The sequence below is a fragment of the Pinus tabuliformis genome, chromosome X (genome assembly GCF_031772625.1).
Source record: "Pinus tabuliformis cultivar Carrire ecotype Pingquan chromosome X, CPIR1, whole genome shotgun sequence".
NCBI lineage: Eukaryota > Viridiplantae > Streptophyta > Pinopsida > Pinales > Pinaceae > Pinus > Pinus tabuliformis.
In genome coordinates this window covers 1,200,851-1,272,939 of record NC_142308.1, presented here as the reverse complement: position 1 = coordinate 1,272,939, position 72,089 = coordinate 1,200,851, and the positions used below count along the sequence as shown (strand labels likewise).

Sequence of the window (72,089 nt, the reverse complement as noted above, 5' to 3'; positions counted from 1 at the left end):
ATCGCATGGGAAAGTTGCACAGTCGGGTGATGGGACAGAGTTTAGCGGGACCCATTGATTTTAATCATTGTTTAGATTAATTAACCCATGTTTAGTTGTGGATTAATTAAACTGCAGGGTTTTAGGGGTAGCGGGGTCAGTTTACCTCACCGTGATGGCGGGTTAAACTAGAGTTTAGTCAGGAAAATGGTTAAGTGGCTGAGGTAGTGAGGCAAGGGGTTTTTTGAGTTAGGATAAAGGGTTTAGAGGGGTTTTGGGTAAGTATTAAAGGGAGACATGATTTTTAAAAAGGGGGAAAATGGGTTTCACACTTAGGCGAATGGAGTTTAGGAGTATTTGACTAGGGAAATGTGTGAAACTAAGGGGTAGGAGTAAAAATGAGGGGGAAGGGGTTTTCATAAGCCATGAAGGGGTAAAAGGGAAATTAATGAGTATATAGTGGGGGTGAAATGTAATGAAGGGGGAGTTAGGAAAATCAGCTTATGAGCATGCTTTTTTCATTGATAACTACCCCTGCACACTTGAAACACATAGTTGAGCATGATAGTAGTGCTTATTCTCCAAATGAATTGCATTTCTGCAACCTTTCTTTACTTACCCTTTTACCTACCCTAACATTTTTTCTTCACTTTGGTGGATGCACTTAGGCTAGCAAACCCTTTTCTTTCATTTTCTTTTATAAAACAAATTATCTACTTCTAACCTTATATCTTTCGAGGGCTCAGATTAAACTGATGAGCTCCTTTATTTCTCTACCTATCTAATGATCTACCAAGATTAAACTGTTTGGTCATATTTTATTCTCTAACTATAAACATGAAATTCAAAGCATGAAGTAGTCAAGATTGAACAGTTTGACTATCATGGGTTGTGGCATATATGACAAGCTGCACAAAACCATTATTTAAGATGGTAAAGTAAAAAGTAGTGGTACTTGGACTTGCACGCTTTCATGATCTGTTTTTTTTGGGGTTCATATTTTTTCATTTTTTGTATTTTTTTATCTTTTCTTATTTTTCTTGTCCTTTGATATTTATTTTAGGACATACCCTCTTTACATTTTTAATTTTAATATGGAAAACATTTGCAGAAAGCAAAGGTATGTACAATATTACAAGAGTTAACCTCAGCCAATTCAAAATTATGAATCCTATCACTATACGACTTTAACGCATATCATTCACACAATGATCATATTTTAAAATATTAATTAGTTATCTTACTACTATGATGATTCTTAACTAATGACCTTTCAGACCAATTAGTATCCTCATACATTTATTTCACCTTCTCATATTTTTCATATTCATGAAAGATAGAATACACACACACACACATATCATCCACGCACAGTTTTAGTTAATGGAACTTCCTTCTTATGTTATTTTCATAGCTTATCAAGTCACAATCCATTAATTCATGTGAAGCCAGCCAATCCACCTAGTTTTCCATTATCTTCTTCAGCCCTCTGCTGCCATATACCTTATGCACAAGGTTTAATTAGGGTCTTGACTTTTGAGTATGTTTTATTCAGCTCTTCTCCAAAGCTCCTTTTCTTTCCTTTCTCGCACCCAACGAACCACCGAGATAAAACCAACAAAGGAATGAAGAAGGAATGAAAACAGAGAAAAACCACAATAGAAACACATGACAGAATATAAAGCATCATGGCCAACAATAACAAGAAAACATGTAAAACATCCCCTTTACACATCATTCATTATCCCACAACAAACTCAATCCCTTGAGTTATATTATTCAGTGTGTTCATCACTAACATGTGTGCATAACGTGCTAATCAAAGTCCTTTACAAAGTTTATAGCAACCTCAAAATTCCAGTACCCCTCTAAATAACCAATAAGGGACCTTTCATTATCTCAAAGAGATTGAGGGGATGATCCCGCATCTCTTTCTATATTACATATTTGAATTCACATTAATTATTCTTCCTTTTTCATTTTCTGTTAGGGAAGTCTCTCTTCAGATGTGCCTCTTTGTAGTGCTAACATGAAACTAGATTTATTTTCTCTCCAACCCTATGATATTCCTTTCTGGCCTTTTCTGTGAAAATCTAAAAATTCCAAATCCTACTGCAGCAACTGATAATATTTCTTCTATTTTTTAATATACTGAAATAAATTATTTGCAGTTGCTACAAAAAATATCGAAATACTTACATTGTTGTCTTCACAAATTAATTACTGCGGAAAATAAATGTAAGAAAAATACTAGCACAACAATAACACATTAACCCAGTTATTTTCGGACAATTTTCCCCGGAAAAACCGAATGTGGGAAAATAGGTGCATCAGATGAGGGTTTCTTTTTATTATTCTTCAGCAAAAATCTCATGTACAATATAGGGATAGCAGAATAGAAGAAGAATCATTGAGAGAAATTTTACAAACAAATTTGTCCACTCCACAATGAATTTTTGACACCTGAGAGGACCTGTTTCCCTCACGCTAGCCACATTGTGTCACCCTCTGTGTAGTGATTGCGATGTCCCTATGTCACTGCCTCTGCATGGGAGATATGTGTCCCTCTTCTGCACTACCTCTTCTCTTTATTTCCTGCACTCTCGACTATTGTTGATACCCTCTCTCTCTCTCACCTTCCACTCACCCTCTGATTTGATTTCCTCTTTCCAAACTTCAACCAGTGAGAAAATTGATCTACTTGGGAAGCTGAGTATCTACCTGGTGTATCTTCCAAATGCCCAACGGATTCCTTCTTATAATCCTCTCATTGATCAATCAATGGCCCAGATTAGATTCTAATCAATGGCTCAGATCATTTTGACTTGATCCTCGTCTTCTTCTAGAAGTTTCACCCCCATTTTAATTATTACCCTTTAATTATTTTAATTTCATAAGTTTAGACTTAGGCATCCATTAAAAATAATAAAAAAATTTAATAAAATTGTCTCTGGGTGGAATTTCTCAAAATTATTTATGGGTATTGTGGAATACGTGTGTCCTAGCCTCCCTCAAAAGTTTGAGGCTCAGAGCACATCTGATGCTACTAGAAATCAACACTCCCTCTCAGCAAGGAATGTGCTCTACTAATGCAACCTACTAAAGCATCATCATGACTCTATAACGTCTCCTTCTATGTTGTTGATGTCTGACATCACTGCCCACCAACTACTGCACAAATGTTGCATCTTCGCTATTATTTTCCCTCCATATTTCTTCCAACTATTGTATCCGCATCACTTCGAGCTCCAATTTGTCTCTTAATGAAGACTTAGGAATCCATTAAAAATAATTAATTATTTTAATAAAATTGCCTCCGAGTGGAATTTCTCAAAACGATTTCTGGGTATTTTGGAATACATGTGCTCTAGCCTCCCTGAAAAATTTGAGGCTTCGAGCACATTCGATGCTACCAGAAATCAACATTTTTAGCATGGAATTCCCATATATCTTCATAGGTTTATGCATGTTGCAATAGCTCTTGCATGTATGACACGTGTTTTAGCATCATTGTGTTCAACCTCACTTGTTATTTTTTCTTTCTAAGGATCATTTTATTATGTGTCTTGCCACTCTTCAGCTCAACTTTCAAGCTTTTGAAGGTTTCTAATATATCAAGGGAGTTTTCCCCTTCTTGTTTGTAATGGACTTGGCCCGTGCTATGTTGTATCATATTATTGTCCATCCTTTTATTTATTGTTGCAATTGGGTCATCTTATTTGTTGCCACAAACACAAAATAGTTAGTTATATTAGCATGAAATTTTTGAATTCTTACCTCTCCATGCCAACACCATACATATTGGCTTGATGTATAAAGATATGTTGTTGTTCACACATCTAGAATTTATGTCAACCACATATTCTAAGAATCAAAAGTGCTTCGCAACATGTTTATATCCATATCATCACCAAGTTTGAAATCAGCCTCTACCAAGACTAGAATCCATTACATCTACAATTTAGAATTCCAATTAGAGAACCACTAACATATCATAATTTTCCATTCCTATCCTTTCACAATTTTGATATCAACACATTCATACAACACACAATCACCAATCAAATTCTACAATCAGAACACATTTTCACATAACAAACAATCATCCTTTGAATAACACAAAGTGTGGTATTTCATGTTGTAACATAGGTCCTAAACTTATCCTCCTTATCCCATTCAGTCCGAGTTTTGAACTTAGGTGTTATGATACTTTGTATCTGAACTCTAGAAATTATCTCCAAAGGTTCAATGTAGAACCTTCATTGTTCATTTCATCTATTGTTGAGCCCATCTAATCCAAGTGTTGAACCTGGATGCTTTCACACCACTCTGTAACGCTCCTTCCCACCCCCTTGCATTTCCCAAGCGATGGGAGTGAAGATGGGTTAGAAAAAATATTCTTCCCCAAAGTGTGTGGAACTCACTTTAGATATTACCATCACTTCTAGCTTGGAAATATAAATTTTACCTCAATCCAACTCCTGGATTGAAATTTAGGTCTATTTAAATTTTTTGCCCTTAACCATTTCCACATCAACAATGACTTCCATGTGGAAAACCGAGTGCATACATGGATCTGGCACATCACTCTTGGTCCAGCGTGGCATTCATTATGGCACCATGGCATTACTCCAAACCTCTTAGAGCATTCTATGGAAAAACATTTGCAGCATGACAGACTTATTCCCATTAACCAATGGAGGAATCCCCATCTTGTGCTCATGTCAATCTACTCCCAAATCCTAGTTATACCACACAAGAACTCAACACTAACAGGAATCTTCCTGCCTCCAGATGCCAATTTTGGTGTCGTGATTTCTGTCCTAAGACGATGTGGCAGACCTATGGCACCACCTAGCATCCATGTCATCCATATCCACGTCATCTACCCTTATGTGATTGGCTAACACCATACTGATGTTAGAGTGGCATCATCCTACCACATGGAATCCTTCCACAGTTCCATGTGTCACTCAAAATCCTGCCACTTAGCCATCCAAAGGGCCATTTCCTTTTGCCAAGTGTCACGCATTTAGCATGCCATGTCCTTTGGATTCTTACATGGAGTCCATGTAGCCCTAGTCATACATCCATGGAAATTACCATCTCATCCCCAATTCTTCGGTCCCTCCAGGCCCGGCATCTTTATGAAAATATCAAATTTCCTTTACATTCAGTTTTGACTGATAACCGGGTGCATACAACATTTACACTTGGAAAATATTCTAAACCTCAGGATCTCCTGACTATCTTGTCTTCATAAGTGAAATATGTTGTTTCTCTCACCACCAGATTGCCCTATACTCTGGGATGCATCCACTACCTACGAGGATGTCCAACCTCGTGCTAAATTATCTCCAAGGGCCCCACCCCGAATTTCGATCGAAATCTGGTTTGCGAATACATAGAAAAAGGGTTGTCACAATAACACATACCCAATAATTTCCTACGTGTTTTCTTTGCATATAAGGGGTCATAAGATTACATGATCAAGAATACAAGGCAAAAATTATATTTGTTTCTCTTACACCAAGAGAACTTCTTAGTTCTCACATACTTTGTTAATGAATATGTAGTAAAATTTCAAAGATATAAGAGAGAATCCACAAGGAATTTTCCAAGATAAATCACTAAACACCATATATATTAAAGACATTCACCATAAATAACACACAAATCAATAGAGAAGAACGCTTAAGGTAAAGTAACACCATCAAATACTCCTTATGGAAGGAATCACTCCACTAGACATGCTTGCTACAATATAGTACAATCCAACACACATCCAATACAATGATACTAATGTGTATTTATATTTTATGTTGAATATTCTTATGGTTCTTATGCCCACTACTCCTTATTTTTATATACTTTCATTTAAATTACATAGTGGGGCTATTCCATTATTATGGTCGGCTAATATATTGGCACTTTACGGGTGTGCTATGAGGCTAGGGTTTGTGGGAGATCTGAAAATGGATAAACCAATGAAGGAACATGATACCAGTGAATTTTTTACGAGATTATACCACAAGGAAAACAAAGCGGGCCTCTATTGGGACTATGATGCCAAAGTTCACAATGCAAATTTTCTCATGGTGCAGCATTTTCCAAGCATGGTGTGCTAGATATGCCAATTTGTGAATGCATGGGGGCCTCTGGTACGAAGCCGGATCTGATTATCTCCATTTACGAGAGATGCACTGGAGGAAGCCACACAAAGAGTGATGGTGATAATGATGAGGAAAATTATGCCAAAACCAGGTGGTACCACATGACGTTGGCTACTCATTCTTGCCTCTTAGTTATTCTTCTAACGATTAAGAAGAGGAATCGTATGATGACAACTAGCACTGCAAGCCCCCTTTTGAAAGCCCTTAAGGATGCAAGTTTATATCCATGCACACATATCCTCGGCTACTCTCTGAATGGCATAGATCTACCAAAAAAAAAAACTTATTATCGGTCTGGGTTGAGTGGAGATTTGGAAGAGTTGGAACGGGGGGGAGGGATTTCAGATTTTTATTAAAACCCTCAATGGGAAGTCCCTCCTTTTTCAGGTCTCTGGCTTGGACTGTGTGGTGAATCTCAAGTAGATTATAGAGAATCATTTGGGTTATCCTACAGATATACAACGTCTTATTCACAAAAGGAAGTAGCTTCAAGATCTATCCCATCTATAGGATTACAATATATTAATAAATTCTACCATTGCCTTGACTTTGCGTCTGTGACGGGTTGCTTCAGGATCCAGGAACCCAAGAGGCTCAGTTTCCTATAAATATGCAGTGTAGGGTAATGGATCTACCCCACTGGATATGCCACAATACAATCTCAAACCTTACATTGTTGAACAATAGAAATAAGCACCTTCCATGGAGGTAAACCTAATAGAGGTAAATTAGATTTTTCATATTCTTCAATCCATGGCAATGACTTGCAGATTCAATGGTTTTTCGCCCAGGTCTGATGTTTTGCATTAGTGGGGTTTTACAACCTATAAAAACAATTGTGACATATATCTATGCTCAAAAAGATTCTTCATTTTTTAGTTTGATACCCATGAAAATTTGGAGAGAGTGTTGAAAGAAGGGCCCTGATTTTGGGGAAATGTAGGGCTCTTCATTACCCCTTGGTTCGAATATTTTGATGCCACAATAATGGTGGTATCAACAATGTCAGTATGGGTGAGGTTACCAAATTTCCCCTTCCCTTATGGCATCATAAGGTCCTCGAGGAAATTAGAAATACTCTGGGGTCATTCAAAAATATGGACACCAAGAGAACAGAGAAAGGTTTATTTACCTTTTCCAAAATTTGTGTAGAAATAGACCTAAGTAACTTGTCTACCTGATTGCATTCATACGAAACATAAAAATTCCAATGGGACCAAATATGGATAATGAAAATATGGCATTCATATGTCGATCACGTTACCAAGAAGGACACTTATAGGAGACATGCCCTTAGGAAAAGAAGTATCCAAAAATTAAAAAGGAGTGTGCATGTAAAACAAAAGGATGGCAACCTTTTGATCCTCTCAGGTCTAGAATGGAAACACAACCCACAAGCAGAATGGTACAGAATCAGAAGCAATCAAAGAACCAGAACAACAGAAAAATGACACACGCAAAGAGGATGGAACGGTGGGCACAAAGAGAGATCATGTTTCAAAAAGTTTCAAATTAGAAAAATAACACCCAATAGAGACAATTATGAATGATTTGGAAATGGTTCTCATGGACCATTCTCCAGGGGGATGGAAAAAGGCCCAAAAAAGGAAAGGAAAAAAAGCCAAGATAAGTGGCTTTTATATCACCTAATATTCTCCTTTGCATTTTCTATATTTAGTTTTTCTCTTTGTTTCTAAGTCGTAAGGTTTCTCATATTGAATGCTTTTAGCATCTACAAAATGTAATTTTGCTCCTTTTCTTCAAAAGTTGAAACGAAATTATAGGTTTTTTCCCTTAGGAACAAATTCAATTATTATGGATATATTACATTCATTATCCCCTTGGTTGTCTCCCTAGGTACATTACATTTCATCCCCCTTTACATGTTTCATCCTTGAAACATGATAATAAACCATATAAATATAACCCACTAAGTGATGTAGTCAGTATCGTGCACGAGCATCCATCCAATCTACTAAAATATGGACATGGATTCCAACTATAGCTTTTCCTCAATCTATATTATGGTTTCTTTGTGGGATCCATGTCTTCATTTATCTACTCTAACATCTCTATGTATTACCTTTAATCCTCCATTTACCTCCATATTGGGTACCTCTTTATTTCCATGTTAATCGCTAGTAAGATTGTTGACGCTCATGCTCTGAGAGGTGGAAGTGGTGATGTACAACAACCATAACTATCAACTATTATTTTATTCCTCGTCAACATGTAGTTCCTTTGATACAGTTACCTTTTTAGATTTTTCAGTATGTTTATGTCCTTCCTAGGTATTTTCTTCAAGTACTTGCTATGAACCTTACACCTTTAAAATGATAAGAAACCAATAGTTACAATCCTCTCCGAGGGGGACACCTATTTTTACAATGAACATATTGCACAAGAAAATATTTTATAATCCTAAGACTAGGTCTCCTTAGTGTGTGTGTGTGTGTAGGAGACAAAGGGAACAATTATAATAAAATGGGACTGTGAAAGGGTTCAAGCCTAAGTACAAATATAACTATAGAAATGCAATCACTCAATATTTAGGGCTTAATAAGGGGTTTTACGGTTAACATGGGGCTTATATAGGGCTTAACATACTCCTCCCTATCAAAGAAGTGTTGTCCTCAACACTTGACTATATGTCGGTGTTTTTACATGAACATGAACAATGCATCTTCCCATGTTGTTGCTTCCACTGGTAGGTTCTTCCATTTGATGAGGTACTCAATAATTGTTTGATTTTTCATTTGCTTAGTCCTTGTTTCCAAGACGGATTTTGGTTCTAGTATTATTTCCCCATCTTCATCAATCTATGGTAGAATAGTTTGGATTGGGATCTTTTCATTGATTGCCAAGTTTAAGCGTGAATTCCACGTGAAGATAGATGTAACTCCAATTTGTAAACCATATTTCTAGTCCTTTGCAACACTTTATATGGGCCATAATACCTTGGCTCTAATTTATTGCTCTCTTTTTTTTCTTAAGTGGCATTTTTTTATATGGTTATCTCACAAATACCCAATCCCCCACTTTAAATTCCCTTTCACTGTGATGTCGATATACTTGTTTATTCATCCTATTTTGTGACATAACCAAGTTGTGCTTCAATATTTTGATAACCTTTTTTTGGTGCCATATATAATCCTCTACTTCTTGAACCTTGATAGTCCCTTTCAAGGGTGACATGATGGATGGAGGATGATATCTATAAACTGTCATAAATGGTGACATTTTTTATGAGGTATGGAAGCACAAGTTGTACCACCATTCTGCCAAGGGAACCCATTTGACCCACGGTGTATTTGATCCAAGAAGTACTTCAAACTATCATGATCTATTTTAAATTTGAAGTGTCTTCTTATTAGGTATGGAGGCCATTTATTAATTGCTTGTAGTATGGCCAACATTTCTTATTCATAAATGTGTTTGAGTAAGTCATTTCCTTTAATTTTGCTACTTTAAAAATCAATAGGTCTTCCTTCTTGTATCAAAACTACACCAATTCCATGGCCTGAAGCATCACACTCCACAATGAAGGTTTTTGTTAAGTCAGGCATCACCAAGATGAGATTTGTACACATAGCCTATTTAAGTTGTTCAAAAGATTTTGTTACTTATTTAGTCCAATAGAATGCTTCCATATTCAATAATTATGTTAGAGGTGTTGCAATCTGACCATAATTCTTGACAAATTTGTGGTAATATCCTAACAATCCTAAGAATCCTCTGAGTTTCTTCAAGGTATTGGGGATTGTCCATTCCCTCATAGCTTTGATTTTGTTAGGATCCACCTTGACACCCTCATGTGATACAATATGACCCAAATATTCCACTTCTTGAACCCTAAAGGCACACTTGAAAGCATTTTCATATAGTTTTTTCTCTTCCAAAGTGGTAAGACCATGTCGACATGTTGTACATGTTCTTCCCAAGACATCTTGTAGATTAGTATGTCATAAAAATATACTAACACGGATTTTCTAAGTATTTTAAAATAGAATTCATAAAACTTTGAAATGTTGAAGGTGCATTTGTAAGTCCAAATGGCATAACCAAAAACTCATAATGACTTTCATGTGTTCTAAAGGTTATTTTGAGAATGTCTTCTTGCCTTATTCTAGTTTGATGATATCCAAAACAAAGACCGAACATAGTAAATAAAATTTCTCCATGCAATGCATCTAATAATTCATCGAAGACAAGAATAAGAAACTTATCTTTGATTTCCATTTTTTTTTTTTTTGTAATCTGGACACATATGCCATTAACCATCATTTTTTATAACCATAACCATTGTTGAAGAGAAATCATTATGGCTAGATTGAATGACGTCTGCCTCTAACATTTTTTTAACCATACACTCAATCTCACTCTTTTGTGCATGTGGATACCTGTAAGGCTTAATGTTAGGTGGTACACTTCTAGGTTGTAAATGAAGAGCAAGGTCATGAAATTGAGTAAGTGGAGACCCTTAGGAATTTCTCCAAATACCTTATAATTATTGATAAAATTTTGGAGATCCTATGGAATAGACGATATAGATGTTTGAACATATAATGAACACAATTGTGAAATTACACCTTGGTGTTATTTTTTTAGAAATTTTGTCATGTTATTAGTGTTTATCACTTTATTGGGTTTCCCTTGGATACCTCTAAGCTCAATTTCCTTTCCTTCTGAGAAAAATATTATGAAAATATTTTGTAAATTAAGGGCCATTATTCCTAGTGATTATAACCATTGGACACCTGATATGAAAACAACACCACCCACTTGGATTGCAATCATGGGACTAACCAAAAAATACTATCCAATATTCAGCTTAATAATATGGCACTTCCCTGAACAATTTATGGTACCTCTATCTGCAATCATTATTTGAAATTATGGTGTTGAACACAAAACAATTAATATGTGTTGCTAATTTATAATTGATGAAGTTATGGGTACTAATTGAATCAATCAACATTGTTACCTTTTGTTTTTTGATATATCCTTTTATCTTGAGGGTTTGTGGAGTATTGATGCCAACCAATGCATGAAAATAGATTGTTGGAGTAGTCGCATCTAGCTCTAGCTATTCTAAAGTTTCCACTTTTTCATCTTCATAGACTATGTAGAAGAATTTCTTCTCACTGCATTTATGCCCCCTATTATCCTTGTTGTCACAGTTGAAACATAGTCCCTCTTCCCTTCTTTCTAGTGGCCATATTTATGCTTTCAACTTTCCTTGCAAGAATGAAAGCATGCTCTATGGATTTAGGTTCAAATATATGGACATCATGTTGGATGCTTTCCTCTAAAATTCTCATAAAAAAGTTTAACAAAGTATCCTATAAAATATTCTTTATTCTGAGAATCAACTTTTAGAATTGTCGAATGTGATTTGTAATTGGACCTTTTTTTGAATATTTATCAAATGATTGAAGAATGTATTGCTCTTAATATCCACATAATGTGTTACCAATTCCTCTATAAAAATTGATTGTGCTATCTTTGAAATTTGAGTCCTAGATCTAAAAAAAAATGTGATCCTATGATATTCCTTTCCTAAAATTCCATGGGTGTGACTATAATTAGATGTGCCAGGTGAAAATCATGGTAACATTCCTTAACCTTGCTAATTTTTGGCCTCTTACCACGAGCAAGCTTGTATAATGTGCCACGCGTCCAATTCTTCAAATATAGTTCTGAAATTTGTATATGAGGTACTTTTGTATGTCTCCTAAGATCCCTAAAAAATTTCCATAAAAGAAGATATAGAAACAATACTAAATTGACGTATTTAAAATTTATTTCGAGATTGTTCACAAACCCTTAACTTCCACGGGCTAAAAATACAAAATTATAGTGAACCAAATTTTAAAATTTGAAGCAGATGTTCCCTAAGATTTATCCTCAATATGGTCCAAGTTTCACCATCTTAAACCTCCATGGAAAAAAATTTTATATATATATATATATATATATCTATATATATATATATGATTAAAAAATTAAAAGAAAAAATTAAATATAAAATAAAATATATATATATATATATATATATAAATGTCAAACTGGCCTGATTTTAAGAGCATTCGGGAACCCTGGCTTACTTATAGCATATTATCCAAAATTATAGTGAACCAAAATTTGAAATTTAAACTAGATATTCACCAAGGTTTCTCAATGTGGTTCAATTTTCACGGTCTGAGACCTCCCAAGGAAAAAAAAAGTTGTAGTGAAAATTATGAACTGATTTGTTTGAAATTTATCTCAGTAGCATTTAAGGACCCTAACTTCCTTAAAGCATATCTCTGAAAATATAGCGAACCAAGATGCGAAATTTGAACTAGATGTTACCCGATATTTCTCCTCAATATTATCCAAGTTTCACCATATGATACTTCCTAAAAGAAAGTTTTAGCGGAAATGCCACGATGACATGTTTGAAGCAGCGAAACCCTAGGATCATGAGCTCTGATACCAAAAGTTATGAACCTTGCACCTAAAAAATGATAAGACACCAATAATTACAGTCTTCGTCAAGGGGGAAACCTCATGAATACAATGTACAAGACAATTTTTTATGACCCTAAGACTCGATCTCCTTAGTATATATATAGGAGACAAAAGGTACAATTATAATAAAATGGGACCACAAAAGGATTCTAGCCTACATAACAATATAACAATAGAAATGTAATCACTCAATATCTAGGGCTTAATAAGGGATTTTAGGGTTAACATGAGGCTTATATAGGGCTTAACAAATTATAGGAATGTTGATCTTAGAAATCAAACTTATGTAGGTCAAATGTTGAGTGTGGCTCAAAGGAATAAAAAGTGTTGTTATGGAAATCGTACTCTAGGGATGGGCTCTTTCCCAATGAGAACAACCTAGCCTAGTGTTTTAGGACCTTGTGAGGTAGGAACATGGAAAATAAAGGCTTATACTATGATATTTCTCCTTTTAAATTCTAATTATGGTTAAGGCCCAAAGGGGTTGATTTAGCTTAACAATGGCTTATCATATGACCTCAATAATTCTAGCCCTAACCCTAATTTTTCCCTAAGCCTTTTTATGGCTCGTAATTACTCTTTGGTGGAGATTGGAGGATGATTAGGGGAATAAGATTATTTAGGAAATAATTGTTCTTCTAGCTATGTTAGCGTGAATAGAGAGACTACCGTTAGGATATTTTTTGTGTTTTTTTTGTGTAACATCGAGAGGTTTTCTCGCATGCCAAGAAGTCACCTAAATAGGCCTAGAAGAATTGTGAAAATTAAAATTGTATTATTTGGGCATCATGTAGGCTCAAAAAGGACAAGTCAGCCCCACCATGAAAGGGTGTGTCCCTTGGTCAAAATTCAACCCATTCGACTTGTATATATACATGATGTGACACTTCACTTTGACCATTCATTCATCACATCATCTATCTTCTAAAGCAGTAGCACGTGTACCAAAATGAGGTTGAATTGACTTGACTTTGACCAAGGTAAAGGAGGAAATAATGGCCACATTTGACTGAGTTATCGGAGTTGAGTTTGACCGCAGTTAACCGAATTGCAAGAGCTGAGTTTGACCATATAGTTGACCAAACTACAGGAGCCATAGGGTTGAATTTAACCATATGTTTGAGTTTGACCAGGTTGGTTTAGCCACAAATTTTGGACAGTGTGACCAACCTTTACTTGATAGAGTTTGACCAAATTTATGATTTGTCTAGTATTTTGACTTGGGTATGGCACAGATTTCTAGACAAATTATTGATTTGTGAACTTTGTTGAAGAATAATCTCTCCTAAAGAAAAGTTGTTGGGTTTTCTCCCAAGCTTGGTTTCCCAGGGTAAAATGTTGTCTCTATTATGCATGGTTGTCCCTTTATGATCTTTACTATTTTCATTGCATTTATTGTTGATTTTTTTGTGTATAATTGTTCAATGCTATCAGTGACATCAGATAAATTTATTGAAGATCATTAGGTAGTAATTATCAGATCAAAAGATTGATTTTTGTTGTGCGTATTGTAAAAAATTCAACATGGTATCAGAGCCATCTTGTTGAAAGAGAAAACATTGAAGTAAGCCTAAGAGACAAGTGTTCAGCAACTTGAAAATATTTTTTTTCCAAATGATGCTAAGTATGTTGTGAAAGGAGTTTGGATAGCTTCAATCCAGCTAGAGTCTGGATATTTTGTACACATCAATGATGTATTATTTGTACCAAGTTTGAAGAAGAACATACTCTCCATTTCAGAATTGGAGAATAAAGACTACAAAGTTGCATTTGTAGATGGTCTGGTTCTTGCATGGCCTAAGGGCTCAAACATAGACTTACTGGGATTGATTGGTGTTTGAGAGGGCGAACTATACATATTGAGAGGATAACCAAACCATGCAATGGTTCCCAAGGAGAAGAATAAGAAGGATATGTAAAAGGTCAAGTTCTTCATTTGTCATGATTTTGGAAACTATGCCTCCCAGTGTCCTTAGAAGAAAAGGAAGAGAAAGCAGTGTGCATCAATAGTCAATGTTGATGATGATGATGATGAGCATCCACTATGGAGGAAGACAAAGGAATATAAGCATGATGAGACTGTGGATCGACTTTAGTGATTTCTGCAAGGAGGCAAAAATCAAGAGGGAGTTGACAGTTTTGTACAAGCCTCAACAAATCTCTTCCTTGATCAATAGATAAGTACTTTATATTTTGTTCTCCCTTGACTATCATTATTATTTTTATTCTTTGGCCAGCCTCTTGTCCTTCGTATTTGGCATGGTTGTGATTTTTCCTTCCATGGCCTTGTGAATGGAGTTTGTAGAAAGTAAATATAGATCCATTGTGGAGAATGCCAAGGTGATTATTCATGTAGAAAATGGCAGCATAGAAGCAAGTCTTGAGATAAGAGGATTCTCCCAGTAAGAGGGAGTTGACTACGAGAAGATTTTTCTCCAGCTGTGAGATGGTCAAATTCTTGGCCATGAACAAATTTTAAGAACATCCAGGACTGTGCTAAATGATCAGAATATCTTCCAGCGGACAATTAGGAAAAGTGGAAGGAGAAGCCTTTCAAGGGATGTCACGAGTTGAGATTATCAGACTAGATGCTCAGAGACAAGAGGTCTCTGGGAGCAGTATGCCTTCTATGAAGGGAACATGTTAGACAATGGGGTATTCTTCAATGACAGAGGAAGCAGAAATAGTAGATGGACTAGCATACGTGAAAAAGGGAGCAGCAGTGGCAGGAGGATTTTCTTTTGTGATAGATGGAGCATCATGAATTACCACAAGAAGGCCTACTTCAATGTTAAAGAGAGTTAGCCTCGGAGTTTGAGATTAAGGATCTTGGCATGATACACTATTTTTATTGGGATTAGATGTGTGGCAAAGACCAGGTGATATCTTCCTCAGACAAGGGAAGTACACTGTCCAAATTTTGAGGAAATTCGATAAAATGGACTACAAGTCCATAGCTACACCTATGGTAACCAATCTGAAGAAACGGGGTGATTCCGTTTGTTATTCATATTTGGTGGATCCCATGATGTATAGACAGTTGGTTGGATCCTTGATGTACATGTTTAACACCAAGTTGGATATTTTCTTTATATTGAACACCCCGAGCCAGTATATGGTCAAGCCAAGGCATATACATTGGATTGAAGCAAAGCATGTGTTGAGGTGCTTGCATGGTACAGTTGGATAGGGTTTGAGATATGTATCAGGTGGTGAAGTGAGGTTGCAGGGATACACTAATTCAGATTAAGCTGAGAGTGCATATGACAAAAGGAGCACCTCATGGTGTTTCTTCATCTTGGAATCAACTATGATATCCTAGTTTAGTAGGAAGCATACTTTTGTCAATATAGCAGAGGTAGATTATATTCCATCTAGTGTCACAAGTCATGAAGCATTGTCACTTCAAAATATTCTTGCAGGAATATTTGTTCATATCACTTCATCCAAGACATGGTGCACAAGGGAGCAGTGAAGCTCCAGTACATATCCACAGACACGCAGATTTCCGACATTCTCACCAAGCCTTTGTTTAGAGAAAAGTTTGTATACTTAATAAACAAGCTTGGCATGACGCAAAATGTCACCCTCGTTGAGAGGGAGAGTTGATGTCTTTGCAAGATTGGCAAACCATCTCTTGAGAAGCCATGCGAACTTGGCTAGGTCATGTTGATTTGACTAGGGGAGATGGATACATTCACCTGAGTATCCATGAGGGACTTTGGCTGGGTCATGATGATTTGATCAGGGGTGAATGGCCCAGGGAAATTGCACGATTTGACAAATATTCTCTTGAGAAGCCAAAAGGACTCGGTTGGGTCATGTTGATTTGACCAAAGAGATAGATGTAATTCACCTGAGAATCCATAAAGGACTTTGGCTAGGCTAGTTGGCTAGGGGTGAATGGTCCAAGGGAAGATCTTCTCCTGAGAAGCCATAAAGGACCTTGGATTGTGTTGATTTGACTAGAGGAGATTGATACATTTACTTGAGGATCCATAAAGGACTTTGGCTAGGGGTAAATGGCCCAAGATACTCACGTTACCTACTCCAGGATGGAGTGATCTATAGAAGTGCATGTGAGGAGTCACATTGCCTACTCCAGGATGGAGTGATCTATAAAGATGCATGTGAAGAGTCATATTGCCTACTCCAAGATGAGTGATTGATGTACATGCATCAACATAGCAAGCTCATGAAATTTTCTTATGAACGAGAAATTTGAGTTAAGGAGATATTTATTGCAGATGAGGAGAATACCTCCCTCGCTAAGAGGGAGTGTTGATTTTTTGTGCAACACTGGGAGGTATAACTGCATGCCAAGAGGTCACCTAAGTTGGCCTAGAAATTTGTAAAAATTAAAATTAAAATTTTACTTTTTGGGCATCATCTAGGCTCAAAAAGGACAAGTAAATGCCACCATGAAAAGGTGTGTCCCTTGGTCAAAATTCAACCCATTCAACTTGTATATATTCATGATGTGGCATTTCTCTTTGATCATTCATTCATTACATTGTTTCTCTTCTAAAGCAGCAGCACATGTGACAAAAGGAGGTTGTATTGCCTTGACTTTGACCAATTTAAAGGAGGGTAGGTTGAACACATTTGACCAACTTGCAGGAGCAAAGTTTGACTGCAATTGACCGAACTGCAAGAGCCTAGTTTGACCACAATTGACTGAACTACAAGAACCAAGTTTGACCGTAGTGCACCAAACTATAGGAGTCGTAGTCAACTGTAGTTGGCTACAAGAGTAGCAAGGAAGAATTTGACCGTAGAGGTTACCACAGGTCTAAGTTTGACCAGCCTAGTTTGATCGTAGATTTTGGGTAGTTTGACCAACGTTGGCTTCTGATTATTTTGGGCAATTCGACCAACCTTGACTTGCTGGAGTTTGACTAGATTTGTTTGGTATTTTGACTTGAGGGTTGGCACGTATCTCTCAAAAAATTATTGATTTGTAAACCTTGTTGAAGAATAATTTCTCCTAAAGAAAAGTTGTTGAGTTTTCTCTCAAGGTTAGGCTTCCCAAGGTAAAACTTCTTGTCTCTATTGTGCATGGATATCTCTTTATGGTCTTTATTGTTTTCATTGCATTTATTGTTGAGACTTTATGTGTATAATTGCTCAATGATATTAGTGACATGAGATAAATTGGTTGAAGATCATTAGGTAGTAATTATTAGATTACAAGATTGGTTTCTATTGTGCATCTTGTAGAAAATTCAATAGTGTTTGGTCTACTTGCCTTGAGAAGGGTGAAGTCACCAAAGGTATGAAATTGATTCCAACAATTGAGGACTACTCACAGCATATCTAAGATTGTTTTCGGGTGTATCAATCATGTGGGAAGTACTAAATCTCATTTGTGGCTAGCATTACTTATAAAATCTTCATTTCTTGAAGTGTTGTGGAATTGAGCCAAAGTGAGTAGAGTTCTTGCACATTGAAGCCCTAAGAACAAATGTTTAATCTAACCAAATGCCTCTCCACTACATGGTTGCTTGTGTCAATTTGAGATTGTCGATAGTTGTTGTGGTTGCTTGGGTAGAAGATTTTCTTATTGAATGTACCCTTATGTGAGTGAACCATTCATTTGTGGAGCATCACCTAGTATGGTTGTTTGCATTTGGTTTGGTGGGGATCGTGCGGGGGGCGAAATCAAATTTAGAGTTTGATTCGCCCTATAGTTGCCATTAGAGTTGAGGTAAAGATAAGTAAAATGTTATTATTATTGTTTTTCCACTGCCAAATTGTATTTCTTGGCTCTAAAATATTGAAAAATAGTAATGTTGTTATTTATAAATGAATATGTTGAGTTAAGGAAGATATTTTCTCCAAGTAATAACCAACCCACCATGTTCATAGAGTCGCCCAATCAAATCACACATTCTTCTAACAAATTTGTCATGTCCATTATCACAAGGTACACACTTGTGATAGTTGTGATCGGCTCTCAAACTCTCATCCAGTGATCCACCATTTAATTCACCACTTAAGAGGTGATAATGTATGGGTCATTGAATAAAAAATAGTTGATTTTGTTGCAGTACAAAGGCTAAAGTGGAGGGGGTGTGGCACACTAGAAAACAAATCGAGAAGATTATAAAAGAGACCCAAGCCATCTCTTATAACACAATGCCACATGATAAAACATGGCCTTACTGAAATATGCATAATACTTACCACTAGATTATGGGGCACCTCATTTATGGCCATTCTTGCCTACCAAACGTTCTAATGTAACTCTTTCTCCCTAAAAGCTCAATTTTCCATTTGATCTCATTTATTGCATAAAATTGAAACTATTAAGCTATATTCATCCTACTAACTATATGCCTTATTTGAAGTTATTATTGGTCATAGTGACATCCTAGTTAAGTTATGTCATCATCCAACCCCTCACTATGTTCAACTACTCTCTACTCATCACTCCTTTATTAACATAGATTTATCCCAAGTGATAGTATGTGTCACTCGCACATGTTCATGGTTTCGTGTCAAACAATTACACACTGTAAGAAGTGACCTTTGTAGCCCATCAATTCAATGATCATTCATTATATGGAGAATAAATGCACAACCTTTTGTTATCTCGACAGCCTCTCTAGCATTGCCAAGATAGTGTTGAACACTCAACACATCTGAAACTTATACCTTCTCCTACATATTGATTCCTTCCTCATGCATGGCGTCCAAACCCTCCATGTAATAGTTCTTGGCACGCATTCTCCTCCGACATGTTTCTAAATCTCAACATAACTTTAGATTTCTTGTTGTTTGATCTAATTCCCCGCAACTATCATAGGTGCTTCGGGGATTAGTTTCCTACATGCTCATTCAATTCTTATCCTCTTCCTTACCTATCACAATTTATGGATCTTTGCTTGGGATGCTTTCTACTTAGGAATTTTCCTTAGTACGTACTCTCTTAATCATAATGCTATTAATTATCATGGATGTGTTAATTTTTATCATTTTTCAATATGTTATGAGTACTCCAGGTGTATGTTTTCAATCATTTAGATGTTTTGTGTTGGTTTATGTTTTCAATGTCTTTTTCCTTCAATGTCTGCTTTTATATCTCTTGTTTTAAATTTTTGAATTTGATCAAAATTGATCCTTACAACAACAACAAAAATCAGGGTGTGTTTAATGTTGACACTATTTTGTTGTGCGTGAAGGGAATTATACCCCATGAACCATAGTTAATGGTTTGCATCCATTTTCAAATTCCTCGGTTACTTGTACTAGTTTGATATGATTTCAACAAATTCAAACTTTTGTAAATCTTTACATGGTCATCATAGTTATTTTTATAGACAGTTTCATTATGGATCTACAACATGCTTATAACAGGTTTGTTTAAAATAAATTCATTATACATGATGTTGTTTCTAAATTTTACTTTTATTTTTCAAGGAATTTGGATTATGTTTGAGGCAGCGATTTAAATAAAGACTATTTCAGAACTAAACAGTTGTTGGGTAGAATGTGCTTTTGTAAACTCTATCCATAACACAAGTATAATATTGTTGTAATATATATTAGATGGTAATCAATTAGGGTTAGTTCAGGTTGTTGGTAAGAACAATCCAACCCCGCCTCATTTCAATTCCCGCTATTGACATGTTGAACTCTTGATGAGTAAATTGATGTAATGGCTTCGAGCCCTTTGCCATAAAGATTCTAGCGTTTACCCTGGGTACAAATTTTGAAATGAGGGGAAGCACTTTGGGGTTTTCCCTTACATATAATTTAAAAGAAGAAAAAAAATATATATATATATATATATTAGAGAGAAATGTTTGGCTCCAAAGAGTGTCAATTGGTTTTATGGTGTTTATGATTTGAATTATGACAATTAGATGTTAGTGTGATATTTTACATATAATTTAAAAGAAGGAAAAAAAAAATATATATATATATATATATACACACTAGAGAGCATTGTTTGGCTCCAAAGAGTGTCAATTGGTTTTATGGTGTTTATGGTTTGAATTATGACAATTAGATGTTAGTGTGATATTTTCTCTTTTTTTAAGGATTTCATTTTTTGAAATGGATTACCGAGTGAGTTGGTTACAATTGATTTTTCAAACACCATGTCTTTCTATAATTTATTATGTAGAGATGCCTAAGAGTGTCAATTGGTTTTATGGTGTTTATGGTTTGAATTTTGATGTAATGGCTTCAAGCCCTTCACCCTGAAGATTCTAGCGTTTACCCTGGGTACAAATTTTGAAATGAGGGGCAGCGCTTTGGGGTTTTCCCTTACATATAATTTAAAAGAAGAAAATATATATATATATATATTAGAGAGCAATGTTTGGCTCCAAAGAGTGTCAATTGGTTTTGTGGTGTTTACAGTTTGAATTAAGACAATTGGATGTTAGTGTGATATTTTACTTATAATTTAAAAGAAGGAAAAAATAATAATAATATACATATATATATATTAGAGAGTAGTGTTTGGCTCCAAAGAGTGTCAATTGGTTTTATGGTGTTTATGGTTTGAATTATGACAATTAGATGTTAGTGTGATATTTTCTTTTTTTGAAAGGGATTACCCAATGAGTTGGTTACAATTGATTTTTCAAACACCATGTCTTTCTATAATTTATTATGTAGAAATGCCTACTTTCTTTTGATGACCATGTCTTTCTATAATTTATTATGTAGAAATGCCTACTTTCTTTCGATGACCATGTCTTTCTATAATTTATTATGTAGAAATGCCTACTTTCTTTCGATGAAAATTAAATATCTTTCACAAAATTTAAATGGTCAAGTTTTACCATGCTTTTGCTTTTTCAAGTGATGGTTTTTCCATCTTCACCCTTAAGATGATACAAGAATATTCCCCCATCCTTTTCCACTCCACTTTACATACATAACTTTTGCCTCTCTCTGTTACAAAATATATTTTTATGATAATTGTTAGATATTTTAATTTTTTCTCCATTAATGTAGAAATCAAGAATTAGTGAGAGTAAGTTTGGCAGTAATTTGCATTTAAGCAAATCCTTGCTAACCTTTATGGACTCTTAAGTTATTTTTCCACTATTGTGAATGTATTATTTTAATTAAGTTCTTTTATTGAACTTATTTATTTGCTTATTTGATTTTTAAAATGATCATTTTTTGTGGATTTGAATCTAATATTTACTTTCTTCAAATCTGGGCTAGTTAAAAGATATTGTCATTTGCAAAAATCTAATTTCAATTTTCAGTTTAATTTTATCAATAAAAGACAATTTCTAAATGTCATTTATTAGTTGCATCAAATTGCAAAATAAATTAAAAATTACTTCTTATTCTTACCTTTTTGGATCCAGCACAGAACTCAAGAACACATGTTTGATTTGGCTTTTACTGTTTTATTTAATTGAAGTTATTTTATTTTACTCATTTATTGGCTTGATTTTTAAAATGATCATTTTTATGGATTTGAATCTAATATTTACTTTCTTAAATTCTGGGCTAGTTAAAAGATATTGTCATTTGCAAAAATCTAATTTCAATTTCAGTTTAATTTTATTAATAAAAGACAAAATTTCTAAATGTCATTGGTTGCATTAGCAAATTGCAAAATAAATTAAAAAATACTTCTTATTCTTACCTTTTTGGATCCCTAACTCGAGAACACGTTGCATTAACAAATTGCAAAATAAATTAAAAAGTACTTCTTATTCTTACCTTTTTGGATCCCTAACTCGAGAACACGTTGCATTAACAAATTGCAAAATAAATTAAAAAGTTTTTGGATCCCTAACTCGAGAACACGTTGCATTAACAAATTGCAAAATAAATTAAAAAGTACTTCTTATTCTTACCTTTTTGGATCCCTAACTCGAGAACACATGTTTGATTTGGCTTTTACTGTTTTGGTTTTGATTGTACTTCTGGTTTTTTTTATGTCCCCTCGCTGCCATGGCTTGGCTTGATTTGGCTTTTACTTGGCTTGATTTGGCTTTTACTGTTTTGGTTTTGATTGTACTTCTGGTTTTTTTTATCACTGCCTTGGCTTCCATTCTCCAGTGCTTTAGACCCCTACATTAGCACAGAACTCAAGAACACGTTTGATTTGGCTTTTAACTGTTTTGCTTTTGATTGTACTGCCTTGGATTGAATTTTTTTTACTGTTTTGGTTTTGATTGTACTTCTGATTTTTTTTTACTGTTTTGGTTTTGATTGTACTTCTGTTTTTTTTTATGTCCCCTCACTGCCTTGGCTTCTCTTTTTTTTTATGTCCCTTCACTGCCTTGGCTTCCATTCTCCAGTTTAGACCCTACATTAGCACAGAACTCAAGAACACACGTTTGATTTGGCTTTTACTGTTTTGGTTTTGTTCGTACTTCTGGTTTTTCTTTTTATGTCCCCTAACTGCCTTGGCTTCCATTCTCCAGTGGTTTAGAATTTGAATCTTGACCTTCAACCCTAATAAAATTGAACCCTCGAAATAAAATTTACTTTACTTAAAAAAAAATAAAGAATGGACAAAAACTTAATAAAATATACTTTTAATTCTTTTCCTAATTAAGTGTATTGTTTCATATTGTTTCTTTGATTCAAATTAGCATAAACAGTTATAGATGATTTGTATCAAAAAAAAATACAGAGAATTTTGTTTAATTAAAAATACAATTTATTTTATTTCAAACTAGCCATCATATTTTGCTCATTTAGAAATCTAAGTTAAACGTCAGGTCTCCTTTAATTTAGTGTTATTTCAACATGAATAAATCTTTTTCTTTTTTATTAGGGACACCCTGGTCAACGGGTGGCGCTACGTCCACGGAAATATCTGGGCTGATCGACCCCGAAGTGAATCTAGCCCCGGGGCTCACTAGCAACGCCTGACCCCAAGGGCTTCGGGGAGATTGGACCCTTTGACCTCTCGATGGCGAGGCACTGATTTTTGACCCACTGAACTAACCCTTGAGGTTAACATGAATAAATCTTATTTAATACTTTTAAATTTAAAAAATAATTTATTTTGTACGTTAGAATTTTTTTATTTACATTTAAATTTTCAAACATTTTCAATTCTACTATTACATATTTTCCGTTCAACAATTAGATAATTATGTCAGGTACATAGACCCCAGATGGGAAGCACCCCTATCGATAAACTTCTCTGGCTTATCAGTTCAACAGGTACATAGACCCCAGATGGGAAGCTCCCCCTGTCGATAAACCTCTCTAGATATTGCATGTGGAGCACTGAAGAATTGCAGAAATAAAAAATTAGCAGCCAACCGCGCATCAAAGAATTAAGCCTTGTGACTTTCAGTTTTTAAGTTAGACAAATTAGATAATTATGTCAGGCACGGAGACCGAATGGAAAGCTCCCTCTATTGATAAACTTCTCTGCCCTCGAATAAATTAAATAATTATGTCAGGTACGTCGACCCCAAATGGGAAGCTCCCTCTATTGATAAACTTCTCTGCCCTGAAGAGCTTATATTGCATGTGTGGCGTTGAAAAAATGCAGAAATAAAAATTAGCAACCTAATCGCATCAAAGCATTAAGCCTTGTGATTTTCAGTTTTGCAGTTAGATTATTGGATATGGGGAGACCCAGAAAGGAGAGCTAGAGTATATAGTATGCAAGTCACTGAAGAGTTGTAGAGATTAAAGGTAGCACCCTGACTTGAATAAAATCATTAAGTCTTGTGATTACCCTGTGTACCCTTGTGATTGCCTTGTGTACCCAACAAGTCAAAATAAAGAACATGGACTAAATGAAACATTCTTAATCGATTAAAGCTCTGAGATTAATCAATTCATTAAAAAGTTCCTCTCCACCATTGGGATTGAATTTTCATGATTTGGTTTTAGTTTTGGTGTGTCCCCTTCCAATTACCAGCTTCAAGGTTTCTTTAGACCAAGAGTATGTACACTAACCTTCATGCCAAAGTGTTTGTATAAGCAACCACGGCTGTGCAGACGATTGTTGAGAAAAAAAATACATCTATCAACTCTCAAAACAGAGGAGAACAATGTAGAAGAGAGAGTTCCACATGGTTTAAGAGACAAAGGCCTCTTGAGCAAATTTTTGTAAATCCCAGATCATATAATTTGATATCTATTATAGAGGAAAAAATTATTTCTTCTGCAAGTTTTTAATTCTAATCTAAGCATAGCACATAGCAAAGTACACCAGTAAAATCAATCATGTAGGAAACAATAAAAACCAAGGATAAGCATATGTAGGAAGAAAGCTACAAGGATCAATGAACCCAAGACAGATTTCTGAATTGGATGTGCTGGTATTAGCGAGAATAATAAAATCTTCAATTAAAGGAAAACCAGCAGATGCCAATGTTGTGAATTTATTCTTTACCTAGAGATATATGTAACTGCCATCAAACCCAATGACAGTTTTGACAGCGACCAGTATACATGACAATAAGAATATAAAGAAAAATTACGTATTACCAGAAAACATCACATCACAGTGTATTGCATTCTCAATAATCAGAACTGTACTGGCTAATATCGCTGTGCTTGTCGTTTCATTTTCCTGTCGTCCGCATAGGGCCCCTCATTTTCCCTATCTTGCAGAAAGCCAAGAAATGCAAGAAAACCAAAAAGGAAGAAACCCCCAGACCATCCACCCCATCCTCCACCCCCACCACCTCCACCATCATCACGACCTGGCCCACCTCCAGTGCCTCCGTCATCAAGTTCAGGTGTCTTCTCTTTTCCTGACAAATCAAAGGTCAAGTATGCATCAATTCAATCATAAACTTCATACGACATCTCAGGGATGATTTATCATATATAGTCCCAACACCTCAGACATCAGCCATGCATGAGAGATAATGAAAACTGGGTTGCCAACGAAGTTATTTCAAAACTAAAAATTTATTTACCCTCTCCTCATCATATCAATAGATAAGTTTCATGTAATACCTTTCCATGAGATTCCAAAATTTTCAAGTTATAGAAAAAATCATAACAGAATGAAGTCATCAGAATTTAGAAAACAATGTACTGCATTACGGCAACGGGAAACAATATTTCTTTAAAAAACAAGGTCTTTGGTTAATGTTTTATCAATTCATGTTTTGCATCATTCATGGTACCAATTATTAAATCTCCTAATACCAGCGCAGATTTACCTTCTCACAGCAATTATTTATTCCCGAATTACCAAAAAAAATAAAAATCACTGGTATTTTAACATTTAGAAATATATGATCTGCAGAATGCTTCGACAACGAGGCCGCCCAAATGGGGAGGAGGTAATCACAGGAGAAACCACTGTGAAGGAGTGCTAGTCGCACCACGAGGAGATTCACCTGGGAATGTAGACCTGGCAGCTCCATTTGACTCAATTGAGGCTCATATCCACCTCCTCCAGCATTCTATTGACCAGCTCTCTCAAGCACATCATCTGGACCATGTGGACCATGTCAGCTTCTTTGCAGACATCCTTCACAACCAGAGGCATATCCTGGACTGTCAAGCTTCTCTCCAGCGAAACCATCAGCATCTCCAAGCTCGCATGGACGGATTCGAGACTCATATGGCGCATATGGAATATCACATACATGATGCATTCCACAGGCCAGTGGTTCGAGAAAATGAGGTAGCTCATCCCATTGCAGAAAATGTACCACAATGAAAGTAGGCTTTGTTCAGTTTTTTAATAAATTTTGTGCCTGGTGGGTGATGAACCACTAGTGATCTAGTTTTCTGAAGCTACTGTTGATCTTATTTTGCATGTATTTAGAGGCCAACAAATCCGGTCGGAGTGAGGCCACTTTTGCATATCTGAAGAACTCATCACGATGTAATCTTATTTTGAAATTTGAATTAATAGAAATCTGTTCACTTACCCAAAAAAACATTTAGAAATATATGCAACGGAAATAAATCAGAGAGATCAATCACAGTGTGCAATAGAAATAACAATTCTCCGTCATTTATTAATATGGAAAATCAGGGTTTCAACCCACAAAGAATTTACAAAGAAAAAAACAATGAATAGAACTTGCAACTCAGCCCCACTAGAATAATTCGGCCCAAGAAAAATCAGCCAACTGGAAATTGACTTCTGAAGAAATTCAGCCTGAAGAAAATAGGCCCACCTCTCACCAGAAAATCAACTTACCTCACCAAACAATCGACCTCTGTGCACTCACAAATGGCCCTGACAAATCAGCCTCCCCAACAATTGCACCTCCTCACTTCAGCAATTCAGCCTCTCCAATTCCCAGAAAATCAACCTCCTGGAAACACACTGAAATTATTCCTACTTATACCTGTATGCTTCTTTCTTTTCCTCAATTGAACTGAGCCTCTCACTCCAGTGAATTCACTCTCTATTTCTTGAGAAAATCATTTTCCCAAAAATGTTGTAGCTACCTCTCTCTCTCTTGCATTCTTGTGTCTTCACCTCTTAGCTAGGCTTCTTTTATAATCTTCATTAAGCCCAAATCCCTAACCCTAATCTCCCTTCTAGAAGATCATGAAGACCAATGGTTGAGATTACTTCTAAGCCACTTCAATAATTAAATTATTTATCCTTAGAAAATGACATAATAGTCCACATTAATTAATTGACTTTAATTATTGTAATCTTCCTAAGTTAGACTTAGGAAAGAAGACATAATCACTTACTCCACCAAGCACTCCCTCCTAGCAAGGAAGGGATTCTCCATCACTCCTAACTTATCTCAATAATTCAAAAACTTCCCTTTCAATAGAGGCTTAGTGAGAATATTTTCCACCTGCTCCTCTGAGGAAATGTACTGTAATCTCACAGCAACTCTTTGGACCCCATCTCTAATGAAGCAAAATCTGATCTCGATGTGTCTAGACCAATCATGAAACACGGGATTCTCAAATATCTTAATTTAATTTTGATTATCACAGTGAATCATCATTGGCCCATCTCAAGATGAAACAGTCCTGCAAGCATCTTGCGAAGCCACATTGCCTCACAATGTGCCATACTCGTTACCATGTACTCTGCTTTGTTGAACTAAGTGCCACTAACTATTGCTTCCTGTTGTACCATGAGATCATGGCTGATCCCAAGTTGAAGCTATTAGAATATTCCCATTTAGCATTTAATGCTCATTCCTTTTAGCTGTTGCTATTTATATTCTTTTAGCAGTTTCTTTGATGAAATTGAGTGTTTCTATATTCTACATAGAAACCTGATGTTTCTATTATTGTAAATATCTCTGTATTATGATTGAGTTGTTTGCTCATTCGAAATCAATTCATTCAACATTCTTTTATGGTATCAGAGCAAGGTTAAGAGATTTCTTGAACAGTAATTCTCTCTGCATCGTAATCTCTTGAGTCCTTTCTAAGGTCGAGCCCTCTGTAAGCCAGGCAGCCTTCACTGAGTCTTAGCCTCGGCTTTGCTCGCTGTGATAAAAGCTTACAGTCGTCCATCTCGATACAGAAATGGATTCTTCCCTTGCATGATCATTTTATTAAGGAAATAACTTTGTGGCGGTGACTGTTTTCGTGGGAGCGGATTTTTTTTTTGGCTGGCCAGTTTGCTTGGAATCGTGAATCCGGCTATCTTCTTCTTCGCCTGGCGGCTACTCGACCACAACGTGGAATTCCTCAGCATTCGTGATCCAGGTGTTTTCTTTCAAATCTCATTTGTTTTTTTTTTTTTTTTAAGTCGGACTCGTGGTTTGAAAATTCGATCTGCGGGCAAATTCGTGGTTTTATTTTCAAAAGCTGTCAACCTGTGGATACGCGTGTAATTTTGAAACCCGTGGATATACTTTTTGAAGCCCGAGGATATACATTTACCCGTGGATACACTTTTGAAACCTGTGGATATATATTCAAGCCCGAGGATACATATTCGAAACCCGTGGTTCATATATACAGTTGAAACCCGTGGCAGTTGAAACCGTGGATATATACAGTTGAAACCTGTGGCTTTTGTAACCCGTGGCAGTTGAAACCCGTGGATATATATTTCAGACCCGCGGATACATATGTTGAAACCCGTGGATATATACAGTTGAAACCCGTGGCAGTTGAAACCCGTGGATATATATTTCAATATATTTCAGACCCGTGGATACCTATTTGAAACCCGTGGTTAATTATATTTCAAACGCTGATATATTTTAGTCATACGCGTGTGTTATCAAGCCCGTGTATATATATAAAGCGTATACACCTGTGGATCTATACCTCTGAGTCGTATATAGCTGAGACGTATACAGCTGAGACGTGACGTGAAGATTGTCGGCCAATTCCAATTTGTTTAGATCTGCGTAGTTGATTTATCAGCGTTCCCAATCCGTGGTGCTTGCCGGCAGTGTGTTACTAATCAGCAGAAACGTGAAGCTGAGACAGCACACGTGGGTTCCTTTTTTCAATCTTTGTATTTGCTGTATTTGTGGTTCTGGTTGCCGGCAATGTGTTACCCATCAGTGGAATTTTTTCTCTTGTGACCCTGACAGCCTCATTTACAAACTCAGACCTGTGACATCTGTTTATTGCATCAGTATACACTTGTGGTAGACTTGCATTATCCTGTGGGAAACTATATTCTCAGAAATATATTTTGTGCTAGCAGAATTACCATTGTTTTAGACTGGAGAGATATTTTTGCTGGGTAAAATTTCTTTTTAGCAGGACAAAGTCTGTTCTTTAAATTTACACCAGGATAAGCAGTCAGCTACATTGTTCTTGTGTGACATACTTCTGTATTTTCTTTGTGAAAATGGCCACACTTACCAATCTGATGTTAGAAGGAAATCAACGCTTTAATGGCAGCAACTATAACATTTGGAAACAAAGAATGTTGACCATTTTTGAGTACAGGCGTCTTTATCAACTCATTTTGGGCAAAGAGCTTCGTTCAGGTACAGCTGGGACCGATCAAGATAAATTTGATGATCGAAATCGAGAGGCTGTTATGCTTCTCAAGCTCTCTGTCGCTGATGATCAGTTACCACAGATCCCCTCTGGCAAGACAGCTGCTGAACTCTGGCAACAGTTGAAAGAATTACATGAGACATCTGATAAAAGCAGAGCTTTTTTTCTCAAAAATCAGTTGTTCTCCATCATGATGGACGAACATATGTCTTTACAGGAACATCTCAACAAAATTAAAGACATTCGAGATCAGCTCGAAGCCATTGGTCGGACCATGGAGGAGGAAGATATGGTAGTCATTACTTTGAAAAGTCTACCGAAATCTTATGAACACTTCATTGAAACGCTCAACATTACCACCACAAATGTTGATCTGAAGTTTCCAGATTTATGTACCAAACTTCTGCAGCAGGATCGGTGGAAACAACAGTTTGGTAGTAGTGCTTCATCAGTGTCCTCAAAAAATGCATTTTCTGCAAAATATCAGTCCTCTCAGTCCTTTCAGCAGAAAGGCTCCTCTCAGCCTTTTGATCCTGCTCGGAAGAAAAGTGTGCAGTGTAATTACTGTCACAGGTTCGGTCACATGAAGAAAGATTGCCGACAGAGGATTGCTTCTGAACAGAGGAAACAGGGAGGGCCACATCAGACAGCAAATGTTGCAGAACATTCCGAGCAGACAGAGTCTGCCTTTTACGCCTTTATGGCTAAAAGGTCTTCAGACCATGTTCCTTCCTCTGCATGGTACATTGATTCTGGTGCATCACGTCATTTTTCTCACAGGCGTGACTGGTTTATTGACTTCTCACCTTTCAGTGATTCCGTGGTATTTGGCGGAGGTGAAAAGTACACAGTAGCTGGCAGAGGTACAGTTCAAATTCAGTCTGGTGGGCGCACACTTATATTTCTGAATGTATACTATGTTCCTGGTATGGAAATTAATCTGCTATCTGTCAGCCAGATTATGAGGAATTCTCCTCAACTTGATGTAGTGTTCAGTACCCACAAGTGCTCCATTATTGACAGGGAGTCTAGTTTAACAGTTGTTGTTGGCCTAGAAGATCATGGTTTATACAGGCTACTTGACACCGGTGACTCTCCAGAAGTGGCTCTAGCAGCACGTATTTCTCCTATCAGCACTCTATGGCATCAGCGATATGGGCATCTCAATATGCAGTATCTCTCTCAGCTCTCTAGGGAGGGACTTGTGTCTGGATTACCTGATATTCAGACTCAGCAGTTGGGGGTATGCAGCGCCTGTCAAGCGGGAAAGCAACATCGGTCTTCATTCAAAAATGGAGAATCTTGGCGCGCATCTAAGGTACTTCAGTTACTTCATGCTGATATTTGCGGACCTATGAATACAGCCTCTATCACTGCTTGCAAATATTTTTTACTTATTGTAGATGATTTCAGTAGAAAGATGTGGGTATATTTTTTAAAAAATAAATCTGATGTTCTTAGTACCTTTCAGAAGTTTAAAACATTAGTGGAGAAAGAATCTGGTTGTAACATCATGACCCTTAGGACCGACAATGGGGGGGAATTTTGTTCTTCGGCGTTTGCCAACTTCTGTGATATTCATGGCATCAAACGTCAATTAACCACTCCTTACACTCCTCAGCAAAACAGTGTTGTCGAGCGTCGCAATCGCACGGTTGTTGAAATGGCTCGTTCCATGCTACAACACAGGAGTGTTCCAAACAAATTCTGGGCTGAAGCAGTATTTACTGTTGTTTATCTTCTTAACAGATCACCCACTCAGGCTGTTACAGGGAAGACTCCTGAAGAGGTTTGGTCTGGCCGAAAGCCTAAGATCAGTCATCTCAAAGTATTTGGCTCAGTTACATATGTGTGGATTCCAGCTGCTAAGCGATCTAAGTTGGATTCCAAAAGCCAGAAACTCATGATGACAGGGTACAGTGATCATCACAAAGCCTATAGGCTAATAGATATAGCCATTGGTCGTCTTAGCTTCAGTTGGGATGTAGTATTTGATGAAGACAGAGGATTTTTTCAGTCTTCTTCTTCTCAGCAGTGTTCTGAGGATCAGCCTCACAGTGTACTTCTTCCGGTCGGTCCACCTTATGGGAGGGATGATGTAGCATCAGTATTTGATCATACTCTATCTAAGCTTCCTCCAGAAAATAACCCTCCTCTTGCCGCCCCTATTGCTCTTGAGCCTCCTCCACCTCCTCCTGATATTGGTTCCTCTACTTCTGCTATTGCTTCTTCTACTCTTCGGCCAAAATGGTGGGCTAAAACCATTGGTGATCTCCGGGATGATGAGCTCCTTGAAGGCAGAACTTCTAGACATAAGAACAGACAACAGTCTACAGTCAATTTTGCTCTTATGGCTAACCTGCACAGTACTTTTGAGCCTCAAACCTATTCAGAGGCTAAGGGTACATCTGAGTGGGAACAGGCTATGGAAGCCGAATTCCAGAGTCTTCAGAAGAATCACACATGGACACTTTCTGATCTTCCTACAGACAAAAAGCCCATAGGCTGCAAATGGGTGTATAAAGTGAAATACAAAGCTGATGGAACCATAGACAAGTATAAAGCTCGGCTTGTGGCTCGAGGATTTTCACAGAAGGCATCGACTATGAGGAGACTTTTGCTCCTACAGCCAAGATGAGTACCATAAGGCTTGTTCTTGCCCTAGCAGCTCAGTTCAATTGGAAAGTTCATCAGATGGATGTAAAAAGTGCTTTCCTAAATGGTGATCTCCAAGAAGAAGTCTACATGACGCAGCCTCCAGGATTCAAGGTTGATGGTCAAGAACAGAAAGTGTGTCGGTTAGCTAAAGCAATCTATGGATTGAAACAAGCTCCTCGGGCTTGGTACATGATAATTGATCAGTACCTGACAGATCAGGGTTTTCAGCGGAGCCCTTCTGGTCCAAACCTGTACATCAAGCATACTGGTGATGATATCTTGTTTGTGGTTGTCTATGTGGATGATCTTATCATTACTGGCAGCTCTGCACATTTGATCCATGGGATCAAACAAGATTTATGCAGAACTTTTGAGATGACAGACTTGGGGCTTCTTCATTATTGTCTGGGGGTTGAAGTTTGGCAGACTGAAAATCAGATATTTCTCTCTCAGTCCAAGTATGCCAAAAATCTTGTGGACAGATTCAGAATGCAGGATTGCAAACTAGCCACGACTCCTATGGAACCAGGGCTCAAACTTTCAGCTCAGTCATCCTCTCCCCTTGTGGATGAAACTTTATTCAGGCAACTAGTGGGCAGTCTCATCTATCTTACTGCTACCAGACCTGACATCAGTTTTGCAGTAAGCTACATTTCTCGCTTCATGTCTGCTCCTAAAGCTGATCATTGGCAAGCAGCAAAGCGTGTGCTACGATATGTGCGTGGCACTTCTGATTATGGCCTCCTATACACTCGAAGTTCCAATCCTATTCTCAGTGGTTACACTGATTCTGACTGGGCCGGTTCGGTTGATGACCGTAAATCTACAGCTGGGTATGTGTTTAATCTAGGATCTGGTGCTGTTACTTGGACTAGTAAGAAGCAACAGGCAGTGGCTCTCTCCTCAACAGAAGCCAAGTATCGGGGAGCAGTTAAGGCATCCTGTGAGGCAGTTTGGCTTCGACGTATGCTGGCAGATATGCATGTTTCCCAGACAGGGCCTACTTCTTTGTTTTGTGATAATCAGGGAGTGCTCAAACTTGCCAAGAATCATGTCTTTCATGAACGAACAAAGCATGTGGAAACCCATTGCCACTACATTCGCCAGCTTGTTGAAGACGGCTCAGTTCAGTTGCAATATGTTCCCACAACAGAGCAGCCCGCCTACATCTTCACCAAGCCTCTTGGTCCTGATAAATTTGTAAAATTCAGAGGGTCTATTGGTGTTGTAAATAGATTGAGCATTAAGGGAGGGTATTAGAATATATTAGAATATTCCCATTTAGCATTTAATGCTCATTCCTTTTAGCTGTTGCTATTTATATTCTTTTAGCAGTTTCTTTGATGAAACTGAGTGTTTCTATATTCTACATAGAAACCTGATGTTTCTATTATTGTAAATATCTCTGTATTATGATTGAGTTGTTTGCTCATTCGAAATCAATTCATTCAACATTCTTTTAGAAGCAACATCCAGACATGGATTTCCTGTCCACAGCACTCCCTACCCAATCAGAGTCTGTGTACCCCTACAGCTCCACTCCTCCAACTCCGACATATCTCAATCCAAACTCTATTGTACCTCAACACATGCTTCGCTACCAACCATTGAACCCATCTTGGCTCTCCACCATGAATTGGCCAAGTGTATTCACAGCACAACATATATTCAGCCTAGCGTTGACCAGATACATCAAGGAACCTAACAGTTGCTTGTACAGTGTGGGATCCACCAACTCGCCTTCGAAATCACTTAGCTTCTTTAAGTTAGTGATCATCAATGTAGACATAGGCCTACAATCCTCCAACTTGAACCTCCTCAAGATCTTGACTGCATACTTTCCCTATCAAAGGAAAATCACTCTTGGCTACTGCCACACCTTCAATCCCAAAACGTATTGCATCAAGCCAATGTCCTTCATCTCGCACTCCAAAGCAAGATCCTCCTTGCATGTCCCTATGAGCTTCTCTGATCATGTCAAGAAGAGATCATCCACATAAAGTACCAAGATGAGTGGCTCACCCTCAACAAGTACATAGTACAAGTTGGAGTCCACCTCACTCTTGTTGAAGCCCAAACCAAGAAGATATCCATTGATCCCAGCATACCATGTGCATGGAGCCCATAAAGGCCCTTCTTCAACCTACATACATAAGACTCTCTCCCATGCACCTCAAAGCCCTGAGGTTGCTCAATATACACCTCCTCCTCAATCAACCTATTGAGGAAAGTAGTCTTCACATCCATCTGATGTATCCTCCACTCCATCTCTAAAGCAATGGACATAACTACTCTAATGGATGCATATCTAGCGACGAGTGCGAATGTCTCCTCGTAAACCACTCCCTCTTGTTGGGACAACCCTCTTGCAACGAACTTCGCTTTGTACTTCTCGACACTGGCATCAGCAGCATGTTTGAACTTATAGATCCATCGAGAAGTGACCAAAAATTTTCCCTCTGGTATCGCCTATGTCCCATACATCATTTCTCATGATCGAGCTACACTCCACCATGGAATCCCTCTGAACCTTCTCATCTGCAACCTCCTCAAAAGTGGAAGGCTCAAACTCGCTAACGCTACTCGACAATGCCAAATAATTGGAAAATCTTGTTAGTGGTATGCTCTACGTGAAGGTGTTGTTAGGATCCTTCACATGCTCCCCAGCGTCCCTCAATGTCTATTTGGCCCATCTCGAGCTCCTACTAGTAGAGCTCGAAATATCTAGCTCATTCTCTAGATCTATGCATTGTGTCCCTGCTGCAGGTCCCTATTCAATCTTACAAGCTTCTTGCTCCCAATCCTCTACCCTTGCTAGCTCTTTCTCGTGAGACCTCCTAAAGGTCGTGCCCTCATCAAATCTAACATCTTGACTTAAAATAATTTTCCTCTATCCTAGAATGTAGACTCGATAGGCCTTTGAGACCTCACGGTAGCCCACAAATATGCCCCTTTTTGACAAGGGCTCGAGCCTAGTCCTCTTCTCTGTGGGAATGTGGACATAGACTATGCTACCGAAGATTCACAAATGGATCACATCCGGTTTCACTCTTGTAAACATCCCCTCAAGAGTCACGTCCTCCAATGTCCTATGAGGACTCATATCTACACATATACAGTGGTATTGCAGGCCTCTTCCCACAAAAACATAGGCAATCCCTAATAATAGATCATTGCCCTCGCTACGTCCATTATGGTGTTGATCTTCCTCTCGACAACCCCATTTTGTTGAGGATTGTAAGGGACCGTGAGCTCCTCCTTAATCCCTGTTCTCGTGCAAAAATCTTGGAACTCGTTGGAGGTATACTCGCCTCCATTATTTGATCGCAAAACCTTAATCTTCTTCCCAGTCTGGTTCTCCATGAGAGCTTTAAACCCTTAAAAACGACCGAAGACCTCATCCTTGATCTTCAAGAAGTAGATCCAAGTTTTTTCTGGAAGAGGCATCTATGAATGTCGCAAAGTACAAAGACCTTGTGATCAACGCCACAGACATAGGACCACAAATGTCTAAGTGCACCAAGTCTAGCACTCCCTTAGACTTGGTCTCGCTGTGAGGTTACGCAGCCTTGGCCTACTTGCCAAGCGCACACCATTTGGCCTGCTATGTCATATCTCACTCTGGTTGTCACTCTCATGTATGAGAGCCTTCACCATGTTGAAATTGTAACTAGGTTCGGTCTTCATAATGTATATTTTATCATTATGATTGTGTAAAGAGTCAAAAAGAATTTGTTTGAGTCAAAAGAAAATTATTTTATCATGTCCCATTTGGACATTTAAAAGAAATAAAATTGAATTTTTAAAGCATGTTTTTGTGTCTCCAAGTTGACCAAGTCGGCCATCCAAAAGACAATTCGGCTCAATCTTTAGAGGCACCTTTTCAAATGAGGAAACAACTATATATTGGCATTAATACTCCACCATTTGGCAAGCAATTCGCACTTCCTCTGTCGTCAATTTCGGAGTTGTATGAGGCATTATTCTTGTATGGAATGCGAGTTCTTGAGGCTACATCCTCATGTAGTCATGCGAGTTTTCTGAGACTCTCTATCTCTGTGACATGGCGTCCAAGAACAGACATACATGATCAAACTTGACTATCTTGTGGACAAAATAAGGCAGAGTTTGGCCTACTGGTGGAGGGTTGACTTGGGACTAGGCTAATTGGTCTACCAGTCAATTTGTCTATGACTTGGATATCTCTCCTATTGGCAATTATTCTATAAGGAAAGGATTGTTGGGTTTTTCCCATTGTGGATTTTCCCAAGGTAAACTTGTGTTGTATCTTTGTGCATTGTGATCTCTACTTTCTTTATACTTGCATAATTGAATGTATAATTGCTTGATGACATAAATGAATAAAGTGAATACTAAAAAGAAAACATATATACCGGTCACAAGTAATTATCATGATCAAAAACTCTAGTTTTCAATCGAATTTCAACACACAAGTTGCCTCTCAATAGATAGAGATCCATCTCCCTTCATCCAATTACTCACTTCTTGATGGGATCAGTTCCTTTCAACCCAACAACGACTTCACCTCCAGTAAAGCTTACTTCTAGTCCTCTGTCTTCTATGGCTGAAATTGAAACGAAATTCTTCTCCAAACCTGGTGCATACAACACTTCGTTCACCTCCACGATACCACCTGATTCCATCTGAAACTCAACATTGTCGGTGCCTTCCACTACATATTTGGCCTTATCACCAAGCTCTACATGTATATCCCCAAGCTCCCTAGTCATGTTGGTGAAGACGTCTCGAGATCCCATCATGTGACGAGATGCTCCATTGTCCGCAAACCAAACACTTCTCGTGAGTTCCAGAAAGGCACGACACCAGGGCAAAGTTTTTCTCAAGCTTTTCAGCCATCTCATCCATCTATGCAGCGGCTATCATAGTTGTCTTTCCCTTGCCCTCCTTGTTTGGGCGCTAACTGGCAAAATGCTCGTACTTGTGACATGCAAAGCACTTGACTTTGCTCTTATCCTTTTCCTTTTTATACTATGAAGGTCCTCCTCCATTCTAGTTTTGTTTGGCCTTCCCTCTACCCTTTTCCGCTTGTGTAGCAAGAGCAAGCTAATCTTTCTCCTGAGTACCCTTTCACTGTCATCCAGTTAGTGAGTTCTCCCAAATCTCCTTTTGGATGAAATCATCCCATAACCAGCTCCAATTAGGAAGCTATTACCTAACAAGGATCCCATCCACAAAGGTGGTCCAATGCTTGACATAACCCTTCAAAGCAACTTTCACCAACTATGAATCAATCACAGTTTCTCCAACAATTGCAAGCTCATCACAACCATGTTGAATCCTCGTGAGGCAAGATGTTACGGTCTCAAATCTATTCATCCTAATGTTGTTTAATTTCCCCCACGACACCATTTTCCCGTTTTCATTTTTCCCTAATAAAGACTGGTTAGAGATACCCACATCTAATGTCTGGTGTCCTTCCATGATATGTGGAGATCACATAATATGTGAAGACCGACACTAGTTACATTCTTCAACATAAATAGGCATTAACTTCTTTATATTTTAATGTGTGGTCTAGATGAATATGTACCAGACAGATTAAAATATAAAGAAGTTAATGCCTATTTATGTTGAAGAATGTAAATTTTATTGACTTACTAAAGCATGGGTTTCATGCTTGAGTCAATGATCATTAGGTCATAGCACCCTTGTGTGCTCTAGGATTTTTTATTTAGTCAAAGTCAAAATTATTATGTAAAAGATCTTCTTATGTCAAAGAAGAAAAAGATGTTTTGAGTCAAAGTGTATGGCAAGCCTCCATCCTTCAAGTCGGCCTCATCATCTACAAAAACCAACTCCCAAAGTCGGCTCTACCTACTGTTCATGTCGACCTTCAAGTATAGTGACAAACCACTATATATACCCTAGTGTTCAACCTTATTTTGGCAGCAAAACACATGTGATTAGATCTGCAATTTCTCAGAAAGGAAAAGGATGCGAAGTCTTTCGGGGTTTACAAGGAGAAGTCTACTATCCTAAAGAAGCCGAATGTCTCAAGATTACAGAAGAGAACCAAAAGTCTCAGGGCTAAAGAAAGAACCGACTGGTAGTATTGTTTCAGGGTCGAAGTATAGTACTGTTGCAGAACTGAAGTATAATATTGTTGCAGGACTAAAGATTAATATTGTTACAAGACTGATATATACTATGAGTACAGAACTGAAGTAAGGTTACTTGAACTGAAGTAAGGTTACTTGAACTGAAGGTACAGGATGACAGAAAGAACGAAAACCTAATTGATGTTGACTTATGAATTATCTGCATAGGCGACTTGAGGGATGGAGGGAGGTCCTGGTCTAAGTCAAAGGGTCTTGGATTGTTACAACTTGATATGATTTTATTGAAGAAAAGGTTTGATTGGGTTTTCCCCTCAAGGAGGGGTTTTGCCCTAGCTCAGTGCCTACATCTTGTGTCCCTTGTGATTTTCATTGTTTGGCATTCTTCTTGATGAAAGGAAACAAATAAATTGAAAGAACAACTAATAAGTAGAAGAGAGTAATTACAAGAAAATGTCAAAGTCTAAGAGAAATTTACCTAAAGAACGTAATCCATAAGCTGCCCTAAATTTCTCAACATGGTATCAGAGTGAGGTTCATTGGCATAAGGACAGATAGAAGGACACAACAGAAAGTAGAAGGCTTCAAAACTAGAAAAATATGTGATTTAATGAGGACCCAGCTTTTAGAAGAAAGAAGAATGAATTCCGGGCATAACTATAATTCTGCAATTAAATCACAGACCTGGGTGATTAGACCACAGTACCAAACTTGAAAGACACTACAATAAAAGGGAACCAAGAAGCATTTTTGGAGATCTGGATAGCCAGATTACTAGCTTTGACAAAACCAAACTCTAAGGCATACAATAAAGAGGAGTGTCTAAGGCATACAATCTAAAGAGATCTGTGTATACAGGCTGAGACCTATAAAAGCCAATAAAAAAGAATCTCTGCTATGCAAGGTATTTTTAAGCAGTCTATGTCAGTAAGAAAAGAAGTATACATCAGTATGAGTTAAGTCCATTTGGATACATACAGCAAGTCCATTCTATTACAGTCAAGAGAAAGCAGCTAACATTCTGGATACATATGTGGGTGACCGAATCTTTGTTTGGAAAGTCACACAATAAAACAAACAGTACTGAAGCAAGTCTGAATTGGATGAAGGTCTCTTTAGGCCCAGAGAGAAAATCAACATAAAGCTACAGCCATTCTGAAAGAAACCAAGATTCCTTCAGAAGTTATGGGCACAAGTGTCAAACGTAACAATTATTATCTTATGAAAGAATCGAGACTCATCATAGACCTGTGCATCGAAAGGAATAATTGCAGTCAAGCTCACTACAATCTTGAAAGAGAAAAATGCAAGTCTTTACAATAAGGTTGTAACAGCACTATGGTACAAAAAGATTCATGTCCAAAACTGTGAGATCAACTTTAAAGGCATATACTACAGTCAAAAGGAAGTACCTAACATTGTGGACCAGTCTGCAGTCAAAGTCAAGTAAGTGTTACTTTTTATGTATTTATCATCTAACAATATGTTTTTAAGTTTGCCAGGAAGAACTACAAATGGAACATCAATTCAAAGGTGCGTAATTTTGAAGTATGTATAGCATAAAGTTTGGATATCTGTATGATTCTAGTGTTGGCTAGATATTGATATTTAGAATTTGTAGAGATTACATAGAAAGAAGCCCTCATCTTATTCACTTGTTCCAAATCATGAAATCTAAAGTCTAAAGGACAACTCCTTATGAAAAATGGAATTGTATGATATTTATTTTGACATAATACTAATTAGAATCCCTTGGAATTCATTCAAAGTAATATCTTACTGAATTTAGATCTGAAAAACCCTAGTGTTACTTTTTATGTATTTATCATCTAACAATATGTTTTTAAGTTTGCCAGGAAGAACTACAAATGGAACATCAATTCAAAGGTGCGTAATTTTGAAGTATGTATAGCATAAAGTTTGGATATCTATATGATTCTAGTGTTGGCTAGATATTGATATTTAGAATTTGTAGAGATTACATAGAAAGAAGCCCTCATCTTATTCACTTGTTCCAAATCATGAAATCTAAAGTCTAAAGGACAACTCCTTATGAAAAATGGAATTGTATGATATTTATTTTGACATAATACTAATTAGAATCCCTTGGAATTCATTCAAAGTAATATCTTACTGAATTTAGATCTGAAAAACCCTAGTGTCTTCTTGGAAGTACCTGTCAAAATATTGCAGGTATATAGTGACTTGACGAATCAAATCCTAAAGCACAAATTTGACAAATAAAGAGATGAACTATGAAGATGCTATCATATTTTACAAGAAGCCTTTTCATTAAGGAAAACCTACCAAGTTTGTAAAAAGAGTAACTCAAGGTAAGCCCCAAGGGTTAGCTCAGTTGGTCGAATTCCCGTCCTTGCCAATTGGGAGGTCATAGGGTCAAATCTCCTCGATGCCCTTGGGGTTAGGCCCTGCTTGTTTGGTCGGCGGGTAGATCCCTTTGGGTTGATTTGCCTGGATTTTCCTGTGGATGTAGCGGCCACCCAATGTCCGTGAACCACCTTAAAAAAAAAGAGTAATTCAAGGTATCCTCATATTGAATCTACACTTATTATCTCTTGTTGTTTTGATCACTTTGGTGAAACCCTAACCTTTAGGGTTCACTGTGAAACCCCAGCCTTTCAGTGTTGAGGGTGTGTTGATGTTAATATTGGAACCCTAGTCTACTTAAGGGTTATTGATGAAGTCTAGAACATCTGATGAAATCCTATTCTTTTGAAATTTAGGGTTTGGATAATGTCTTGATAAAAACCCTAGTCCTTTAGGGTTTGTTGTTAATGTCTAAGTTATGAAACCCTAGTTTTTTATGGATTGGTAAATTAGTGTTTATGAATAAAACCCTTGCAATAACCTTAGTAAGTTCCTAGGAATGAAACCCTAGGTGTATATTTGTTTGTATGATCAAAACCCTAGCCTGGTCAAACTTGTCTTGATGTCTTGATTTAGGGTTTATCTAGTAAAGATTGATATTCTAGGGCATGATAATGAAACCCAAGAAGTATATTAATATAATTTAGTTTTGGGTTTGCAACAAACCCTAGTAGAGTTTGTCATAAAGCATATTGTATGTATAAATCTATGATTGATCTAAGGTTGTGTATCGAAGATGGTGTCTAGGGCTTATGACAAAACCCTAGCAAGAAGTTGAAGTCAGTATGAATAGAGATATGAATTATGAACCTAACCAGGTTTAGGTATCTAATGTCTAAAGTTTGAATGCTTTGATGCTTCCATTGTAATTGATTTCATGCTTTTGTATATTTGTATTTGGTTGTACTTGCTATTAAAGGTGTTGCAGGCACATGATCTTCAAGATGCTGAAGATGTTCGTAATTGAAGATGATAATAATGATGAGCATGATAATGATCAAGATGACCTTGATGCCATGAGAAAGAATGAAACCTCGAAAGATTGAAGTATAACAGATACTATTGTTCTCCCTAAGTTGAGAGGGAGATTGGTTAGAAGAAAAGGGTACATCTTAGTGGAGAGGGAGGACATATTATGACAGTCATGATAAATACCTTGAAGAAAGAATGAAATCGGAGAATGAATGAAAGTACTAAGATGGATTTGCAAACAAAAGATTTGAGAAAGTACTGAGGCTGTATTTGCTGCTACTGAAGAAATGAAAGAAAGCTTTCGACAGAGTTGATGATATTATGAGTAGAATCAGAATGATTAAGGACCCCGAAGGTTTGTGTTTACTTGTATATATAATTGAAGGTTTATTACTGATTGGGGTTGTGATTGTGTAGGATCTCTCCGTAAAAAGGTCCAAGTATAGTACTGTTGCAGAACTGAAGTATAATATTGTTGCAGGACCAAAGATCAATATTGTTACAAGACTGATATATACTATGAGTACAGCACTGAAGTAAGGTTACCTGAACTGAAGGTACAGGATGACAGAAAAAACGAAAACCTTATTTTATGTTGACTTATGAATTATCTGCATAGCCGACTTGAAGGATGGAGGGAGGTCCTAGTCTAAGTCAAAGCATCTTGGATTGTTATAACTTGATATGACTTTATTGAAGAAAAGGTTTGACTGGGTTTTCCCCTCAAAGAGGGGTTTTGCCCTGGCTGAGTGCCTACACCTTGTGTCCCTTGTGATTTTCATTGTTTGGCATTCTTCTTGATGAAAGGAACACAATAAATTGAAAGAAGAACTAATAAGTAGAAAAGAGTAATCACAAGAAAATCTCAAAGTCTAAGAGAAATTTACCTAAAGAACTTAATCCATAAGCTGCCCTAAATTTCCCAACAAGTTACTCTTCCAATTTATCCATCATAACAAACTGTGTACTTCATACAGAGGAAGAAAATCCTGCAGTGAAAACCAGCTTAGTGGGTGCAACCATGATGTCTTTTCTAGCAACTAGCAGTTATCACTCCAACACAATGACATGAAAGGGTACATGTTTGAGCAACAAGGTTACACTGTTGAAATTCATGCTATGTTAACAAAAAAAGACAGACCAAGGTGCCTGAAACATGGATCCCCATTTCAGATACCAAAACGTTTCACGCTGTGTCTGTAATTTGAAACCCCCATATCCAATTTCTAAAATGTTGAATCCACGCAATGGAAACACTCAACAAACATATTAGTCATTACAGTTTTCTTTTTTGTCACTAAAATGAAAACAGAAAACACACCCAAAAAAAACACTAACCCAGATTTCCTACCTTTCATTTTATAAATAAAGGGCTTGGGCCTCCCTTAAGCACAGAAGAACTCATCTTTGAGGAAATTTGAGTGCTTTTTCCGTTCTTGAGAGATGTTGGTCGTTTTTATGAGAGTTTGAAGGAAATTCTCGTGCATTTGTGAAAGATATTTTCTGTGGATGCTTCAACAGAGTTGTGGATTAATTCAGAAAGCTAAGCTACACTAAATCAACCAGAAATAATGACATGACATCTCTGCATGTTCAAGCAACAATCCCAGCCCTCAAGAGGATACAGATGATGTGAAGCTTCAGTTTATGGATGAAGATATTTTTTATGATACATTGCTGAGACTCATTTTGCATGTAATGTTTACATAGCAGTGATCTACTAATATTAATGAAAACTCTCTTGTTGCTTTATTTCCAAATTTGAAATTCATGAAAAGGTATTATGAAATGTTCATCTGATCGTTTTTTTGGGAAAAATATATGTATCCATTCCCATGTCCACGCTTGTGAAGCTTAACATTCATTGCATGCAAAATAACTCTTCAAAAATGGTATTTGGAAAAGAAATGACCCAGACAATAGAAAACAAGCAAGACAGTGAGAAGAATACTAAATCATGTCAGTAGTTCACATAAAGCAAGCTTCATCTATTATATCAAAACCATCATCTATTATAGCAAAACCAATGCTCAAGTTACAAAATGTCTTGTCATATGTTCAGTAGAATCAAACTGCAGTTCAATCTGTTCCTTAGCTAATATTAACCGCATGAAATCAACCAAATTTCAACATTTCTTGTCCTCACATGTAACCAAGGACTTTTAGAAATAGCAATATGCCTCTAATTATCATCATGCAACAAAATCAGACGATACTGATATATGTACCCTTTCAATCCAGTTTACTACTTTTGGTGCTTGATATGTAAACGTGTACTCTCCTCCAGTACATGGCGGTGGAATGGTAAGTTGATTCTTATTGCTACACAAAATTACTCCAGTCCCAAACTAGGAACATAGCTCGTTATGGTCCTCTGCTATTGAGATTCCTGCCCAACCATAAGCGCAAAGCCCAACAAGTTTCTTTCAATGATAGTCAACAGTGCATCCACTGAAACAAATACTATAGCTCACAGTTCCTTTGAGATGCCAACAAATTTGCTCAACTGCCACGAATACCATATAGCTTATGGTTCCTTTGAAATGCCAAAGGACTTGCTTTACTGTTTGCGAATGTTGAGGACCCAGTACTCTCAGAAACTGATTTACTAAATTTGTTGCAGAAGCATATTATTCAATCGGGTGCGCTGTACAGAGAATTGGATGTATAACATCCAACAACATTTTCGGTACGATTGGAGTTCATATTGATCTTAGAGTTGCAACAATCTAGTCATGACATGTATTCCCTGGCTGGCTCTTTGACTGAACCTATGATCTCGAATAAGCAAGTTCAAATTAAAATTTTAAGCAGTGTTGCAAACATCCCAATTTTATCACGAAAAAATCGTGAAATCACAATTTTTTGGCATAGCTGATGTTTGTTGATTTTTATCAATATTTTGGTGGTATCTTAATTTTGCCAATGTTTGCCAAATTTTATCAATATTTTGGTGAGATCTTAATTTTTCCGATGTTTGTCAATTTTCTCGATTTTGATGATTTTTTGGTTTTCCAAACCCTTGCTGATTTTATCCTGATGCCGATGTTTGCAACATTGATTTTAAGATATATTTAAGATATCAATGTCCGCTAGTGGCCAAAGTTGGTTGGCCAACGGAATGGAAAGATCTACAATGATATGTGAACACTTGGAGTGCTGAATACATCTCTATGAAAACTGCAAAAGTACAAAATAAGAGGGTACAACAGGAGTGCTGAGATCTCCAAGAAAAGAGGCAGGAAGAGAGCCTGAGGTCAAAACAAGGCTTTATGAGAGGTACAATTAGGCATGAGAAAGCCTTGAAGATCAAAGAAGGGTGTTGAGTTAGAACCCCTATACCAAAAACAGCATTACCTGAGACAAAATTTTCAACATTGAGACAAAGTTGGTGATAGAATTCACACTATCAATTGTCTAGGGGCTCTGGAGTCTACATTGTCTGAACAACCTTGTAGTATAGACATGGCCATGAGGTCTCTTGAAGTAAGAACTGTCTAGAGGCTGAAGGCAGTGTTGCAAAAATTGGTGATTAGTCACCAGTCAAACAGAAACCAAGAACTCAGATGAAAAAGATAGCTAAAATCCCCTGCACCAAAATGACAACTTTTTATTATAAATCGTGATTCAGTCGATTAATTGTTGATTCTTTCCAGATTTCTTTCGGTTTTTTCCTGATTTCTGTCCTTTATTATTTTCTGTTTTTTTTACTGTGTTACATGGAGGATTTTTTCCATTTTTTGTTTTCAGACTCGCGAAATCTCATTTTTGCAACACTGTCTGAAAGTAAATGGTGATGAACTCTGAAACTCAGAATATGGAAAGGCCCTGCTGGAACTTGGAATATAATCATCACTTTTCTAGTACATAAGTTAGTATGTGTATATCCTTTCTTATTATAATAATAAATTATAGATGTGACACATATGCTTGAGGCAATGTTGCAAACATCACAATTTTATCGTGAAAAAATAGGGAAATCACAATTTTTTGGCCTGGCTGATTTTTTCAGCCAAAAAAAATCATGATTTTATCATAAACCGTACAAAAAAAATCGTGATTCAGCGGAAAAATCACCAGGCCATGGAGGGAGTAATTTATGTAGTATTATAAGAATTGGACTGAACCAGACCATTGGAATGCAATTTTTTTTAAAAAGCAATAATTTATTCAACCATAGGGCCCTATTAATGCTATCATCTATGTGATTAATGGTAATGTTAAGTGACATTCTACTTCATATTTCATGTTCATCCTTTTACTTAAATGTTTAACATTACTATTAACTGTTTCACGACATTTGAAAGTGCTTCCATCCTCGTTGGATTTCATATGGAGATTCAGAGAGAAGAATTTTATATACCACTCAATATCTAGCACACTAAACAGTTTTCAGGATTTCAAGATTAGGGGGATTGCAATGTTTCCATTGGAATCTGTCATGTATGAGGGTGTGGAACTAGCATTTAATCAAGAGCACCAAGCCCTCTATGTACCTTGATGTTGGTGGCATGGATTGTTGAACTCAGCTGTCATGACCCTAGTAAAAATGTACCCATCACTCCAACAAAATCTCTTATTTTAATACTTAGAGTGTGATATTGATGGCAAGGATCTCAATATAGGCAATGATTTTCATGATATGTAGCATTTGTTGTAGCATGTTTTTTTTGGACTCTTGAAGCATCTAGAGTCTCGTTGTTGATGTATTTTGGTCAAGAAATGGATTGCACTCGATGCTATTTTGGTTATATGCACCCTTGCTTGCTATATATATGAGAAACTTTGCATATTTATGTATCATTTGGATTCATATGGATGCACACGAGTATATATGTTTTTTTCAAAATTTGTATATTTATGTATTTTTTGGTCAATCGATTTTTTCTTCCGGTTTTTTTATTTTTTCTCTCATTTGAATTTCTAGTTCATAAATAGAGATAGGCAAAAAGGAGCTTAGAAGTCAAGTGGAATTCAACTGACTGATTCCTGAAATCGTAATTCATACCCTATAATCTGAATTTTCCTCTAAGAAGTGTGTAGATCAGCGGACTCAAAACTTTTTATTTCTATGTCATCCTGTACCAATATCATTCGCAGTTTTTCCTTGTTTTTCTACATATGATTCATTCAAGCTCAATTGATTGATGAGTGTAAAACATATAAAGGATACAAACAACTTGGATTGAGAATTGATTTGACTCACAATGATTGGGTCAATATGGTATCACGATAGATATATAATCAGAGCCAGCCTGCATCATCTTGCCTCTAACTAGAAATGGTCAACCCTATAATCTGAATTTTCCTCTAAGAAGTGTATAGATCAGCGGACTCAAAACTTTTTATTTCTATGTCATCCTGTACCAATATCATTCGCAGTTTTTCCTTGTTTTTCTACATATGATTCATTCAAGCTCAATTGATTGATAAGTGTAAAACATATAAAGGATACAATCAAATTGGATTGGGAATTGATTTGACTCACAATGATTGGATCAATATGGTATCATGATAGATATATAATCAGAGCCAGCCTGCATCATCTTGCCTCTAACTAGAAACGGTCAACCTTATATCTAACTGAATTGTGCAATCCCTGAAAAATCAACTTCCTCCACTTCCAAAATACACACCCTTTGAAATTACGATTTCCTAATCAAAAACCTATAGATTGCCTGTACAATTCGAGACTTCCTATCTGCACTCAAATTCACCAAACACTTCTTGATATCCAGGATCTTGAGTTTGGACAGACCCTCTATCTCCTTGCATTGCTCAAAATCAAGCTTAGATGAACCTTAGAAGTGTTGAGAAATCGATAGGGCAATAGTTAGGATGATTTCTCTTTTCTTGATAACCGCCCGTGATGTGTTTTTTTTTTACTTTTTCTGACTTATCAGCTTCTTCACTTATTATTATGTTTGTCTATCATCAAACAGCTACCAAAACAAGAAAAACAATAGTAGACAAGAACACAGAATGTAGGCTACAAGCTAGGGCCAAAAACTCTCCACTTGAGAGGAAAACCCGCAAATCTCCTCTTCTTATAGATTCTTCAATTGACGAATTCCAAGACCTCTAGACCAAGACCAATACCCTCCAAGACCAAGTCCAACCCTTCCGGAAGATGTGCTTCCTTTGTCCAAGTCAAACCTAGTCAAATCTCTTCCAACAGCACACCTTCGACCCACAACTTTAGAATCTCAGCCTCTACTGCAGGTCAGAAGTTTTCGGCCCTCCCAACAACAGTTGTTGCCACACATGTGAGCTTATTATGGCCTCTCAAGGCTTCTTCAGGACTTCGCTTGGCTTTCTCCTTCTTCTGGTGCTTGAGGATGACCTAATGTTACCTTCGTTGACCTTCTTTCCCTTCTTTCTTCAAGATCAAACCTGCAGAATAAAAACCCTAGCCTTCCTTTGCATGTGAGAGAGAGAAATAGCCCAGAAACAAGTTTTCTTCGTCCTCTTCCTTCTTCGCTGCCTTCTTGTTCTTCTTATTCACTAAGATGAGTGAGTGAATGAATGTATCCCAAGGAGGTCGAGTTCCCCCCTTTATATAGGCTTCTAAAGGTGGACGTGGCTCCTCAAAAATAGGCCGACTTCCTAGCTGCCAGGTCGACTTGGTCTTAAAGGGTATTTTGACACTTTTAATGACAAAAATAATTTTCTTTACAAGTTACAATGTGCCCAATGGGGTCTTCAACTTATGACAGTGACTCTTTTGACTTCTTGACCTAGGACCAGTGTTGCGAACATCTCGATAACATCCAGATTTTATCTCATAATCACATTTTTTTGGCCTAGCCGATGTTTGCCAATTTTTACCAGTTAGGTCTCTTTCTAGTCTCAGGTACCACCACAGGTTGTATAGGTTCACTGGGACCTTCAACTTCATGGTTTTATTCTTCTTCCTCCCTAGTGACTTCTTCTTCAAATATCGGAAGTTCTTCATCATCAAAGTCCATAGGGAGATCCTTTGATTTCTTGAATGCAATACTTTCATCAAATATTACATCTCGATTGACTTCTATTTGGTGTCCTTTTATGTAGATCCTATAGGCCTTAGAAGAATTATTGTAGCTAACAAAAGTTCCCCGCATGCCTGATGGATCCAACTTCTTTCTCTTATTCTTTGGGATATGAATATAAACAGGACAACCAAAAATTCGAAGATGATCTATGCTTGGTTTCTTCCTAATGAACACTTCTTTAGGAGTCAAGTTATCTAGTGACTTGTGGGGACTTCGATTTTGTATGTATACAGTTGTTTTTGTTGCTTCACCCCATAGGAATTTTGGCAAATCTTGATCATGTAGCATTGCTTTCACACCACCTTCAATGGACCGATTCTTTCATTCAGCAACTCGATTTTGCTCAAGATTATATGGGACTATCAGCTCCCTCTTAATCCCATAATCCTTACAGAGGGCTATAAGTTCTTTTGAAGTATATTCCCCTCCATTATCATATCTTAATATCTTAATTCTCCTTTCTGTAAGGTTCTCTACTTCAGCTTTTAATTCTTGAAATTTGGTAAAGACTTCATCCTTGGAATTTGTTAAGTAAACCCAAGTTTTCCTTGAATGGTCATCTATGAATGTGACATAGTATAGATGGCCTCCAAGTGATTTTGGAGTTATATGACCACAGACATTCGAATGGATAAGATCCAAGATTTCTCTTAACCTTGAAGCACTGCTTCCAAATGGTCTCTTGGTGTTCTTACCTAATGCACATCCCTTGCAAACTCCTTCATGATCTTCTTTCAATTTGGGGATGCCATTTACTATGGTATTTAGGGTTGGAAGGATTTTGTAGTGGAGATGACCAAATCTTCTATGCCAAAGTTCACACGGGCTAACTTCAATGTGAACCAAAGCTTGAGAGAGGGGAGTTATCAATCTATAGAGTCTTCCTTCACAAATCCCAATCATTGTAGCATCTTCTATGCTTGAGTTTTTACCCCATACTACAACCTTTCCATCAATGAATGCAACTCAATCACCCTTGTCTTCTAAGCATGAAATGGAAAGTAAATTTTTGTGCAAACCTAGAACAAATAAGATATTGTTGAGATGAATGTTTCCTCCATTTTCCAGCTCAATCGAAGTTGATCCAATTCCTCTCACAAGGTAGCTTTTATTATCACCAAGTTCTACAAAGTAAGAGGACTTCCCTTTTGATAATGTCTTCAATTGCTTATGTTGACCAATCATATGCCTTGATGCTCCATTGTCGATCACCCAAATATTCTCATCTTGAAATGTGCCAGTGAGTGTTGAGAATAATCCTTCATCCTTTGTAGATGTCTTGGTCACTTTCTTCTTAGAGAAAAATAGGAGATCCCATACTTCTTTGATGCCCTTCTTGAGTTGACTTGCCACCTTTGAACACTTCTTTAGGAACTTCTTCAGTGTAGTAGAGATCTTCATTATGCCCTTAGCCAACCTTAGCTCTGATACCATGTTGAGAAATCTATAGGGCAATAGTTAGGATGATTTCTCTTTTCTTGATAATTGCTTGTGATGTCTTTTTACTTTTTCTTACTTATTAGCTTCTTCACTTATTATTATGTTTGTGTATCATCAAACAACTACCAAAACAAGAACAATAGTAGACAAGAACACAGAATGTAGGCTGTAAGCCAGGGCCAAAACCTCTCCACTTGAGAGGAAAACCCACAAATCCCTTCTCTTCTTATAGATTCTTCAATTGACAAATTCCAAGACCTCTAGACCAAGAACAAGTCCAATCCTTCTGGAAGATGTGCTTCCTTTGTCCAAGTCAAACCTAGTCAAATCTCTTCCAGCAGCACAACTTCGACCCCAGCTTTAGAATTTCGGCCTATACTGCAGATCTGAAATTTCCGGCCCTCCCAGCAGCTAATGTTGCCACACATGTGAGCTTATTCTAGCCTCTCAAGGCTTCTTCAGACCTTCGCTTGGCTTTCTCCTTCTTCTGGTGCTTGAGGATGACCTAATGTGACCTTTGCTGACCTTCTTTCTCTTCTTTCTTCAAGATCGAACCTATAGAAGAAAAACCCTAGTCCAACAGCAGAAACCCTACCATTCCTTCGCACGTGTGAGAGAGAAATATCCCAAAAACAAGTTTCCTTCGTCCTCTTCCTTCTTCGCTGCCTTCTTGTTCTTCTTCTTCACTTGGATGAGTGAGTGAACGAATGTCTCCCAAGGAGGTCGAGTTCCCTCTTTTATATAGGCTTCTAAAGGTGGACGTGGCTCCTCAAAATAGGCCGACTTCCTAGCTGCCAGGCCGACTTGGTCTTGAAGAGTATTTTGACACTTTTAATGACAAAAATAATTTTATTTACAAGTTACAATGTGCCCAATGGGATCTTCAACTTATGACAATGGCTCTTTTGACTTCTTGACCTAGGACAAATCCTAGAAGCACTCAATGGGTGCTTGACCTATAGAATAAAGACCTTGAACATGAAACCCATGCTCCAAAAATAATAATAATATATTTTCTTTCATTTTACAATATACAAGAATCAAAAGTACATTTCATATTTATGAAGACCAAACCTAGTTACACATTTTTCAACAAGGAGCAAAGAGGCCTGCCCCATCTTTCCTAATTTGTTCATCTGATTTAATTGCATTAGCATGCAATCATATAGATTCTAAATAGAATGGTTTATTGGTGAAGAATCCAGACGAAGGGATAATGGAATAAAAGAACTCAATGTTGAATCATAGTTTAATTAACAAAAGTCTAACAACTAGATTACTGCTACACAGTTGCCAATACCTTAAGGAACAGAAGGCCTAGATAGATAACATCAACTTGTACATCAGGATCACAGTGAAATGTTGTCAAGGGCACTGAACTCAATTTGTATTTATAAAAGAAATCTCCTAGAGAAGGCAACCCAGTGCATGCCAGCAATTCTTGTCTCCTGATAATTTGAACAAAAATACAATGCAGGATCTGGTATAGAATTGCCATATAGACATGTATGCACTCTCATATGATAATGCAAAACAAAATGAAATGGAGATACAGATAACACTCCAGCTGAAACAAACTACAGAGAAACAGACCAATGCATTATGATATAATGCAATAGAAATAGAGGTTTCTTACCTTGGACAGGAGCCTTGCTTATCACTGCTGATTGATGTTGAATGGTTTGTTGTTCTGTGGAGCACCTAGCTCTCTTCAAGGGAAAAGCATAGATTAATAAATAAATCATGCTTTTGTTGCCACAGTTATTAAACAACCATTACTTTTAGAAAAATAAACAAAGAGAGGTGTGTGGTAGTGAAACTCCAGCACTCAAAATTTCAACAAATCAAATAGGCACAGTGAATATCATTGACACCCAAGAGAGAGAAGACCCAAAAATGAGTCAAATGGAAAAATATTAAGGATGAGGTCAAATGTGCGTAAACTAAGCTAGAACATTAAACAAATGGATATATAGATATATAAAGATACTCACCAGAACAGCAGAACATATTACTTGAAGGGAAGCTGAACAGTGAATTTGAGCAACTAATCTCCGACCATTGCACATAGATTGCCATCTTTTTGATGAAGTTTTATTGACTGTTAAATTAGGCTTCAAAAAGTAAGAGTTAACATCTGACGACTTGCCTTGATTACCAAGAGTTTTGCCTGCATAGTACAAGAGGCATAAGCTAAAATCTAAACAGTGAGACCTATTATTATACTGTTTATATTTAACTCGACAGCTTAATTGTTATCTGGCATGCCATTTATGCATGAACATTGAAAGGTTATAACCCATGGCAGGCAAATCACCCAGAACTCATCATAAATATCAGAATCTCACACAGTTCTCCTTATAGACTGAAAATCTGATCAGCAAACATATCATTATAGATGTTAAATACTGCCACATCCATGTTTTAAAATAGTTTGTCCAATGTACCAATTAACCCAATCAGTTAAAAATCACATGCATGTTGTCTAGCTAAACAAATATTTCAAAATCAGATCCACAGATATTTATAATCATAATTTGAGTACTAAAGCTTTGCGGCATTAAAAGAGGTGAAAAAATAACAAACTGATGAAATTTTGAAACCATGTAATCAAATTTTTAAATATATCTAGCCCTGAGATTAGACAGATAAGTCTCACAGCCAAGCACATCCCTTTACAGAGTATCACTAAATAGTGAAAAGGCCTACAATATGAAAAAGGGTGGTATACTCAAGACCAAAAACAAAAATAAAAATGACACCAATGATTCAAGTCCATGTATCTAATTCTATTAGCAATTAAGTTGAGTTGCTACTTCATAAAATTGAAAATTGCAATCCCTTGGACTTGCAAGTGAATCTCTTATAGTCAGAATGATTCTTCTGAAAGCCATCAAAACCGGCATCCCATCTCTGCGGAAGCTATAAAGTTCCATATCTCAATCGCCATCCATATGTGGTTATCTTTCTTATTCTGGACTTTATTGTTCAGTCCAAGAATCATGGGACTTTTCTTCCTTCACCTCAAGAAATTGAATATAACAATATACAAACATGGATAAACTTGACATACATAATAGCTGCAGGAGCAGCAGAATTTTAATGGTCATTTCGCATTAGAAAATGAGAGCGACAATCCCCCAGTGAGAAGTAACCAAATTGATCCCTGATAAGGCACTGTTTTCCCTCCAACCATTGTAAGAACAGATGTTGGACATAACAGATTATGAAGCCATCCATTCATCTATAATGAATAGTATCAATGCTCAGATGCCTCACTTATAATGCAGTGGTGACATAATGACTTGAAATGCAATAAAGGTAGTTTAATACAAGCTCTACATACATATTCATAACTGTGTTCTAAATCCTTCAACAAATGTGGAAAGATTTAGAATAGTGGTTTCATTGGGATTTTGAAACTGGTTCCCATGGAAAATTAGAAACTAAACCTGATTATTTGAGCTATTGTGCTCCATGACTTATCAGAAGTCATATGTAATTATATGGTCAACCATGTGCATATTTGCAATATCACAGAAAAATCAAAAGATTCATAACCATCTTTTTCGATAAGATAATATAATTATATTAATGTCCAACGAATGACCACAAGTGTGAGTCAATGGAGTGAAGAGTACAACCAGTATGAATACAATATGGGAGTGCAAGTGCAACTCCTAGAAATGTCAAAAATAATATAAAGAAAGAAACCTACATAGGTATAACATCAAAACATATGTATAAAAATATAAAGCTGTGACAAAGGTACAATGTTACAAAATACCGAGTTTGGGCAACTCAAGAACCTGTCGGTAGAGAGAGAGTGCGAGAGTTGAGGCCAATGGTGTCAAGATCTCCCAAGTCTAATGGCTGAGGGCGAAGGAGACAAACTGTTGATTTTTGTAGCTTGGGAGGTACTCCAAGCCTTGTGGATGGAGGATTTGGAGGACGGATCTCCACAAGTCGCCTTGTGGGCTTGGAACCCAAGCTTGGGGTTTTGCACCCATCATGATTTGGGCCAAAACCATGAGTGCATTTCTATATGTGATGGATGAGGATGATAGCTCTCGTCGAGACAAATCCGACGCAACAAAGATCACCCGATTCCGAGTTGTAGAAATGGAGATATGAATTTTTGAAGTTATGGAGAGGGTAACTTTGCACCATATGAGTTAAGGTCAGCTTGAGTTAAATAAGCCTCATTGACAGCTAGACAAACCCATGGAAGACGTTGGAGAAGCCCTTCTATTGTGTATAAATAGGAGATGATTGTGATCATTTGATATATGTCCAAAAAGTGCGTTTATCTCTTGAGAACAACTCGATAGGAGTCTCGATGTGTTGATGTGTTGATGGACAAACGATCAACTAGTGAGCAGATTGGATAGCCGAGGTTCAGTGATCAGATTGACTTGGATCATTGATAGAGGCAGGGGTTGCAAATCAGGAGCCGAAGGACCGGGCAGGTACAAGATACGACCAAGGCAGCTGTGAGGAGCTCTACATCAGCTAGACGGTCAGAGTATCTTATTGAGGGTAGATTGGTTGTCGATGCGCTGACACCAAGCCCCAATTTGTATTCTTATACTAGTGGATGTATGAGGGCTATTATCCCTGGTACGGGAGCCCTAGACTGTTGTATTATATGTTGTTTAATATAACGAAGTTGGGTTGAAAATTGTAAAAAGTTGCCTATATTTTGTGCATGTGTAATTTAATGTTGTTTATATTCCGTTGTGCAAAGTAGTATCGTTGAGATTCTTGGTTTGGTAACGTGAAAGATTTTAAGATTCTATCATAGACCCAAGATTGTGGAAATTCAACATGGTATCGGAGTGTATTTGAGCTACTTTAAGGGATAGTGAATCAGAGTGTGCACAGTGAAGCGACTCAAAGAGAGTTGTGGATGCCAAGATCATGGAGCAGAGGGTTCAGCTGAAGACATGGAGATGTGGTCTCGATAGACTACATGGTGAGATGGGCTAGGAGTTCTGGTGGATCAGTGGTGGACCTAGTGCACTTCAGTATATTGTGAGGAGGTTTGCAAATCGTGGACTTTCTATGTCTTATCATGGATGGTTGGGACAGCTCGAGGGTTTATTTAGCTTGTACGAGATCAGGTAGATCAAGAGAGCTTCATGTGATGGACTTCAAATTGTTAGGCTAGAGTCTTCATCGAATCGTGATGTTGCATATCCGAGATTGGAGGGATTTGCACGAGTTGTATTTTATCCAAGAGGATGAGCGCTTGCTGGATTGAGCCAATGGAGATCGTGTAGGCTCAGAGGGAGTCTAGCCTTAGACGGAGTAGCCCTATAGAGGTTTGGATCTTCAGGTTCAGACATGATGAGGCAGAGGCACTACCAAGATTGTCGGATTCATTCTACAGGGTTTGTTGCAGTGATGAATCTCAGATGGGCTAGTGTCGTCAAAGATGATGATGGTTACTTCCTAGTCTTCAAAGTACCTCCCTCGCTAAGAGGGAGTGTTGATTTTTGTAGCTTGGGAGGTACTCCCAGCCTTGTGGATCAAAGGTTTGGAGGAAGGAGCTCCACAAGTCGCCTTATGGGCTTGGAACCCAAGCTTGGGATTTTGCACTCATCATGATTTGGGCCAAAACCATGAGCACATTTCTATATGTGATGGATGAGGATGATAGTTCTCATTGAGACGAATCTGACGCAACGAAGATCACCCAATTCCGAGTTGCAAAAATGGAGATATGAATTTTTTAAGTTATGGAGTGGGTTTGCACCATATGAGTTAAGGTTGCCTTCAGTTAAATAAGCCTCCTTGACAGTTGGACAAGCCCATGGAAGACATTGGAGAAGCCCTTCTATTGTGTATAAATTGGGGGGTGATTGTGATCATTTAAGATACATCCAAAAAATGCATTTATCTCTTGAGAAAATACATCTGAGTAGCAGCAGCAACCGAGTAGTGGCAGCAGCCGAGTAACAGCAACGACTAAGTAGCAGCAGCGGCTGAGTAATAGTAGCTGAGCAACGACTGAGTAACAACAGCTAAGCAATGGTCGAGTAGCAGCAGTTGAACAGCAACCATGCCAAGGAAGCCATCAGCCCTTAAGGACTTGCAGAGTTATGTGTTTTGATAGAGTTGATTGCTAGTTGGAGTAGCGGCAGCGGCTAAGTAATAGAACGACCGAGTAACGACGGCTGAGCGATGGTCAAGTAGCAACAGCTGGGCAGCAGCCATGCAAAGGAAGCCATCAACCCTTAAGGACTTGCAGAGGTATGTGTTTTGATAGAGTTGATTGCTAGTTGGATGGGTGTCCAAGGGTTGGACAGTTGATGGAGTTTGTTGGCAACTAAGAGGAGGGTTTCCTAGGTGTGAGGATGCCCTAGCCAGAGGCAGATGCTACAACGAGGATTGGTCACTCGTGCACTATTGGAGGGTAGCGTGAGAGTGGACCAAGTGTGGATGTGATTGGGCATTTATGGTCTGTTGGAGGACAGTGTGATAGTGCCCAAGTTGGAGCCCGATGTGCAACACTTTGATGGATAAAAGTAGTTGCTAGAATGGCAATTGTTGAGCTCAAGGGTCTGATCAACTAGGAGCAATTTGTGCAGCCCTAGACTTGTGTGTGGTGAAGGACTTCTACAACAGATGATGGGCAGTCCTCATAGCCTGTGTTCATTGTAGGGGATGAACATCTTGCAGTGATAGGTGGCAGCGCTCCGTGCCCTATGTTGGTCTTCATCGAAGCAGTGCAGGAAGACCATAGCGAGCTAAAGTCCCTGAGTAGTTGAGGAGCAGCAGTGGGCAGTTGAGAGTTGTTCACAAGTGGAGTTGTGAACAACTCAACAAGAGCCTCAATGTGTTGATGCGTTGATGGACGAACGATCAACTAGTGCGCAGATTGGATAGCTAAGGTTTAGTGGTCAGATGGACTTGGCTTGTTGATAGAGACAAGAGCTGCAAATCGGGAGCCAAAGGACCGGGCAGGTACACAGTACGACCAAGGCAGTTGTGAGGAACTCTACATCAGCTAGACGATCATAGTATCTTGTTGAGGATAGATTGGTTGTCGATGGACTGACACCAAGCCCCAGTTTGTATTCTTGTACTAATGGATGTATAAGGGCCATTATCCATGGTACGGGAGCCCTAAATTGTTGTATTAGGTTGTTTAGTATAACGAAGTTAGGTTGAAAATTATAAAAAGTGTCTATATTTTGTGCATGTGTGATTTACTGTTGTTTATATTCCGCTATCCAAAGTAGTATCGTTGATATTCTTGGCGTGGTAGTGTCAGAGATTTTAAGATTCTATCCTAGACCCAAGATCGTGGAAATTCAACACGAACAGGGTACTAGCTCACTGTCTGAGTCCTCTAGAACCATAGGGGGGTCCGGTTGTATGATCCAGTAGGGAATGTACAAGGGATTCTCCTAACATTTGAGGTCGAAAGAAAGAAACTCTGAATGAATCTTTGACTGCTCCTATAGGGCTAGGAGGCAATCTGACAGGAGGAAGATATTGTACTCTAAGACCATCTAGAGTTGATCTCTCTAGCACTCTGAGAATGTGTAACCTAATGCATAAACCAATACCTGATGTACAGACTAATACCGATGAGCCATAGTCAATAAGATTAATTGGCCTCCCTGGGGTGGAGGCCAAGGAGACATCTGGGGTTTCACCAATTTACTAACTAGTGCACTCTAGAACTTTGTTTGTCATTTGTTGCTTTGATATGATGGGTCAATGAGGAAGTATGAGGTGATTGTTCTAGTCAACTTAGGGAGAGGCATGGCATGCAAGCGCTAACATCTACAACAAAATATTTCCCTAATGAAGATGGCTAGGCATATCTGGTCTTCATACTGATAGAAAGTAGAGAGGGAGCCCCCTGAGACCCTATAAGGACCTTCATAAGGAGAATTCAGAATAGGTAGAAAACAACACTAAAAACACAGTAACCATCGGTCCAGGTGTCTTCTACATTTGCACCATCATGAACACACTATTCCTTATTAATGCAACCACACCAATAGACACACCAACAAAGTGAATTAGGTTTCCAAAATCAAAATTAGAATGACCTAATGAATTTTCATAACCACATTTTTTTCTAAATATTTTTACCACAAAACCTCACACCCAAAGATAAAAAGTCCTGACACCTAGATGGAGACATGTGAAACTAGAAAGATGGACATTGGCATCTCACCATCACTGTTGTGCACATTAGAGAAAGGATGGACCAAAGTCAAAGGGGGGCTTCCCTATGGTTACTCAGCGCACTCTGTGTAGTATAGAGTGAGAGTAAATGGACTAACAACATAACCATATAGAATTGGAAAGTTTAAAAATTTGGGGATGTTGGATAAAAGGGATCCAGTGCTTTGTTGCTTGGACTATGGAATCATAGATGTAATTTAAGAGGTCATTCTATTAAGGATTAGCAAGCAATGGATACAAAATGAGAAGGGAAGGGCCTCACAATAAGAGCCCCACAATCAAACTAAGTGTAGTAGTAGTAGTTAAGCATTCACTCAACAAACGAGACTTGGGAATTTTAAACATCTGTTTCAGTTAAATAAGGGGTAAGCTCTCACTCACAATAGGAGATATAAGAATTTAGCTCCCCTTCAAGACAAATGCTCCCAGACTTTGCTTTGACATTCTCAACCTACAATCACAAGTACACTAGAGGTGCACTACAGGGACTTCAATAGCAAGCCAGCGCCATTGTCACCCCCTCATCATCGACTATCAAACATGAGCATTCTTGACATCATCGAACTCCAACCTAGACTTATTCACTTGGCCTTCTACATGATCCGATTGTATACATGTTTATGAGGCTATTCTATTATTGTATCCTCTTTTACTTTTATAGATTTAGCTTTGGCATTTTCTAGGTGTTGTGTTTGCACTCCCGCATTCTACTTGTATTGGTTGTATCCTTTAGTCCCACTGACCTATTTCTAGTCATTAGTCGGACATTAATAAAATTACCTTATCTTACTTGGAGTGACTTGCTCACAAGTTCTTCCATTCAAAAATTTCCCAAGTACAAGTTGGAGAGAGCAAACCTTTATGTAGGTTTAAAAAATCAAGATAAATATTTGGGTTGATGACAGTAGTAGGTTTGAGTATGTGTAGCAAGGATTTGAGGCCAAAGGGTCAAGGTCCCTGCACATCCTTGGCAGAATAAGCATTTTGATCTCTCCACTTTTCATTCTGACCTTAATTTGGTCCCATGTCAACCCTCTCTGCACTGGCAAATGGAGATAGATTCAGTGTACTATTTCCCAGATCCCTTGGAAGGTGTGAATATTTGGTCATTCCCCTCAACAAGACAAGTATTACTCCTTCCACAAAATCGCTAACATCGTTGTCACATTTGTGGCCTGCAGACTCTCTAACGACAGGCTCTAATTCTCCGAGAGTGGGCATGATGGTTGACTTTGTTTGGCCTGACAACTACTTGAAATTTGGTGCCCTCCCAAAGTCTTCACCTCCTTTTCCTCTACAGTCGACCCTCCCCTCCCACATTTGATATCTTTTGTGTCGATGAAAGCCCTACTCTCTCCCCAATTTACCTTAGAAGTTGTCAACCCCAAACTTTCTATTGTCTACCCAGCCCTTACCTATCTAATTTTTTTGGCCTAGAGCTCCCCCTATTTACCTCAAATTGGTTTTCTGAGTGGTTTGATAACTCTGGACATGTTTAGCGATAGCAGTTTTCCTTCTAGACCTATCCCTTCAACAACCCCTATGAATAGTGACCACCCAACAATCCACGAGAAGTGTATTAAGAGGAAAATGGAGGAGCCCAACTTGACTCTAGGTAAGGACGTACAAATACACGATATTCATAAGATCAAGAAATCTGCCATTGTAGACAAATTTGCTTGTAAGAGGATATCCTTCGCAATCTTCAGATAATAGGCAAAGACAAAATTCTTTTTGCTACTAGGATATATGCCACATTGCATGATACTAGCCAAAGGATGGATGGGATGGATTGCAAACTCAAGGGAGGATGCCCAAAAAAATTCTATAGGGACGATGGCATAGGGGATCACAAGCCCTATTTGTAAAGAAATGGTCAATGGATTTAGCCACCCGCTCAAAAAAGTTGGCTATCATTTTGATTTAGGTTCGACTCCCTGGCTTACAACTAATTTTTTGGTCCGAGGACATCTTCCAAGATATCGGGAACACTCTAGGCTTTTTTTATGAACCAAACCTCTTTTTCTAGCAGACAAGATATATGGTATGGCTCGTATACTAGTACACCTAATTCTTTCCTTGGGCCTGCCTTACTCAAGGCTCTATAAACTCTAGGCATCTAGCCCACTGGAAAAGCCTGGAATATGAAGGTATTCCTTACAAATGAGAACAATGTCACGCTCATAGACACCTGGGAAAAGATTCCCCCTCAGGAAATCCAAGCGGAAATGGGTCCAAAAGGATGTTTTATTCTTTGTTGCCTCCCACACTCCACACAAGCTACATAATCTCCAAAGCCTATGCTTCCTAGTTCTCATGGAACAGAACAAAAGTTTCTCCTAACTTCAGCAGTGTATATTCGCCGCAAGGTGCATCCAACCAATTCAAACGCTCACAAGGAGGACGTGCCCTTGGTGCCATTGGCTTCTTCGAATGGGCTTCCCTCCATAGGTATGAAATACTCCATCTCACCTTCCCAACCCACTCCTATTTCTTCTTTTGTTGCTCCTTATATTTTTTAGGTTTCTGTGGATGGGATTATTGATTAATGGAGGAATATACATAGATTTGAGAGTTTTAGTCGACGTTTTGGAACCACCAGTCGGGTCGCAAGGAAAGATGAAAAGCATATAGAGAAATAAATAATTAGTGCAAGCAAAATATGAGATGCGTTGTTCAAAACCCTAAAACAGTGAACCTAAAATAAGCAAACGTTGTTAAGTTGACACAATGTTTGAGTTTGTGATTTATGCTAATATATTTTGGAATGATGTGTTTATCTCTACAGGTTTTCATGCATTTGAGATCAGTTTCTCTTTGTTTTGATCTTAATACAAAAATTTCAAGTAACCGAACTTCATCACAAATGCCCCTTCCAACCATAGAAACCTAAAAACTATAATCACAACCCAACCACAAAAACCTAAAAACTATAATCACAGCCCAGTATGGAAGGGGCATTCGTGATGAAGTTAGATTACTTGAAAATTTGCGTATTAAGATCAAATGAAGAGCAATTGATCTCGAATCCTTGAAAACCTGCAAAGATAAACATGTCATTCCAACATATATTATCATAAATCACAAATTTAAACATCATGCCAACTATGCGGTGTTTGCTTATTTCAGGTCGATTATTAAGGTTTTGAATGGCGCACCTCATACTCTGCTCACACTAATTATTTATTTCTCTATATGCCCTTCATCTTTCCTCACATCTTGAAGATGGACCCGACAGGTGGTTCTGAAACGTTGATTAAAACTCTCAAATTTGTGGATCTTCCTCCATTGATCAATAATCCCAACCACAGAAACCTAAAAACTATAATCACAACCCAGTATGGAAGGGGCATTCGTGATGAAGCTCGGTTACTTGAAAATTTGTGTATTGAGATCAAACAAAGAGCAGATGATCTTGAATTCTTGAAAACCTACAGCAATAAACATGTCATTCCAAAATATATTAACATAAATCACAAACTGGACAACATGCCAACTTAACAACACTTGCTTATTTCAAGTCAGTTGTTAGGAATGGCGCACCTCATACTCTGCTCGCACTAATTATTTATTTCTCCATATGCTCTTCATCTTTCCTCACATCTTGAAGACGGACCCAGCAGTTGGTTTCAAAATGTCAATTGAAACTCTCAAATCAGTGGATCTTCCTCTATACTCAATAATTGTTGATCCTTGTTTTTTCTGTAATTCCCACAAACTCTAAGAGCTATACCCCTCTCGTTTCCTATGGGGACTATTTACCCTCCCTTCCTGGCCTCTCCCTTCCTATTTCCTCGCCTTTTCCCACCTTTAGCCCTCCCACACCCTCTCTTCACTCCTTTTTCCCCGTTGCAAACAGTTCCCTTCTCTCGTTCTATGGATCAATAATCTCAGTTGCACCCCCCGTCTCCTTCCCCTTATTACAATCTGTTGTCCACACAAAGTGCACAAACTCAAGATTTGGGAAAAATCCTCAACCCCACAACGTGTGTTTTTTGTGGCAACGCTCAGAGATGGGGTTGTCGCCTACTCTCAACTCTCTCTGCCTAGGCTCTCTAAGCCAAGTGGGATAGACCCTAAGGAAGATTTTTAAGGAAAGCTTATTAAATCTAACAAGTTCTAGGAAATAGTTAGTAAACCAATCAAGCATTCACCATTCAAATAACTTGAAAAGCAACAAAATTCGATAAGCAAAGTATAGATCTCTATGAGCATATAAACACCAACAATGGTAAATAGATCCAATAGATTCACAAGATCTACAAGGCAAATTGTGAGCAGACCAGTGCCTTTTCAATATAAACTTGTAAGAAATAATGCTCAAAGGTAAATGATAATAATACAATAGAATGGAGTAGTTGTAAAACAAGTGTTAGTGAATCAAGACAACCACAATTGCAAAAATGATATACAACTTTGAAAGATGAGCAACTAAATGGAAATAGAGCTTAAAAGTGAACAAAACTTGTACCTGAAGGTGAAATTGCTCAATTATGACATCAAAGGAAACTTAATATGAGCATGTAAATGAAATGAACAAGTACAAGATCATAATGTGAAGCACTTGCAAGTAAATGTAAATGCTCACAATCCAACTTGTATGTATTTCAGAAAGAGATTAAATGATAACCAATTACACGCAAGGTGAATCAAAGTTGTGGGTGAGTGTGAAATAAAGCGGTCTCAGTTAATTTTATTAATGCCTATTCTAGTGTGTTACTTCCTCTCAATTCCTTCAACTTGGTAAAGACTCGGGGTGGTTGCAAGAAGGCTAGGATGGAGAAGCTTTAAAACTTCATTAACGATATCCAACTAGTTCTTCAAGACAACCCACATGCCTTCATTCCTACAAGGGACTCGACCACACAAGAGAACTACGAGGTCATGCATTTCACCTTTCCTCCAAACTCAAATCTTGGGTAATTGAACGAAAGTTGAAGAAGCTTTCCTAAAAGTCTATCAACCAAGCTTATGCTTGGAGGTAAATTTTAGAGAAAAAAATTTACAAATGTAAGTTAGATGTTAAAACAAGTGCTTAATGACAAGATTGTTTATGAGTTGATAGTGCCAATTATAGCTCAATAAATGCCACACTTGCATAAAATTGTAAGATGTGAGATAAAACAAAATAGACAATGAAATAAGCGATATACCAGCAATGAAATGAGTTATATCAGCAGTGAATAAATCAGATCTAAGCCAGTAAATCAGCTGTGGAAATTAGTGTACTTCAATGTGCTAGAAAGGTCAATGAAAAATGCAGGTTAGAGATGAGATCTAGCGTGTGAATGAGCAATTAGATGATGAAATGAGCAAGTAACTAAACTAGCAAAACAAAAGAAACAAGTTAATACCAATCACCTAAGGATCCTCCTTCCAAATGAGGAGACCGTGATGCCAAGGGGAAAACCGCAAGCTCCCTCAAGAAGAAAATTTCTTTTATTATTATTACAAATGCTCCTCTTACAGAGAAATGAGGGGCTTAGATCTTGAAGAGGGCTTACAACAAAGGCCCAAGGAGCAAATACTCCTCAAAATACAAGATGGAAATGATAAAACATTACAATGTTTATTGTAAAATTACAATGGAGAGTTCCTGAATGAGGAAACTCACTTTTCCTCCCAGAGATATTAGCCTCAGGGTTTGATGTCAAAAAATTTCAGGAGGAAGATCTGTGCAAAAGAGAGGGATAGGAGGGTTCTATTCACAGATCAAGGTAGGAAGAGGTCTCAAGTGTGTAGATCTCTTGATTTTTCAAGCCTCCACCTATGGATCCCTTCAAAATGCCTTCAAAACCCAATTCTCAAGCCTCTATAAGAAATTGAGCAAGCACCCAAAAAGGAGATCAAATCTTAGAAAAATAAATCACAAAATAGTGAATAGGTACACTTAAAAATACAAATGCAAGCAACAAGAGTATGAGGACACCTTCGCTCTTGTGCAAGCAAGAAGGGTTTAGCCCTTCGACTAAGCTCTAAAAGCTAGATTTATCAATGAAAACGCATAAAATAAGTAGAACTTGATTTAAAAATGAGACGTCTGAGTGCAAGTAAGAAGGGTTTATCCCTTCAACTAAGCTCTAACAGCTAGATCTATCAATGAAAGTGCATAAAATAAGTAGATCTTGATTTAAAAATGAGACGTCTAAGAGAGCTAGGGTAGAGACTCCCTTTTCAATCTTTAGATCATCCTTTGAGAGAAATAACTCAATGTGGATTCTTGCTCCTTTCCACTTGAGAGTGAATTCGTTTAGCCAAGAACTTACCCCGCGCTCAAGATCTACTTCAAAAAAAACCTTCTACACACTTGAAAAAAATTTGTTAGATCCACAAGGAGCTATATTACACAATGAAAAAGAAGGCTAGGGGTTCAGCCAAAAACACTCTAGTGCTTCTTCCTCTAGAGTGGTCATCTAACTCAAATATCAACCGCAAGATAGTTTGCATCAATAGATCCAAAGCCTGGCAAATGGAAATAACAAAACGATTTAGCACAAGTAGAGTATTAAGCATAAATCGAAACAATTATACCTGAAAAGAACAAGAATAAAACCACATAGAATAAATCCCAAAGTCTTTGCTTTATTAGATCATGAGAAAATAGAGTACAAAATTTTGTAGAGCTGCTAGCCCAATAGCTCGTCTAAGCGTATAGTAGAATGATTACAAATGAGGAGCCAAAGGGTCTCTTAAATAAAAAGATATGAGAAGATCCCAATGATAGAACTCGTCCAAATGGTTCAGGTGGTGATCCCAATGAAAAATGTCTTGATCCCTCCAAGAAAATTTCAAAACCCTTAGAGGCCCTACATTGATCTTCAAGGAGCTAGCCGTTTGCACAAATGGTAAACCGGTGAAGTGGCATGGGACCACTCTAGACGTTTTCTCTTAATTAATCTTGATCAAGTCACAATCAGATCCCATCAAATAATCTAATCAAATCTGCTAACTCAAACCATCTCCTAAAAAAATGCGAATTTGTTGGGGAATTCGTTGTGCCTTGGACCATCAAATTTTTTTCTAGTGGTTAACTTCCTTGATCAATGGACTCCACATCACTTTTTTGACTTGATTTTGACCCTTGTGAATTTCCACCTCATTTCTTAGCATCTTCCACTTGGAAAGAATTTTTATTTTCTCTCAATTATTAATTTATGGTTAATTTATTTGCCAGTTTTTCATCAAAACTTTGGTAAATTGGATTTTGAAGGGTTAATAATCATTTTCTGACTCTCAAAGTATGTCTTAATAGAAAGATGAGGTGTAGAGGTCTAATTTTGAGTATTCATACCCCCTACAACTTCTCTAGACAACACTTATTACAACTTACATCAAAAATTTATTAAAAATCTCGTCCTGCGATAAAATTTTAACAATTAAAAATTGACACCTAGACTTAACCAAATTTCGCGAAACTTTAGAGATGATCTAGTATGGTGATATAAATTGACTCTAGACACTAGGACTCACCTAAGACTCTACCATCAAGCCGCACTCCAACTTTGGGGTATATCTCGAAGAAAGACTCAACTAATTATTCAGTGTTAAAAAACACAAATAATTAGCCAAGGAAAAAAACTCCCTTGAGTGAACTCACTTGCTAGTAAAAAGTTCTAAGTTACCTAGGCCTCTCACATGAGTCGTTTTAATCATACTACAATCATTTTTACAATGTCACTGTAGGGCTATGGAATCTGGTAAACAAAATGATGAGAAAAAGACGAAAGGGGCTTGAAAGCCCTAATGAAGTTTGGAGTTTTGAGTGATCTGATGGTGCTAGAATGCTCTAAGTGTACTTTGATCATGGAGTCTTTGACAAATCTTCAAATGCAACTCTGGTGGTCAAAACAACCTTCAATCCCTCTCAAATACTCCAAAACATTTAGAAGCAGATCCCGATGACATGTGAAGCCTTTTCTATCTTATGTTAATGCTTAGAGGGTGATATTGACAATGAAAGTCCCCATAAGGCAATGTTTTGACGATGCGTATATATTTGTTGTAGCATGATTTTTTTTTACAATAGAGACCATATAGAGCCTCTTTGTTTATGTATTTTTGGTTTAGAGATGCATTGCACTAAGTGTTATTTTGGTTATATGCATTATTACAAGCTATATATGTAGAAAAATATGCTTATGTTGTAGCCCAACCCAATTTCAAGTTTTGCACGGTTTAATGCCCAAAACCCATTATAAACATGTGACCAATATACATATTAAATTTGCATTTGACTTGAAACAAAAGGCTACTCTGCTATATTTCACTTTTCAGCTAATACAAGGAAAATATGCAAGCACACCCACAAGAATTTACACGTATTTTTGGTCTAATGACCCTGGAAAAACCCACAAGGAGAAAACTAGTCTTCAAGGAAGATTTTATTTGCTTCTTTAGAAATTTCTTACTTGAAGGAGTATATTTGAAGTCCTTTTTCTAATGAGATCTGGATTGATATCTTTTTACACAATCTTCGCTCCTTAGCGAAAATTTTGGCCTCTTTTCAACTCCTCCATTGGAAATCAGACCACAGAACAATCAACACTCTGCCTGGAAACACGGTCTTTCTGAGCTGAAGAATACACCCAAAACACCTTGAATACCGTGTTGATAGGGCCTAGAAGAACTCACTAGGAACTTGGTGTATTTTGGGCCTGCTCACCCAAAATTTCCAAGCCTGTCTACTCCTGAAGTTTCAACCTAATCTCAGCCTCAAAATCACCAACTCAATGAGATAACTAGCATAAACTTCAGCCTAGATTCAGCCTGAAAACCTCTACTAACTCAGCCCTGGCTTCTCCTTGATTTCCATCCCTGAAATTTTCGGGCTGCCCTCCTAGATTTTCGCTCCCAAAATTTGCAGGTTGCTCCTCCTAAATTTTCGATGTGTGGCCGATCTGTTATCAAACGTTGGTATGGAGGTGACCATCCTTTGTTGTGAGAAAATTTATCCTTCTGCAAATGTATGCTCTCCTTCCCAAGCTCTCCTTCTTTCAAATGCACATGAAATAATGAGCTCCTCACTTTCCTTTTTCCTCTTTTGTCTCCCTAAAGTGTGGAGAACCCTAACCCTTAAATCTAATGGCTGAGATTAAATCTCAACTCATTATATCAAGGGTGGAGATCAATCTCTCTCTTGACATCCTCCCCCATGTGGTCCCCCTTCTATTAATGAGCCTCCTAGTAATTTTTTAATATTTTATATCATGTGCACTTTTTCTCTCTTAAAGTCTCTTTTAAAATGTAAAAGTCACTTTAATAGTATAAAGTGTACTTTGTACTTTTCACATAAAGTCACTTTAATAGTATAAAGTGCACTTTGTACTTTTCACATAGTCACTTTTAGAAACACATGTGACTTTAATAAATAAAAGTACATGTTACACCTCCCATAAAAAGTAACTTAGCTCCTTGACATTAATAAAACTCATGTCACTTAGACAAAAGGGTATTAATGTGTCTCCCTAGGCCAAAAGGATAAATGTCTAGGAAACAACCTTTTGGTACCTTATTTTCAACAATATAAATGAGTACTTTGGCACATTTGTGTATAAATGGCTTGGATTAATATAGATGCACATGAATATGTATGCTTTTCTTTTAAATTTGAATATTTTGTGTATTTTTTGGTCGACCAGATTGTTTCTGATTTTTTCCAATTCTAGTTCGATTCTCAGTTTTGGGGTCGACCAGTTCACTTGTGATAACATTGATAATAAGGAGGTTACTCACCAAAGTTGAGAAATAATTTAGCAGATTCAGCCCATTATTTAATGTAGGTGGGATTGAATGAACACACCTTTGCACATTGAAACCTATGCAGTGATTCCAAAATGGTATATAGCAAGGCCTAATAGAATTATTCCAAAGGATCTAGAGATCAAGAACAGATTTCGAGCTACCATTACAAAGATGTACAATGCAAATGAGGGGAGAGCACTTCGAAGACAATGGATACAAGTTGCAGGTCTCAATGATCCCTCAACAAGCCTAATGCACGGGGAGATAGTAATGACTTAGACCAGGATGACCCTGTGTACCGTGGACAAGGATGGTGCTCCTGAGATCCAACATCTTGCTATTTGTGTGTTCTCTCAAATTGTTAGTTTCTACACAGCAAAGAGGAAGCAGTCCAAACTCCACATATAGCTTCATCCAAACTATCAAGAGGAAGAGACTTGTCTCTAGAAAAGCAAAGAGGCGGTGCACAATGCTACATCTAGCACATAGCAAGACACCACGGTATTGTGGCAAATTGCAACATGTTGGGAATGTGAATCTAGAGGATGACGCATAGATAGATGAGGAGATGGACTGGATGAACTGCAGCATGGTTTGGTTAGTGTGCAATTATTTACTCATGACAGTGATTCTTACTCATATAGTCACACTCCCATTGATGATCCCGTGACAGTGATTCTTACTCATATAGTCACACTCCCATTGATGATCCCTATGATTTTCATGCAGTAGACAGATGTAAAGGACCAGTAAATATAATTTATTCCTCAATGTTCATTTTATTTTTAGTGTTCATTGTCCATTGTTAGTTTTAACTTTTGACTCTAACCAGGTCTTTGACTCATCACTCTTTGCTATTTAAAATGAATAATGATGAATCTAAACCAATTTCTTTCAAATTTTAATCTAAATCTGAATCATGTTTATATCAATGTTGCAGTGATTGTTATCAAGATAATATCGACGAGGGGAAAAATCAAAAAAAATCGTAAAAATCGGGAAGTAAGCGGGAAAAAATCGTAAAATACAAAAATATTCATTTTTTTCAAATTTTTTAATATCTAAAGCATCTACAACATAAAATAAATACATTGACACATAAATATGATAAAAGAACTAATATATAAGATGTTTAATATCATTTCTAGTGCTACATCACACATAACAGTGAATCATGTCCTAAATAGTCAGTCTTGACCCCTGAGTCCCAACTTAGCCTCAAAATATCAACAAAAAATATAATAATGTATCTCATATCATGAGTCATAATGTCATATACAATGAAATGAACCAAATAACTAGTACCACTAATTTCCTTTGCCCCTCTTGCGAGAAAATGCAATAGCTTTCCCTCTAAATGTAGATGCCGGTGGAGTTGGCAGTGGACCCTGCTATGCTCTAGAAGCTGAAGAACTAGGAGCTACAGGGGGTAGACCACATCCTCTACTAGTGATAGGGGTAGCCTGGGTAGGTTGTGTCACCTCCTCCTCATCATCAAAAAAATCTTGGAAAAAATAAAAATTAAAAAAAAAAAATAATAATAATAATAATCAAGATTTTTTCCCAAAAAATCGCGATTATTTCAAGTTATCGCTATTTTTTGCAGGAGAGAAACAAACAAACAAACAAAAACGGTAAAAATCGGGTGACTCAAAAAATCGCGATTTTTCGATATTATCGCGATTTTCGCAACACTGGTTTATATATTTACAAATTTGAATTTAGTATTTACACTGTACCATGATTAATTTGCATGGGATGAATGGCTATTATTGGGACTTCTATTTTTTTTTTAATTTTAGAGACAGAACCCTCTATTGCTAGGGACCACAACGTGTCCCCCTATCCCCATGAATTTCCCTAAAATTTGGAGATGTCTCTACATGTCCCCCATGTGCAATTCCCGGCTCCCATGCTGCCGCGTCCTGGAAACCTGATGGAACATTGTCTTTATAAGAAAGCTTTCACTTTCTCATTGATGGAATCTTGGTTTCCTTTATGTGTTCATGTTATTGTGATAAGCAGATCTTTATTTCTGTTACAGGAGCCAAATAAGAGCTTTTCTGTTTTATTTTCATACAATTTTTGACCTGTTAACAGAACTGATCTGCTGTTACCCCGTCCCACCTAGGAGAATGAATCATTTAATGTTTTCCTTGCATCACAAAGGTGTTATTACAATGTATACGAAACAAAAATTAAATGTGTTACAAACAAACAAAATACACTGAAAGTTTCTCCATGATGGAGAGCCTTTAAATGTTTATACGGAATTTGTCACAGATTTCCTAAAAAAATTAGAGAAATTTCGCCGACAGGCTTCGAACCATCAAAAAAAGAAAAAAATCATGATCATTAAAAGAATATAAACCACAGCCAAAAACTGGACATAAATTTAATAATAGCAAAAACAAAAACAGCTATAATTCTTTTTTCAACTCAAGTACTGGCCTACAGCCAAACACTAGAAATGAATGAAATACCCTTCATTAGAAAATCCCCACTCAATCTCTGCTTCAATAAGCAATAAATCCGATCAAAAATGCTTTAAGTTCATGACAATAAACACACCTGAAAATCTGTTTGCCACAGGTGACGCCAGTGTGAGTGCGGCCATTTTTCAGAAGTGAATGCCTGCACATACCAAAACTCTTTTCTGAATTATGATATAAATAACATAAAAGCCTCTTTAATCAAATTGGGCCAAAAAAGCAAAATTAATCTTTCACATAACAATAAACCCATCAAAAGATTCCAAGAGCATGATTATATTCATGATAATCTCAAAACAAAGTTTAGATTCGTTTGAAGGTCGCCTCAGGTTCGGTTTGTATGTTCGGTTCAACCTCGTTGCAGTCTAGCGGAAGGTAATTAGGCCGGAAGATAGGTATGAAACCCCAAAAACCTACTCTAGGTACAGAACCTCGAACCTTACTTTCTGGTGGCCAATAGTTATTCCCTGGTCTTGTTTTTGTACCGTGCCGACTCTCGTTTGGTGGCTCTTTGCATGCGGTTAATCTGCGCGCATATATTTGATAAAACTATACGCTGCCAATTGCGATTTGGAAAGAGATGAGGGCCAAACTGAATATCGATGTTACATGTACCCTCGCTTATATAGAATTTGGTTGGCTCTATCGATTATATACACTCCGATCCTCCCGTCACGGCTTGTGTGTTTTATGCGCCGTGACCCAAACGCGTTGTGCAACTCACACTCGTAGCGGTCTATCGTTTGGATCTGTTTATTTTAATTTGAGATATATAAACTAGCAATTGCACCCACCAGAGGGGTAAAGAAGGTTCAAGAAGATGAAGATTTTATAAATAAATCAATCAATCAATCAATTAATTTATTTTAATATTATTTAATTATTGTTTGCTTGGAGTAGCTCAATTCGTAATGGTTATGGAAATGAAGTTTCACTATTAAGTTTTGGGTTCAAATTGCATGCCATCCCCGTGTGAGAAGTTAGCCATAAGGAAGATGTAGTACCACCAAACTTACAAAAAAATATTATGTAATTTTTTATTTTTTTAAAATCTATATCATTACAACATTTATGGAAAAATATGTGATTTTCTTTCGTAAAAAATCTATATTGAATTAAGGAAGATCTACTTACTTATGCGTTGGTTTAAAAATAATGTTACTAAACAATATTTTTACATTTTTTTTTAACTTGAATAGTTACATGGTTGTTTTTAAATAACTCATGTGATTTCTGGTCATTAATTTGTAGAATTCTTTGTCTCTCTTAAAAATATAAATTTCATCTTGTTGCTCTCACAAAATACAATCTAAACAAAATATCATTGAGGTATTTTATGTAGATTATAAATTTTAAAAATATTCCAAAATTTAATAGACAAGAGTTAAGGTTTATTGACCTTATTTTTTCAATCAGATTTGAATATTTTCAAAAATTCAGTTCAACCTTTAAAAAAATGAAAAATCACAAACAAATGCACTGAGGTACAACCATTTGAAGACTAACCATACCACTCTC

General features: G+C 37.3%; 1 protein-coding gene across 2 annotated transcripts; it reads right to left on the bottom strand.

Moving 5' to 3' along the window:
* Window positions 1–24,943: 24,943 nt before the first annotated feature.
* LOC149137968 (uncharacterized) lies at window positions 24,944–71,314 on the bottom strand. Of its 2 annotated transcripts, none has more exons than XM_089449883.1 (5): window positions 71,010–71,314; window positions 70,651–70,713; window positions 52,125–52,300; window positions 51,767–51,839; window positions 24,944–25,378 (listed from the first exon to the last, which is right to left on the bottom strand). In XM_089449883.1, the coding sequence occupies exons 2-5, from the start codon at window positions 70,694–70,696 to the stop codon at window positions 25,164–25,166; spliced, it is 510 nt and encodes a 169-aa protein (XP_089306009.1). In that variant the 5' UTR covers window positions 70,697–70,713; window positions 71,010–71,314; the 3' UTR covers window positions 24,944–25,163. The 2 variants fall into 2 exon arrangements, with proteins under 2 accessions (XP_089306009.1, XP_089306010.1); XM_089449884.1 differs by having other exon boundaries at window positions 71,015–71,314.
* Between the last annotated feature and the right edge of the window lie 775 nt (window positions 71,315–72,089).

Bases quoted from the DNA above. Each gene is read 5' to 3' on its own strand.
- LOC149137968 (XM_089449883.1), bottom strand. From the start codon at position 70,696: ATGGCCGCACTCACACTGGCGTCACCTGTGGCAAACAGATTTTCAG. The intron at 52,301-70,650 runs GTGTGTTTATTG...TGTACTATGCAG, and splicing joins TGTGGCAAACAGATTTTCAG to GCAAAACTCTTGGTAATCAA. The intron at 51,840-52,124 runs GTGAGTATCTTT...TTTCCCTTGAAG, and splicing joins TAATATGTTCTGCTGTTCTG to AGAGCTAGGTGCTCCACAGA.